This window comes from Nelusetta ayraudi, unplaced genomic scaffold, assembly GCF_046127955.1.
Source record: "Nelusetta ayraudi isolate G7.1 ecotype Tasmania unplaced genomic scaffold, CSIRO-AGI_Nayr_v1 ptg000052l, whole genome shotgun sequence".
Taxonomy (NCBI): Eukaryota; Metazoa; Chordata; class Actinopteri; order Tetraodontiformes; family Monacanthidae; genus Nelusetta; species Nelusetta ayraudi.
This window is the reverse complement of record NW_027466102.1, coordinates 4,002,470-4,074,558: the sequence shown is the minus strand read 5'-3', so window position 1 is coordinate 4,074,558 and position 72,089 is coordinate 4,002,470. Positions and strand designations below refer to the sequence as shown.

The following is a 72,089-nucleotide window of genomic DNA, read 5'->3' as shown; positions in this document are numbered from 1 at the left end:
ACTAGTATCGTGATGCTCAGTTTGACCTTCAGCAAGTCCACAGCATTGGCTGATGAGCAATTTGCATAAACACGCAACTGAACAAGCGAGTGCATGATGTTGAAATTAAAGACGCGTAGGTCACAACAAGATCGTTAGAAAGATGGTGCAACCGCGCCGAGAGGAAGAAGCTCTCACGTTTTCACAGGTTTGAGCGGGTAACCTTTCCCTAAAGTCAAATGCAGGCAGTCATTAGCTTCACATCACATCTCAGCTCAACCCCGTGAACAACACTGATTCACATTTTACAAAGAATCCAACCAAATAACAGTGAACTTAGAAGAATGGAACTTAGCTCACTACATGTTGATCAATTCCAACCTGTGGCTAAATGCCATCTGTTCGCCGGTACTGAGGCTGTGTTAACAAGGCTAGCGGACAGCCGTAGATATATAAATATTCATTCATTCATTCATCTTCTATACCCACTTATTCCTATTCAGGGTCACGGGGGTCTGCTGGAGCCTATCCCGGCTGTCTTAGGGCGAAGGCAGGGTGACACCCTGGACAAGTCGCCAGTTCATCGCAGGGCATATATATATATATATACATATACATATAACAGATATATATATGACAGATTATATATAAATCAGGCTTCAGCTTTGACTCCAGATCCAATAGTGATGTAGCCGTTGTTGCCGGCACTCCATGATCATGGAAAATTGATGGCGAACCCTCAGGATTCACTTCTGCGGGCCGATGGGTACACAGGAGATTGCGTGGAGTTGCGGGAGCTGGTGGAAGAGCGACTCACAGTGTCGTCAGGCACTCGCTGTGTTCACTTTCGATTTCAGCGCATCCAGTGTGTAAAATTTGGCCTGGTAAAACCTTCATAGACAGTTCATAAATACACTATTTTAAGTATATACTCACAATACGACAAAAGTAATTTGGTTTTCCCACCCGTAGAGCGGTTCTGATTTATATATAAAACAATATACATACTTCGAAGGAAGCCTGGTGTGGCCCTTTGTAATTAGGGTGAACACTCGCGTCTTCAAATAAACCAACGAAGAAGAAGAAGAAGAAGAAGAAGAAGAAGAAGAATGAAGTATCCAGGTTTGTATGCGCAGCCGACAGCAGTGCACTGACGAACTCGAGAGACGGAGGGTGAGCGAAGGAGCGCTGCATTCCAAAATGCAACCAACTTGATGTCGCTGTTTCTTCTCAAAATCTCCAAATATTACACAGTGGACCTCGAAACAAAAAGGTTACAGTTTGTTTTTGTTTGTTTTTTCCACAAAACACCTTTTTTTGTACGGCTGCTGGAGACCCTTTTCTATCTTTTTTCTGTTGTTTCCTACAGCAGCCATTTGTCACCCGGCTGGCTGACTGCTGGGTGGGATGTCAGAGGGGCGCTCTTTGCTGTGACGGTGACTCAGTGCGGCGCGGCGCCATTGATTGTTGTCTCCCCGGCTTTGTGAATAAAGAATTCACTTTGATTGACGCACCGCACATTATGGCCGTTGGAGACTCTGCAGTAACTCGGCGAGACAGATGCTGTCTTTCAAACTGGAGGGGTAAAGAAAACGGCCTGGCAACCAGGGGCCGAGAGGGAAGAAGGAAAAAGAAAAAAAAAAAACGCTTTTCCAGCCGCTTTCAATGTCTAAAGTTCGAGTGATGACCCGTCATCCGCCCAGAGGGTTGATCTCGGCACCGTTTGATCGACAACCCGCGGCCAACAGATTGTGTTAGTTTCGGTCTGGCGTGACGAAATGAACCCAGTACCCCTCTTTTGCTCACACGGTGTGACGAGGAAGAAGCAGAGCGCGGATCGGCCATAATCAACCGTAATGAGTGATGAAATGAGCTTAGCCGCCGCCACAAAGCGTGCCACTCTTCCTCGTTTCAGACCCTCCTCAGTATTCCGCCCCGGTGCCACCTCGTAAGCAATTACAAGCATATTAAGCAGCGGATAACAAGGGGGAAAAAAAAAAACGAGATCTAAGGCGGCGGCGGCAGAAAAACAGACCGGCAACCACCTTAAAGCAAAACAGACGCCTCTTTTGAATTTCAATGGTTTCGGCGCGTCAGACGCGAGTCCCCCGAAAGTCTTGCAGGCGAGACGCCACGGTTTAATACGTTAACGCACGGTGCGACTCAGAGATATCAATCGCAGAGCCGGCAAATCTTTCAGGCCCGGACAGGCTTGCATACAGGAAGCCACTTAGCGCCGCGTACCAATCACACGATCGGTGAGCGACTGGCGATGGCTGGAAAGAGAAGAGCGCTCCTTTCAAGGGCCGTTTGCACAGCCATTCCGCGCGCTGGCCCGAGCTCTGTGACAAATTCAAAGCAATCTGTCAACGTCTCCCCGCCACCGCCCCCAAACTAGCGGAGCGCCGACTGTAACACAAAAGGACGGCGCGGAACACCTGCTGAGAAAGATGGAGATGGCTGGCAGCCAAGGCAACATATGGCTCTCATTCCGGGGGCCCCTAATGAAGACAACCAGACATAAATACCGGACAAAACGGGCCGCTCAGGAGTCCTGCCAGCGTCCCATGGCGCTGCCGACTTTGACGGCGGCACGTGATCGTCCTCAGTGCGTTTAGGAAGGGAGGGGAGGGCGTCAAAGACAGCAAGAGCGGCAGGAGGGAGAACAGAGGGAATGCGGTGCATACAAACGAGGCTCCCTGAAAGCGTCGTTGTCTCTGTCTTCCTTGAAGTCCGACAGGTAGCAACGTCGGGCTGAGTGTGAAGAGTCAGAACACGTGGGCAACGTCTGGCAATTTTAATGTGCGTCTTTTGAAAATTGTTCAGTTTTAGGTGAGATCGGAGTCAAAGGAGTTTCCATACACAGTTCTGTATGGAACATTTGAGATTTTTTTTTATTTATGCGTATGTAAGAAATGATGAAAACTTTAATTTGAGGACACTGTCTGGAAGTTTTATCTAATTGAATCTAATTTCAGACCATTCATTTCCGTTTGGACAATCACACTTTAGTAATGAGAAACTCAAGAAACCAAATGATTCAAATCGCCTTATGAGGCCTCAAGCTAGAAAGTATCACAATAATATTAGTGATGTTCCTCTGGAAATGAGCAGTATTGTTCCTCGCCCTGTAATGGGTTTAAAGTTTGCCGATTCTTTGGATCAGTACGAGATTCCAAACAATCAGCCATAGGAGGAAAGTGTACAGTGTTGTGTGTGTGTGCAGTGCCGTGAGTCTGAATTTGTGGAATTTGAGCAACTCTAAGTGCATCAATTTTGAAAAAAAAAAAAAACTTTATTTTATGAACCTTGTTGCCTTGAACCTTGTTGCCTTGAACTCGGGCAACAATAAGTATATTTTTTTTCACTATTTCACCTTGCGGATTAGTTGAAAAGGTAAAATGTGTTTTGAAACTTTGTCCACAAAAATAAAATTGTTCAATGGGTATTCCGAAATGTGTTACATTGCACGTTGCATACATTGCACCCATTCAAGTGGAAGCGACTCAATGTCGTTGACACGACACGACAATGTCGTTGACACGACATTGAGTTCTCGCTGAAGTTGAAATTGAAGTGAGCATCAGAAAGGGGGAGACAGAGGGATTTAAGCGAGTTTGAACGTGTCATGGTTCTTGGAGTGTTTCACAAACGGCTGATCCGCAAGGATTTTCACCACAGCACATTCTTTCAGAGGGGTTTACAGAGAATTCACCTAAAAACAGAAAATACCCAGTTGAGTTGAGGAAAGTCTTTTGTTGATGTCAGAGGTCAGAATGGGAGGAGTACAAGTAGTTTCATCGAGGATTCTATCGGCCCAGTTCTCAATACGGGCTTTAGAGCAGCATAGGCTTTGGAGCAGTGGTCCCCAACCCCTGGGCCGTGGACCGGTACCGGTCCATGGGGGCCGCACAGAAAGAATATTTAACATCTGTTAAATTAATTCTGAGCCTAGACAATTTTATTTTGAAAAATGACCGGATTCTGTCCGTTACATCAATCTATGGCTCACCTCTTGACGCATGTCAATGCGGTTGTGTCAGTCACGTGCAGAGCCGGCCCAAGACATAAGCGAAGTATGCCACGGCTTAGGGCCCCAAGGCCACTAGGGGGCCCCCAAGAGCAATAAAAAAAAATAATAATTTTTTAATTATTATTAAAAATAATTATTTTACCTTTGGAGATACAGCAACAGCATAATTTCAACGTGTAGCACATACATGTCAGGCCGTCAATAGGATGTAAACAACACTGCCGGAGCTGCATTGAACTCATTGTAGGTGTGTGAATGATCAACAATCAATATTGGCTGAAATAGAGGGCCCCAAAATCACATTTTGCTTAGGGCCCCATGGAGGCTTGGGCCGGCCCTGGTCACGTGATACGTTGCCGCTTGATTAAACCCACAAGCCAGCAAGCTAGCGAGCAACATGAGTGAATACAAACGTCTTTGGAGAGAGGAAAAGGCCCAGGGAGGAGACGGAAGAGCCCACGACCTCCAAGAAAAAGATAGCAAGGTTTAACAGACAATACCAGGAGTCCTACCCCTAACTTTATCTTGACAGAAGATTCCTACACCAAGCACTCTGCTTAACATGCGGTGACTGGCTCTCGAATGAGGCAATGAAGCCTTCAAAACGGCTTAACCACTCAGAGTCCAAGCACCCTGCATTTAAAGACCAGCAGCCATTGGAGTATTGAGAAAGAACAATGCAACTGTAACTCATGTTATGTTCTTGTCGCCATGTTAGGAGGACCCTGCCAATAGTTCCATACCACAGTTTCCATGCCCGGTCCGTGAAAACACTGTCTCACATTAAACCGGGCCATGGTGCAAAAAAGGTTGGTGGCCGCTGCTCTAGGAGGATACAGTTATCAACATGCTATGTCATATTTGGTCATAGGGCCCAACACTGTTAGTCCTGGGTGTAAGAACAAAACATAAACAAACAGCAGAAACGCCCCAAACCTTTTGCCACAGTGGTGATCCATGAAGGAGCCTGCAGCCAGTCAAGACGACGGTACAAATGCCAGAGAAGAAAAGCCCAGGCTGCTACAGAGAGATACAGGCCTGGTCACAGGCAGACTAACAGCCTCTCTCTGCTAAATGCAGAGTGCTGTCAGGGGGAGGGGGGGAAAAAAAGGTACTGTCAGTTCGCCACCCATCATCTCGTCTATTTATAGCACACCGTAATTAAACGCCGTACATGAAGCGCGAGTGGAGAAATGTACATCGTGCAGGGCGGTCGGAAAAAATCAGGGGAGGAAGAATGGAACGACAGTCGTCGAATTGGCACCAGATTGACAGTCGCGCTGGGGCTAATATCCAGTCGGGGGGGGGGGGGGGACATTAGGGACGCCGGATGGGAGCAGCGCCCCTGTTATCAGTTCAACCTAGACAAAGACCCGCCTTTCCACACATACATGACAGTGGGCTTATTAATCATCTATTACCGCCGTCGCCCACGGAGCCCTACATCACGGCTCTCGGCGTCTCAGGACCCAGGCATTACTTCCAGCCCTCTCGCTCCGCCACCGTCCTTTCATCCGGTCACCGACCGCAATCCCTTCATTAGGCGGACGGACGCAGCCTTTCTCGGAAAATTGGCAGCGGTGAAATGATGCAGCGACTTACTGTACGTGCAGAAGCGGTCCGCCCTCATAACGCGTCGATGATCCACAGCACACCACTAATCAGTCAATTAATCACCATCGCGCGATTTTAATCTCTTACTTAGGCCTTACACCACATAATGGCTTTTAAACATTCAATTTCATGCCTTGATTACAAATGAGGCTCATTCTGATGCCCCGCTTGTCTTAAACCTCCCCCCCCCACCAACTCTGCCGCACCTTCACTTTGGTCATTAGGAGGTGTGTCGCACGGCTTCTTAAAATATCATACGGAGCGTTGAAGCCTTTTGAATGTGTTTTTCAAAAAGGACATATGGTTGGTATTTTTTTCCGTCTGTAGTGTCGCGACAACAAAAAAAGGCCTTGGCAATCTTTGAGTCCTGTTCAGAGAGCGAGACGGCCTGTTTGGCTTTGTTGATTCCAGTCAATGCAGCTGCAAAACCAGCTCATGTTTATTCATCGCACGCTTGATATCGAGAGCTTAGTTCGGCAAATGGGAGGGAAATGGAAATGTTTGATTTTGAAATGCAAATGTTGAAGGGGAACTGTTCTTGTTAAACATTTTCGAAAATTGGCGTTGTCTAATTGGTCATTTAGTAAAGGCGTTGGTGGTAAATATGCAAGAAAAAACCCCAACGTTTTTACAAATATCTTTTGCATCTTTTTCGGCTATTACCGAAAGAAAAAAGTAAAGAAAAAGGGCAGCAAACATTTAAATTTGACTTCACTCAATTTTATACATTCGCATACCCATTGGTGTATGAATGTGTGTGTGAATGGGTGAATGAGAGGCCAATGTAAAGCGCTTTGGGTGCTACATAAGTGCAGTCCATTTACCATTTCCATGCTCATTCTCGTGGAGAAGCACGAACAGGCTGAAATGAAGATGGATCAACGTTTGTTGTTGTTTTTGCTCACTTCGTTTTCTTCTTTAATAGATTTGTCTATGTCGTTGAGTCGTCAGTCTTAACAGTCAACTTAAATACCCAGCGTACTTCATATCAGACTACGCTGGAGGAGCTACGAGCGCTTAATAGGCACTTGACGGCGCCTTCCCTGAATGGTACAGTCCTATCTTGATTCGAAACGCGGCTCCGATGACAGAAACGCTAATGTGATTTGTTCGCGTCGCGCCTCAACGGTCCGGTGACAGGAGGAGCAGACGGAAATGATTTTCAACAGGCCGGAGAGTCGGTTGAGTTTGGATTTTTTTTTTTTTTCCTTTTCTGCTCATAAGGGCCAGACGGAGGGGATACGTTTCTGCTCAATTAACACATTTCACACCCATTTCCACCTGCCTTGTTGCCTCTAGAAGGTAATTTTAAGACGTGCTGTGTTATTTATTCATGAGGCCGGGGCACAAGGTGGCCTGTTAAGTAGTCGGCATTAAAAAGGTCCGTTATTGTGCCAACCTCATTTCGCCAGTGTTTCCTAACAGGAAAGTGTCTCCAGCCCGTCAGTGAACTCTACAGAAACGAGAGAGAAAAATCTATTCTCTCTTGTTTTCATTCATTTATTTATTCACTTTGCTTGCTTCACTTGTGCTAAAAATCAAGCCCCATGTGATGTCACATGGGGCTTGATGTTCCACTGGGCTCCACTATCTGGGAAGGCCTTTATGCCTGATTTTTCTGCCCTTCCAAAAATGTGCAAGGAATCGTTTTTTTTTTAGCTAGCTCTGATTTTGCAAGTAGCGGCCAATCAAACAAGAATGCTGTACTGGAGTCCAGTATTGAGAAAGATCGGGAAAATAGTAAGTATAGAACCTTTAAGTGAAGACATTAAGAATCTTTCTTAACTGGAGTGAGAAAAAAAAAATACTGGATGCCGTGGCTCATATAATCCTTTTTTCTGCCTTTCACTATATGTGCCTGCTTCAGACAGCACTCCTGTGGTGCGTTGTACTTCTCATATAACGTTGAAGAAATGTACTTTTATTTACGCAACCGTCCTTGAAAAAGTGCCTAGAATCCCTGAACACTATGTGTACGAAAAACAAACTGTAAACATGCTGTGGTAAAATTTCAGAAAGTTTTACTTTAAAAAAAAAAAAAAAAATCCTTAGAAGGAAAAGAAAACCAGGTGCCGAGTTTTGTTTTCCCTTCTTGTTTCCTTTTTTGCCATTTCCAGTCACCCAATCCTCAACTCGCAAAGCAGAATATGCTGCGCAATGCAATATCATTAATGTTAGGTCGTCGTGAGCCATACGGTCGGCTGCCTCATGGCGCGGCTCAGGCAACGCAGGGGCAACTGCGTCCTGTCCAGAGGCAGCCCCCGGCATCTCGCGTGCGTTACGTCCTCGCCAATCGATAGTGGGACGGCTTCTCGCTGGAGCCGAGCTGACGCATGACTTGTCTTCCCCGTGTGTGGACGGGGAGGCCGCCGGCAATGAAAACTGTTATATGGCCCAGTAGTGCTGACAGGTTTCTTTCTCCTTCTCCTCCCCCTCCCCTCCTCCCTGTTCCTCATTTATTTCTCCAGGCTGTGTTCCAGGAGGTAGTCGAGGGGGGAAGGATGGATCTCCGGCCGTGTGTGAGAGCCTCCCCCAAGGGAAGCCGCCGCCGGACGCAAGGCCTCGCGGGCCGTTGACCTGCTGTCCTCCATGATTTATAGCCGCTCTGGGAACCGCGGCCGCCGCCGAGTCCCGCCCTCTCTTTCTCCTTCGCTTCTCGTCGGGGGGGATTCGCTAGGGAGCCCCGTCGTGCAACGCCAGGAGCAGAATTCATCGCGAGCACCTCGGGCCGCCGCACGCACCCTCAAACCGTCGCGTTTATGCCCGTTGCATTAATAACTAAAACATTCCCAGTAGCTGCAATTCCACCAAACGTCCACCGGAGTGCTCCTCGCTCACCTGACGTCGTATCAGTCATGACACGTCGTCCGGAGGGTCCCTCGGGCGCAGCTGCCGCTCGCTGAATAGAGGGTGGGTCGATGGAAGTGCGCTGAGTAATGAGGCAACGTGTCTTTGCCGTGGTCTGGGGGTAGCTGGTGCGACCCCCTGTTAACTATTAACAGCGTGACTTATCGTATCATTCCGACACTCTCGAAGGACATTTCCTGCAGCACAAACCTCGCCTGAGCGCCTAAGATATCTTTGTTTTTGCGAAGGTTGCAAGGGCTTACCTTCTCTTTTCCACTTTCATGCTGAAAACCGTGGCGAGGGAGTGAGAGCCAGCCAGCAGGTACCTCACCCCCCCACCCCCTCCGACTCCTCCACGCCATGGTGCTGCCGCCCCCCGACAAACGCCACGTGTGCCTGACCACCATCGTCATCATGACGAGCATGGCCTTCATGGACGCCTACCTGGTGGAGCAGAACCAGGGCCCGCGCAAGATCGGCGTGTGCATCATTGTCCTGGTGGGCGACGTGTGCTTCCTCATCGTGCTGCGCTACGTGGCGGTGTGGGTGGGCGCCGAGGTGCGCACCGCCCGCCGCGGCTACGCCATGATCCTCTGGTTCCTCTACATCTTCGTCCTGGAGATCAAGCTCTACTTCGTCTTTCAGAATTGCAAGGCCGACCGCAAGAGCCTGGAGACGGTGGCGCGCAAGGCGCTGACGCTGCTGCTGTCCGTGTGCGTGCCGGGCTTGTACCTCGTCCTGGTGGCACTTGACAGCATGGAGTACGTGAGGACGTTCCGCCGCAAGGAGGACATGCGTAGCCGCCTCTTCTGGGTGGCCCTGGACCTCCTGGACCTCCTGGACATCCAGGCGAACCTGTGGGAGCCCCAGCGGACGGGGCTGCCCATCTGGGCCGAGGGCCTGATGTTCTTCTACTGCTACATCCTGCTGCTCATCCTGCCCTGCGTGTCGCTCAGCGAGATCAGCATGCAGGGCGAGCACGTGACGCCGCAGAAGATGATGCTTTACCCGGTGCTCAGCCTGGTCACCATCAACGTGGTCACCGTCCTCATACGGGGCGTCAACATGGTGCTCTTCCAGGACAGCCGCGTCTCCACTATCTTCGTGGGCAAGAACGTGGTGGCCATCGCCACCAAGGCCTCCACCTTCTTGGAGTACCGCAGGCAGGTGAAGGAGTTCCCGCATCCGCAGAACGCCATGGCCATGGAGCTGCAGCAGAACTCGGTGGGCCACGCGCAGCCACTTCCCAACGCCACCACCACCACCCTGCCGCACGAACCCTCGCCCGTGCAAGACGTCATCGACACATGACCGCCAGCAGCGGGCTGAGAAAAAAGGCTCTTTTTCCTATTTTGTTTTGTTCGCTGTTGTTGTCGTCCATCTTGTTTTTTTTTCTCTCCGGGAGAGCCGAGAGGAACTTTGATAGAGGAATCAGCCGCGTGGCAGGATGATATTCGGCTCTCGTCGTGCAAACTGCTGCGAGAGGCTTGGAGGGAGATTTTCAGCATCACCTGCCTGCCAGAGCGCGGGGTAACCCCGCTCTTGACGGAGGGCGGCGATGTGTGCAGACTTTGAAAAAAAAAAAACAGAAACAGAAAAAAATAATAATCAGAAGCTTTTGTTGTGCAATACCGTGTTTTGTTTTGTTTTTATTCGATGTCTTTCGAGAAGCCTCAGAGACAATCTAACCTGGACCAGAGAAGATTTTACATGCAAGACGGACGGTCTGCACCCTTTACCTTGTACAATATCTTTTTCAAAAAAATATATTAAAAAAATGGTCACTTTTGAAAGTGTAGCTCCTCCCGTGCTGACGCAAAGGACAAAGCACTCAGCGTGGCTGCCTGAGGTCGAGGAGGAGCGGGGTTCTACACCCGCTGGAGGTGGAGGAGAAGTTTTTCCTCTGTTTTTCTCCTGGTGTGTTTACTTGCACTGAGAGAAAAGGCTCGGTGGGAGCCGCTGCCTCGGTCAGCAACAGAGCTCAGCATAACACCGCCCACCACATGCAGCTGGGCATCTGGGCACACGCACGCGCGTGTGCGTGTGTGTGTGTGTGTGTGTGTGTGTGTGTGTGTGTGTGTGTTTGTGTGCGCGTGTGTGCGCGTGTGTGTGTGCGTGCATGTGTGTGTGTGCGTATGCGCGCCTGAGAAAGAGATCGAAATCTTTTCGGAGCAGATGCGAGACGATGGAAGCAGGATGTGACACGACAATTTGCAAGAGAGACAAATAGAAGGAGGGACGTCAGGCTGGAGGCGGAGGAGGAGATGATGATGATGATGATGATGTGATGGGGTCAAGATAGTTTTTGTTTCCTGTACTGTACATTCCTGTCAAATTAGCTCAAGTTTTACAAGGATTAGAAAAAAAACACCTTTCAGAGGGGGAAAAACAGACAATACACAGAAAATATTTTTCTGTTATTATTATTATTATTATTATTATTATTATTATTATTATTAAAATGATTATTATTATGTGCATTCTTTAATTGGTGGAGGCCAATGTTTTAATAAAGTTATAAGGGGGAAAAAATTACGACAATTTCCTTTTTCAAATGTCTATTGTGATGAAATAAATATTTTTTATCTAAACCGACTGTTTGTGCTTTCCCCCCCAGCAAAACAACAGCAGCTCCACGATTACACAACTGCAGCGCCGCATCCTGAAAGATGTATTGCAGCGAAGGAGATGCACTAGTGCGCTAGCGTGCACATCAATATTTAGGCCACCCCGCCCCTGCTGGACTCCCAACATACGTTGCAGTCTCTGCCCCTTCGGGCTGCCTCGCTTCGTTTTGTGTTTCTGCAAACGCAAGCAATTATCTGGTGACGAAACATCAGATTTATTCTTCTTTGCAAAATAAAAAAAAAACGAAATCTCGCCGCTTTTGGTATCGGCCCACTGTGACCCAGATGACAGAAAATCTTTCACGGATCTGACAAGACGTCCAGTTCCACTTTCCTGCGACGGCGGCAATCCCTCAGCCCCACCCCCACCCATCCCCCGAGCTGAGCGCCGTAAACGCTAATCTTCACTGCGCCGAGTCGGCGTCAATTATCAAAAGGAAGTCTCGCGGCTGACAGATGCCCCGCACCCCGCGTTACCATGGAGAATTTTATTGGCTGTGTCACGACGGGACGAGGAGGAGGTCAGCCGCGCGGCCGAGTGGCCCCTTTGCTGTCGTCTGGTTAACGAAGGCTAACTGCGGATCTCAGCGCGGGGAGGCGAGGATTTCTCAGGCGCCGCTCACTCCATCATCAGCCGGCGGAGAAGCGCCAGGCGTGAGGGATGTTTCCTTGCGCACGAAATCGTAAAGTGTACCCCCGACTCGCCGGAAATGAAAAGATTAGAAAAAATAAATGCCGCAGCAGCAGATCTCAGCTTCTGAAAAGGAAAATGTATTGTGGCTTCGGCACATCTGCACACGTGTTGAACTCCACCCCAGGGCTGCTACCTTGACGGGGGCTGGCTTGCGTGCCTCAAGGACCCTGTGGGCTATGTTGGCATGGGGCTAAAAGGTAGGTTCAAAATTAGCCAGGCAGGTCACAAGTGAGGTGCCAGATTAAAAAAACAGCACTGGTCGTCCAGGTGGGGGGTTGCGTTTGGCGCTTACAACCCAACCCCGGAAAACAAAAACTGTTGCAGAAACCACACAATCAGTGGTCCAAAAGAAACTCTAGCCAAAAAAACAATGGCAATATTACGGCGGCAAATGAAAACCCAGCTCGGGGAAATCGGTCACTCGAAGATGAGTCTTCTGAAACATGAACTGGTATCCGTCCGTGACCATGGTTGAATGTCAAAGACCCGGCAAGGAATCAGATCTAGAGATGCAGAACGATAACAAATAACACCTGGCGAAGGACAGTGGCCTCATGTCCCAACCTGGACGAAGGCAATCAGTAAGTAAGTAATGTAAGTAAGTAAACGCGTTGACCGGCGGCGTCCTCGGCAGAACTCACGCACAGGCTTCACATTTGTATTCGTGCCTGCGCGCAAGCGCTTGATTTTTCTCCCAGACATTTTTTTTTTTTTCTCTCTCTCCCCGCAACGAAGAAGAAGACCCACGAATCCGCCCCCCCCCTCACCCCCCGGAGACGCTGAAGAAAATATGAAAGTGCTGATTTCACAGCGCACGTCAGCCGCGCCGCTGACGCCAGCTCATCAAACGGCCGAGCCGATCGTTTAAGTGGGTGAGGAGAAGCGGTCAGAGGGAGCCGCGCTCCGGCCGCCGCTTCGCCCCGAATCTTCTCTGCAGAAACACATCGATCGCTCCCCGCTGATGGAGTATTAAATATTTCTGAGGCACATCCTTTCAATTTCGGCCCGTCGGTTTTCACTTGGGCTTGCTTGCCTGTCGTGCCGACGCTCTCCGGTTCGCGTCAAATTACCAACGTGAATCTAATATGACCTCGATATGGATCTTCCTGTCTTTGGGAGAAGTCGGTACTCTAGGTCTTTATTTGTATCCTTGAATCCAAACCCTGCTAAATTAGTCAACAGAGAAAATATGACGGAAACAAATATTTAACTTGTTTTAGAGAGGGTTCCAGCTTCCCATGAATTGAATTCTTTGGTGCTTTATCCAAAAAAGGCCGCCCAGGAAGACGTCTCAGTCATCGTTGGCTTTCGGGAATTTTGCAAGTTGTTTAGTTTTCAATAGACTGACAAATACTAAAGGAAAAGGGAACCGTTTTCAACAAAGTCATTAGCAGAATTATTATCATCCAATGGATGGACACTACTGTTGTCCACTCATTTAAGTCCATTATAACCAGTTTCATGAAATAATGATCTTGAATACTCTGCGATCATTATGAGAGAACAATCAGTCAAAATGTGCTTCATTTTATGGGAACATTTAAGTGTTTAATGAAAACCACTTCCAATGTCTAATTAAAAAGTGATTGAGGGAATTCTGAGTTTGCAAAATTCTGTGTGAACGCACTAAGAGTAGGCTGTTTTGAAGAGCCTAAAATATAAACCATGGTGCTTTGTGTAGTGAAGAGTCAGAGGAAGAACAGGAAGAGGAGGAGGAAGAACAGGAAGAGGTGGAGGAAGAGGAGGAGGAAGAGGAGGAGGAAGAACAGGAAGAGGAGGAGGAAGAGGAGGAGGAAGAACAAGAAGAGGTGGAGGAAGAGGAGGATCCGATCCCTCCTGCTGGAAGGCAGTCACTACACCTCCAGCCGTCCACCAAACCAACCAAACAAAGAAATCTGGTTGATTTCATCTTTAATACTTATAGTTTGGAATTGAATTTAACCATGCTAAGTTAAGCCTTATATATTTGTGTTTACTTTGTTCGAGAATAAAAAATGTTTTATTCCTTACTGGTTTTTCTCCAGTAGTAATGTTCTAAGAGCGTTCCAGTCAATTATTTCATGACGCTGGCGACAATGGAGTTCAATGCGGAAATGAGTCGGTGACCCCAAACTTCTGAACGTCCTCTGAACTGAACCTGCGCTAAAGTCACATGAAAGCGGCGACCTATAGCGCACAACATTCACAGAGGAAAGAACACTTCTGCCATGCTGCGCAGCGAAAACCTCCGCCCGGATCTCCCAACCTGCCCGTCAGTCAGCCACCAGGCTGTCCGATATGATGGATATATAATCCTACCTTCGGGACAAGGTAAGGGAGATATTGCTCGCTGGCTTTTCGGGCGTAATGAGATGATAATGCGATGGCAGATGTCAGTTATGGCTGGAAATACGCACGAAAAGATGAAGATAAGGAATTTCATTTGGTGATCATTCATATTCCAGTGATGTGTGATCAAAAAAAAAAAAAAAAACCCCAAGTCGGGCACGAAAAACCCTCTGGTGTCACTGTTGCAATATTACATAACACGATGTGAGGCACGGCGGCGGCGCAGCCTCTCTCTCGGTTGAGCCGTCATCGCCCGGGGGCCTGATTTCCCTGTTTATTCACACGCTGGAAAAAAGCTGCACAGCACTGTTGACTGTCAATCACGGGCCTGCCACACAAGGACACGTCAGCCTCCCCCGATAGATAATCCCTGCCGCTATCTCGTCACCTCGCCGCGCCTCGTCGTCATAATCCACGTCTCTAAATGCGGGAGCCTCCTTATTAACCGGGATGGCAGTTAATCTAGATTTCGCTCCGCAACATAAACAAGCAGATTAAAAAAAAAAAAAAAATCTAATTACACACCCCCGCGCACTGGCAAATGATTTGTTGAAATACAAATAGGCCGTAACTCTAAATGTTCGAGTGACAGATGTGCTTGTCAAAAAGCAGAAGAAAAGATTTGATGCCAATGTTCAGGTTTTTTTTTTTTTTTTTTTTTTTCCGCCCAGTGCTGTCAGACTGTGAGCTGGCACCCCGGATGGAACGCTTCCAAAATCCTCTGTATTTTTTATTTAAAATTTTACTCATGCGTCCTCCCTCTCTAAGAGCCCGTGGAAAGTGTCAAGAGACGGGAGGCAGAGTCGGTGAGGATCAGTCAGAATCGCTTTTTAGCATTGAGGTGGACTATTTGGATTTGTTGCCACTAGTTTAGCAAAGACGCAAGAGTCCTGAGTAAAACTACTGGTGCGACGTTAGCCATCTGATGTGATCTTGGAGAGCAAGAACATTCTCCTTGTTTTAAATATACACAGAACCGATCAGATTTTTTTCACGGACTCAGAAAACAGGTTTGCGCCACTTCTTCCCAGCCAATTGTAAAGGGCTAATTTAATCCACTTATTAACGTTAACTTGTGGTCCACGTCACCTCGCCTACTGCCCTGTGGTGAGCCAATATGCAGCGCTCAAAGAACTTTTGCGGAAAACCCTTCTTTTAAAATTGGCTTGTGAAATTGGGTGCCACAGCAGTGCTTTAGCAGCGTCCTTGCTAATCGTAGCATCCATGCTAAACTCTTCAGCAACAGCCCTCCTTTTCTGTTTTTAGTCACTGTTTTTCCATGGTCAGAGTAGCTTAGAGAAGTTTATTGTCGTGCGAAGGATTCTGATTGTTATGGAATCCATGGAAAAGTTAAAACTGAATATAAATGCAGACGACTGGAGGTTGGCAAGATGGATGGCCTCAAATCTTGGCCAATCCATCTGCCGTGCAAGTCTAGTAGGACAGCAAAATATAACAAAAAAATTCAATCCAATATATAGAAAGATATAGTCTTAAAAGAATACATATATGTATTAAAAATGTATTTTAATTCACTTTGAACAAAAAAAAAAAAAAGACTCATCCCTTTATTCTATTTGGAAAGACTGAGGGCAAGAAGTGCGTTGCAGGCTGGTGCCTCGGCTCATTGTTAGGCTCACGGCATAATCCCACTTCTGTTTAAATACATCTTGTCAGCCCAGAGTGGTCGAAGGGAAACGGGAAACAGGCAACCTGGGAGCAGAATAAATTACCTGCGCGGCAGATCACCTTTCAGAGACCCCCTGAGCGAGAGATTCATCCATAAATCACAAAGCTTTCAAATCACGAACGTAATTGTACTCGCGCCGAGCGTAATAAGTCGGCGCTTTTTGCCTCTCTGTCTTTCCCTCTCTCTACCCTCCCGTGATTTGCCGCGTGTCTGTCTTCCTCGGCCTCGGCGAAATTAAATGAGAAAAAAATGGGGTGAAAGTGGTCTTTCTAGCCCCTCTGCTCTCCCGGCCACCCGACTCTCTGAGCTTCACCCATTCTAATCACTGTCTGCCGTCGTGTTCTGCAGATCTCCGTTCATCCGCTATCCAGACTGTGCATTAGCCAAGTGTGGGGGAAAAAATAAATACACAAATAAATAAATAAATGAATGAATAACACGTACACAAACCTTGGCTCTTTCATTAAACTGCAACGCTCAACACGTTCTGTTCCACTCGAGGCCCGCTCAAAACAAGCACGCTGCCAAAGTTGCTTACAGTCAAGACATTTTCCGTCTTTTGGCAGCGACGTGAGTGTTTCAGAAGACTTTGAGAGGATTCAGAACTTGAAACACTTGGCTGAGACCTTGAACTGTTTGAGCTTTGCTCCTTTAACTGTTAGGAGGGAAGGGGAGCAGCAAGGGAAGACGTGTTCTGTTATCCCAGACAGGGAAGAGTGATAGTTGAAGATTTGAAAGGGTAATTTTTTTGAAGCGAAATCTTTGGGAACATATCTCGTTAACATGTTCCAGCTGGCCAGGACCACTGCTGTGCTGCTGCTCTCCAGTCCTCTCATTTCGAAATGATTGCATGTAAACTTTTTTCTTTGTGTAACCGCAAAAGGTGAAAATTAGACTTCCTTACAACTCGTTGTTATTGAGTTTTCAGCAGCAGACACAGTAAAGCAAAAAAAAAAAAAAGTGCCATAACGCTGAGTGTTTTTTCTCTTGTCTGTTTTATTTGTGCTACTGCATATATTTATCACAATGCGCAAGTGGCAAAAAAAACCTGCCTTCTCTTGTTTGGCCAGCAGGAACCACCAAAAAATGGTTGCAGAAACACTAAAAATGGCTGGCTGACAGAATGGAAAGACTTTACCTTTCCTAACAAGCTCTTTTTTTTCTGTCTAAATCACGAAAAGAAATCGCTGAAAAGAAAATATATCATGTTTGGGCACCGCCCACACATCCAAATATGGAATCGCCCGGTTTCAAGACAAACTGGAACCCTTCAAGTATAGTCCCGCATGACAATGCATGGCGTTACGGTAGCCCAGAAATCAATCCCACACTTTATTCAGTGTTCAGACCAACTGGACAATGTGATCTTTCAGTATGAAAGACTTCCAATCCAAAAGGAACCGGCTGAGAAGTGTTGCTTTTTTTTTTGCGGCTTTACCACATGACGCCTGTGCGCGTCACCTTGATCACTGTAACACCTTCGATTTATGACGGCGCCACTGCTCTGCTTCTCAGGTCGTTCATGCTGCTCCCAGGTGAGCAATAAACAACCAATGAGGCTTAACACGGGCAGGAAGAGGCAGTGTCAGCCTACCGGGTGCCGGGTCACTGCTTAAAGACTATTGCAAAATGACATATGAGATATGTGACATGATTATGTGGAATTTCAGAGAAAACAGATCATCCACCAGGGGGCAGAGTACATGCACTAGAAGACCTTGTACTACTCCATGCTACTGAGACGCTTGAGAAACTTTGGAGCTCAACCGGGTTACCGGGTGAAACACTGACTTCAGCACTCGAGTACACTTACCTCAACCCGGTAATTGAGTGCAAGGCAAGATCCCCTCTTGGTGCGGAAACATCGGACACAACACACCGCGTGGCGCTGATGCACTGTTTAATCAATACAAGCTATAATTTGCTAATAACGGAGGAAGTATCCAGCTTTAATTATGGAGGACAATATACTGAGCCAGCTCGACTGCTTTAATTTTGAATTAGATTGGCCTCCGAGTGTGAATCTATAATTCAGGCCATGGCGAACGCAAACCTTGGCCCTCCTCCAGCGCTAATGTGTTCTTGTGGTGATAAATGTCTCCAGGATCGCTTATTTAAAATAAAAAGGTGTCCGCGCCAATCTATCGCAGCGCGGCAAATCCCGAGGCATATCTCGATCCAAGGTCCTCCCAGCTTCACGTGAACTCCCGCTGTCTACTTTATGCCCACTATATATTCATCGTAAAGTACTTCACGTGGGTACACAGAAGACAGCAGTGAAATATATTACCTTCCCACGTGCCCCGGCCTCGATGTACTGCAAGAGCCAGAGCCTTTTCATGAACCTGCAGTCATAAATAAAACATTTGAATGTGCTGCGTAACGAGTCCTGATGTCGGATGTAAGAAAATAAATAAATAAAGCAAACAGCAAGTGGCTTTATGATTTATGAGTGATTTACAACATGCCGAAACAGTCAGTGGCCGCAGGGTTACGGGTCTCTGCCATGTCACTGACCTCCTTATTTGCAGTTTATCCTAATCCTTCATGGTCTCGAAGTTTTTTTTTCACGGGGGAATTAAATACGAGAATAGAGGTCAAAGGGCAGAAAGACATTTTTTCAGTTTTGTTTTTTTTTTTTTGTTGCAGCTTGAGAGAAAACATTCAGCCAACGACACCGAAAGGTCCAGACCAGCGAGATCAGATCAGCATCACGCAACAGCAAATTCAGAACAATCAAAAACTCGATTTTACCCATCTCAATTTCACAGTCTTCTTCCCCCAGAGGAACAGTTTTATTAAAATAAAAATAACAAAAAACCTATCAATATTCACAGCAACACAAACAGCAAAAAAACATAGCCTGAGAATGTTTTGGATTCCTTATTTATTCCTGATTTTGTGTCAAAGATTAGTGTGAAAAAAATGTGTGTGTTTGTGTGTGTACCTCACACATGTATATACGTATGTGTCTATACACATGTATATACGTATGTATGTATATACATATGTATACATATATATGTATATACATATACGTACGTATGTATATACATATGCATGTATGTATGTATGTATGTATGTATATATATACATACATATATATATATATATATATATATATATAAATATATATATATATATGTGTGTGTGTGTGTGTGTGTGCGCGCGTGTGTGTTTATATAGTGCAGTGAAAAAGTTTTTGCCCCCTTCCTTATTTCTGGTTTTCTTTGAATATTTCTCACACACAAAGGTTTCAGATCATCAAACCAATTTTAATATCACACAGAGACAACCCAAGGACACAAGGAAATACAAAATGCAGTTTCTAAATGCCGATTTAAATTATTAAGGCACAAAAAAAATCCAAACCTATCTGCCCCTATGTGAAAAAGTAATTGCCCCCTGAACCTAATAACGTGTTGTGGCACCCTTGGCAGCAATAATTGAAATCAAGCGTTCGCAATAATTGGTGATGAGTCCTTCACATCGCTGTGGAGGAATTTTAGCCCCCTCTTCTTTGCAGAATTGCTTCAACTTCAACTTCAGCTAGCATGAACTGCCCGTTTAAGGTCACACCACAGCATCTCAATTGGATTTAAATCCAGACTTTGACTTGGCCACTCCAAAACCTTAATTTTGTTTGTTTTTTTTAGCCTGATGACTGATGGCTGGACGTTCTCCTTCAGGATTTTCTGGTAGACGGCAGAATTCATTGTTCCATCAATCACAGCAAGTTGTCCTGGTCCTGAGGCAGCAAAGCAGCCCCAGACCATCACACTGCCACCACCACGCTTCACTGTTGGCGTAATGTTCTTTTTATCAAACGCTGTGCCATTTTTACGCCAGATGTAACGGGCCGCACACCTTCCAAAAAGTTCAATTTTTGTCTCATCAGTCCACAGAATGTTTTTCCAAAAGTTTTTTGGCAAATGTGAGAAGAGCCTTTGTGTTCTTTTTGGACAGCAGTGGTTTTCGCCTGGGAACTCTCCCATGGAGGCCTTTTTTGGCCAGTGTCTTTCTTATGGTAGAGTCGTGAACACTGACCTGAACTGAGGCCAGTGAGGCCTGCAGCACTTTGGATGTTGCTCTCGGTTCTTTTGTGACCTCCTGGACGAGTCGTCGTTGCACTCTTGGAGTGATTTTAGTTGGTCGACCACTCCTGGGAATGTTTGCCACTGTTCCCAGTTTTCTCCATTTGTGGATAATGGCTGTGATGCTGGTTCGCTGGAACCCCAGAGCCTTGGAAATGGCTATGTAACCTTTTCCAGACTGATAGCTTTAAGTCACTTTTTTCTAATTTTTTCTTGAATTTCTTTGGATTGTGGCATGATGCGTTTGTTTCTTGAGGTCTTGTAGCCCGCTTCACTTTGTCTGACAGATTTTATTAAAGTGATTTCTTGATTCAACAAATGTGATTTAACGTAGGGGGGGGGGATTACTTTTTCACATAGAGCCTGATAGGTTTGTAATTATTTGCCCCCTTGGTAAATTAAATTATCATTTAAAAACTGCATTTTATATTTCCTTGGGTTGTCTCTTGTGTGATATTAAAATTGCTTTGATGAACTGAAACCTTTGTGTGTGAGAAATGTGCAAAGAACACAGAAATCAGGAAGGGGGCAAATACTTTTTCACTGCACTGTATATACATACATATTTGTGTATGTGTGTATATATACGTGTGTGTGTGTGTGTGTGTGTGTGTATATATATATATATATATATATATATGTGTATATACATATATATATATATATATATATATATATATATATACATATATATATATATATATATATATACATATATATATATATATATATATATAAAATCAAACGTCAGAATGTCTTTTAATCTCTCATTGCTGTCACTGTCCACACACTGCATACACGCATCCAGCTGTGTTTTTAAGTCCAGTACTCGTCATGAGTCATGCTGGCGACCACACACCAAAAAGCTTCAAACTCAAGCTTTCGGGCTCGACATAAGGTTTTTAATTACAGCGGTGGAACGTGCCAAAAGTCTAACTAAAGAATAAATAAGATGAATACAAAATTAGATCAAGACAAAATCTCAACGCAAAAATACAAACCCTGAGTTACCAAATGAGGCGTACGGCGTAGTTCGACAGACAGAAACAAACTGGCACAGTAGACAGGAGTGCAGACTAGATAAAGCAACCAGGAAATAGGAAACAGGTGGATGCAATCAGGGCAGGAAAAGACAATCATGCTGTTGCTGTGTCTCAATTCAGGGTCTGCATCCTTGAAGTGCGCATTTTGAAAGGAAGTTGTGTCATAGCACTGCGCAAAGGCTTGTCCCAATTCCCGAGGGTGCTTAGGACGCTCAATATGCGTACTCGGAAATACGCACTCGTTTTAGCCCATTCCAAGGATGCACCGCTCCTACAACTTTAATTTCCAAACTCAGGAAATTAAATTCCAAGATTTCACACACCCATCTTGCTGACCTTTGTTCTGAATGTTTCTGTTGGCACATCTAGTTTGAAACAAACCAAAAAAATGACAAAACTATACACCAAACACAGGAAATGAGACACAGAGAGCAAGAAGAAACAGCACTGGAGACCACCGCCTCCCTTATAATCCTCCAGGATTACCAGCACAGCCAGTCGAGTGGCTGACTGTGACAACCTGATGCAAACACGGAAATGGTACCCATTTTCTGACAAGAGTCGCTGCTTAATATATATTCTCATTGACCTGAGCGCCACAACTCGGATGTTCTTCGCTACAGGTAATCAGGTTGGTAATCTGCTCAGCCAGAATACAGAAAACCAGAACAATCTACCCGAATAGATGGGGTGAGTAAGAAAATCCTCGCAGTGTGTTTAGCACAAACCTGCTGCCAGATCTGAGGGGCTCAGGGGCGGAGCTGGTGGTGGCTAGTGGTGGCCGTGGCCCCCCACGGTTGGGGGCATCATTTTGACAAAAGGCCTTACACTTTCACACTACAGATCATCTGAAGTCATATATCTTTGTTGATTGAAGTACATCATTGTTTGTGTATTAATATGTGTGTATTTAATATGTAAAATGTATTATTGCCTTGATGACTGGCCTGGATTTTGTTGTTGGTGGAAACAAGACACTCAGAGAAGAACTTTAATGTATTCCTAACCTTGACCCTCGGACAGTGGGAACAAGGGGATATGAGGTGTGTCATCAATATAAACATTGGTGAAGATTTGCTGTTTTCTAATTCATAGGCCAACTGTGTTATAAGGTCACACTGAAAACTCTCAATAAATACAAACAACTACAGTAAGAATTAGAATAATAAACCTGATATCATGTCCTCATATCAGGTGTCTGCTTATTGCCGCTTCTGTATGAATCATCATCTCACCCTGCCCCCGCTCTCCCTCACCCTCCTCCCCGTGCCCTGCCCACCCCAGCAAGAAAAAAATGTCTGGCTCCACCACTGCAGGGCCTTCATATAAATACGCCACAGAGAAGAAGGAAAAAGACGGAACTCAGTAGCCAAGGACGCAGGGGCGACCCACCACCGCATCCTCGACCCACTCTGAGGACTGCGGCAGGCAAACCAGTTGGCTCCCCATTCATCACCGCCGCCGCTGCTGCAGCAGTAGCAACACCGAGTCAGAAAAAAAAAAAAAAAAAAAAACACCCCACCGGCGGCGAGGCACAAACGAGCACAGAAAATATCCTCAAACCGCGAGCCGAGCACGGGGGCGGCGAGGTGAGAAGATAAACAACTTTTCAAAGGCGGGATTAACAGCACCGCGGCGACACGCGAGTGTCGGGGGGGGGGGGGCTGGACGCTCTGCGAGACTGCAGCCCGCTGGTGGGCTGGAGCCGCCGTTCATGGGAGACGTAGAGCCCAAACGGCCTTGTTAGGGGGTTTTGGAAAAGGGGGAAGAGTCATCGGTGCGGGGGATCACGGATGACAGAATGGCTTGTTAGCCTCGGCAGCAGCAGCAGCAGCAGCATGGCAGCCAAGACGGAGGGCTCATTAGGGGGCAGGAATAGTGGCCCAACCGCGCTGGTCTCAGCATATGGCAGCGTGGTCGCCTGCTGATCATTGTTGGGGGGCTAACATCATTAAGTGAGGGTGCACGGTGGCATTTTATGCGCACGAGGGATGTCACACGCATAGCACTTCGTTTTTGTATTTCTTTCACGAGTTAAACTCATGGATGTATGAGAAGAACTGGATGCCAAACTGCAAATATGGTGACTCTGCATTTTTTTTCTCCCAGTGGCCACTCAAGGTACTGCAGCAAAAAAAAAAAAAAAAAACTATAAATAAATAAATACCTGTCAGAATGACTCTGACCTGTTCGTACTAATTCTCTCTGTTGTAGATTCTTAAATCATGGACTATTAATCTTTCAAAAAAAAAAATGTTTAAAGGCCAGAAAATCCACAGAGAGTTTATTCCCAGCATCACACCACGGCAGTGTACGTGTGGCTCTGTCTCGGCTCGTTCTGATGGGCTGATGCAACCTGAAGCATCACGTGAGTTACAAGAGGCATGATGGGAAGTCACACAACTGAACATGCTCTATGGGCCACACAATGCAGAAGCAAGAGGAAGCCAAAAACATTATAGGCGCACAAAGTGAGCAACTCCATTGAATTGAATGTGTCGCCAGTTGGACGCTGGGGGGCTGTTTGAGCTTCTCGCACTCTAAAACACACACGGAGTGACTCTCGAAGGGGGGAAGTCTCACGTTCAACCCCTGATACCGCCACGATGCCGAGGATTCCCTTCACAACACTGCCCCCTGCTGATGCAGAATACGGGAGCTGGGTGCAATCAAAGTGTGACTTTATACAAATGACTCTGCGGCAGCCAGTCTGTCATTATAAATACTACTTTTTTTCTTCTTTTTTTTTTAATGCAATCACCCCCTCCTGAAGAGCAACACGATGAGCTGTGTGATTATCACCAACCAGCGAGTTTCCCAATCAGTAAATCACTGTTTCCTTTGGAAATGTGTCACGACATCTTACGCACGAGTGGGACTTCGTTCATTAAAGCCGAGTCTTTTCAAGGGTGAGGCTCGCGGCAGACGAGCTATTTTAGCATTGGCTGCGTGACGGCGGCGAACAATCAGAGCCAGTGTCTGCGCGCGGCCTCGTTGAAGGCCCACTCACATGCTCGCTAAACCCACTCATGTTGCCCCGTGAGTGCGCTTAATCCCGGCTTAAGTGGTGGCAAAGCATTTGAGCGCCATCGGGGAATCACAGCCATTGTTTCATTCACAAACTGATTTTTTTTTTCTTTTTTTTTTTTCCCAAACGCAAATTCTTGCCTTATACATACATATATATATATATATATATATATATATATATATATATATATATATATATATGTATATATATATATATATATGTATGTATGTATATATATATATATGTATGTATGTATATATATATATATATATATATATATATATATATATATATATATATATATATATATATATATATGCCAGCGTCAGTCAGCTTGCCGGTCAAGAAAATGGACGAAAGTCAGAAACCTTTTGGGTTTTCCGCGTTCCGCTTCTAAGTCTGTGATGTCACAAACGGTGCTGATGAATAATTGAGCTCCTAGTTTCATGACAACTTCCTTAGGCAGGTGTTGACTCCGCCCTCTTGAACAGCCTTGTTTTTTGTAACCCTTGAAAAACATGGGTGAAGGCCCAAAACGACAATTTTAACAAGAAGCTAAATCGTTTTTTGCAGGAGGTTACAACCAGAGGGCTAAATGTACCTTTTCCTGGAGAGCAAGAATTTGAATAAGTCCTGGAAATTAAGGTCTGGAAACCTCGCCCTTAGGGTTGCATGAATAACAACGAATAAAGCAAAGGTTTTACGCGGGGTCCCTCGTTGCGACCCAGAAGCGGACACAGGAGACTCAAAAAGTAATTAAGGAGTTCAAGGCAACAGCGACTGTAGTAATTGAACACTGGAAACAAGGAGTCAAAAGGAAAACCGTCCATGGGACGAAGTTCTGACAAAGAGATGAAGTGTCTTTGAGTCCTTAAGTAGCCCGAGGAAGATTCTGAGATTAAACACTAAAGAAAAGAATAAAGTAAGGTAACAGGGAACTCCCCAGATCACAGACCCAACAGAGAACCCTGACAAAAAGAGCACAAACAACGGGTACATGTACAAATGGCTTCTTTTAATATATGTATTTCACAAACAATCCAAGAACTTATGAGACAAATGTACAGGAATTATTTTTGCCATTTTATTCTCTTTTTTTTTTTCTCTCTCTTCACATTATTGCTTTACAGTAAAATGCATTGGCTGGATATGTCCAGTATAGCAAGACAATACATTCATATAAGTTATACAGATGTCTTCAGTAATGTTTTTTTTTTTTTTTTTAATAGTAACTAACTTTACATTAATATATATTTTTTAATCATTTATTATTCTTGACAAACAACTCCCACATCACATTGAGCTCACAGTGCATCAGGTCGCATTCAGTCAAGAAACACACACAGGTCTCGTCTGGTGTCCGGTTGCCGTTTTCTAATGCGTTTGTCGATTGTGTGTGTGTGTGTGTGTGTGTAAGTGTGTGTTCATTTGTACACAGCTCTTCATACAATCCAGATTTATGTAGCGCTACCACACGTTCGGAACCTAACGTCTACCTTCTTTTCTTTGTTTTCGTTTACATCCTCTTTCAAAACCCCTCAAAAAAAAAGAAGCGATTTGGTAACAGAGTCAGACAACCGGTGAGAACACATGCTGTGCGTCGATTTGAGGATGAAAACTGGGGCAGTCTCTCCTCCTCACACCCCCTCACCCCACCTCCACCCCTGCTGTGGCACCACCGCACAAACCTGGCAACCCCCGGGACGTGACCACACAGAGCAGCCGCTGCTAAATTTACATTAGAAAATAACAGGAATAATAATCTTGCACAGTCTGAATCAACTCAATCAAAAACCTGCCTTTCTCGCAACACAGAAAAAAAAAAAAAAAAAATAGGTCCTATGTGTCCAGCTGAAGGGTCGAGTCGGAGAACAGGAGGCAGGTGAGGAGAGTCTGGTAGGCCCTGTGTGGTCACCTCCGTCCGGTCAACGCAGCCGTTTCAACCCTGATTAGCAGCTCAAGGGGATCGGACGGGAGTCAGGGGGGTGGAAAGGGTCGAGGGGGGTCCAGACTTCAAAAAAAATCCACATTTCATCAAGGTCCTCTGTGAAGTCCAGACGACGGTGGAAGGCCAGGAATCCCACCCTCCGCTTGCTCAGCCTCTGGGGGTTTTTGGTGGAGAGTTTAATGCCCTTGTGCAAGAGAGGACAAGACAAGTGGAGAAAGAAGGGAGGGAAACGCCAGACTCCCCTCCCCCGACACGCCCGCCCGTCCGTCCGTCCGTCGGGCTTTCGCTTCCACGGCCGCCGCCGCACACCTGTGAGCTCACACATCAAGTACTACAAGACAAACCGACGGCGCATCTCCGCGACAGACCCCCCCAGTCTTTGTATGGCGACCTTGAAGGGGTGGGAGGGAGGAGAGGGGGAGGGCCGTCTGTCACAGATACTCTTCAAAGTTTTTTTGAGGTTGCATATACAAGTTGCCCGCTGCCTGCAAGTGGCAGAGGAATATTTGTAACACTTAGACACTCCCATCACTCACTCATTCCATAGGGTTTTGTATGTATGTAGGTGTGTGTGTGTGTGTGTTTGGATTTTTTCTTTCAGTCTCTGCCCCACACTTGCACAATCCTGACGGGCATTTTTGCATCATATCACATGTCTGGATAGCAGTGTAGCTCCTAGCTGCCTGTTTTTTTTCCCCTTTCATATATATATGAAACGTATACATATATATATGTGTGTATATACATATATATATGTATATACACACACACACACACACATATATATATATACATACATATATACATACATACATATATACATACACATACATATATATATATATATATATATATATATATATATATATATATATATATATGTATATATATATACACATATATATAGATATATATATATACACAGATATATACACATATATATGTATGTATATATGTATATGTGTATATGTATACACACATATATACATATGTATACGTATATATATGTATACGTATATATACGTATACATATATATACGTATACATATGTATACGTATATATACGTATACATATATATATACATATACATATATACATATATATATACATATACATATATACATATATATATATATACATATATACATATATATATATACATATACATATATATATATATATATACATATATATATATACATATACATATATATATATATATATATACATATACATATATACATATACATATATATATATATATATATATACATATACATATATACATACATATATATATATACGTATACACACATATATACGTATACGTATATATACGTATACATATATATACGTATACATATATATATATGTGTGTATACATATACACATATATACATACATACATATATATATGTTTGTGTGTATATATGTGTGTGTTTATATACACATACATATATACATACATGCATACACATACAAGTGGATCAGACTGTTTCAATGGCAGATGTCAAGCAGCCTGCAGCTTTTATTTCCCTCTCTTACTTATTTTTTTGCTGTGCTGTGGAGTTGCTTGTGTTTTAATGTCCCAGCATGCACTGCTTCATGGTGGGCAGGTGTGCTTGTGGTGTCTACGGAGACCCCAGGTTGATTTTAAGATACACACACACGCACACACACATGCATACATTGCTCCACACACGCACAATCACACTGATACATGTACACTGAAAAAAAATTAAAAAAAACACGCACAGAAGGAAGCACTAGTTGATTCAGAATGAGAGGACGGCTATTAAAGTGCAATATCTACATGGAACCCACCCACCCCCCCAAAAAAAACAAAAAAACAAAAAACAATCCAGAGACCTTCACGGTGACGAAACACTTCGAGTTCTCCCTCTGATTTTCCCTGAAAACCACTGTGGTTGGCGCCCCCTATCCTGGGTAGAGAGGCTGCAGTGCCCTCTACAGGCCAGAGAGGGGTATAGCAGACAGCATCTGGTTTCTGTGCATTTGCATTATTATTATTATTTATCATTATTTTCTTCTTAATTCCCCCACTATCGCCACTCTGCTGCAGTCTCAAACATGAGCAAAAGTCATCCGGCGATGGCAAAAAAAATAAAAGAAAACCACAGATCCCGAGCCGGTTTTTCCTGTTTCTGTAATTGTGCAAAAAGGAAGTGACAGACATCACAGGATGAAAAAAGGACGTCGGAGTTAGCGCCGCCGGTGTCTGGGAAAGTGGTTGAATCTCCTTCCATCAGAGAGCGAGGGAAGCGTCCCTGTGTGCAATTTGTTTCGGCGGGAAACAACAAACAAACAAACAAACAAAAACAAAAAAACAACGGGCAACGTCCCACGTTTTCCGACGAGTTCTCCTCGCTTCCCAGGACCGGATTTTTTTTTTTTTTTCGTAAATTGGCAAATAAAAGAAAAAGACGTACAAAAAAACGAGAGTTGTTTACATTGTGCCGTGCTGTGAGTGCATAAACAGCCTCGCAGAATCCCCATCCAGGCTGTGATGCATCCTGACAAAAAAAAAAAAAAGAAATTGTCTTTTTTTTGCCGTTTCGTCGGTGAAACGACTCAGATTCGATCAGGCAGGTGGGCGAGGGGAGCTGGCGGGAGGGTTGTGGGAGAGGGCAAGTGAAAGCACTGACAGTATCTGATCCCTGATGCCAAACGCAATGCCAGGGGGGCGGGGGGGAGGAGGGGAGCTGCCGAGGACAAGGCCCTCCTCCGGGGGTCAAGGGGCGAGTGGGGGCCATGTTCTGACTTCAGGGAGAGTCTCGACGGGGGGGTTGGGGGTGGGGGGGTTGGTGAGAGTCCTGGGAGTGGGTTTTTTTCCCCCTCCTCTACCTCTCCGGCTGATTTGGTTTGTGGATAGAAAGAATGCTTTGGAGATATCTTGTGGGAAATCTACAGGGGCCACACCAACAATCAACAGGGGTGAGAGGGATAGCCCCCCCCCCTCGACATCTACAGGCATGCGAGATGGGGAGGGGGTCAACAGTAGGGGGCGTTACTGCAATAACAGGGCCGCCATGCCCGAGATGGCGGGCATCCAGAGGACTGGCACCGTGTAATGGAGGCGGTGGGGGTGATGGGTTTGGGGTTGGGGGGGGCCGCCCTTGTCTTCGGTCAGTTGGGACGGGACAAAAGGGACGACCAGCGGATAGGTCCAGTCTTATTGAAAAAGACAGGGTTGGGGGGAGGGGGGGGCTGAGGGGCTGCTATGGTGGCGTGGAGGTTTTGGTATCCAGGTCTGTCGCTCTCAGTCCTCCAAGCACATGGGCAGGTTGACGAAGGTGAACACGTTGTACTCGATCATGATGGAGATGCAGAGGAAGATGGCGTACAGGACCAGGACATAGATGCCCAGCTTCAAGTCCAGCCTCCATTTGTTCAGGTGGATCCCCAGCACCTGTGCACAGAAACAGAAACACACACAGAAACACACACACACAGATGTATCAGATATATCAGATAGCAGAGCCAGTGTTGCCCTAGTTGAAGTTCAAATTCTAGAGCCAATCATTCAGTAATTCATTCAGGTGCGTCTCCCCCACGTGCTTTCACAGACAGCAATTATGCAACGATGTATACTGCTGTATCTGGCGACCCCTACTGGCCAAACAGCGTGGACACGTGAATATGAGGTGTGTGACAACGAGACAACTCTGTTTACGTCGGGAAAAGCACGACCTCACACAATCTGTACTTCAGTAAAAAATATTGACATCTGCAATAAAAAAAAAATAATAAAAACTTGTAAAAATACTGATTCAACATCTTTACTGAAGTAAAAGTAAGAAAGTAGAGGTTCTGAAATGTACTTTAGTAAAAAAAAAAAAAAAAAAAAAAAAAAAGGCAAATGAAACAATGCATTAATTCTTAATATTGCAAAAATAAAAAAAGTTGTGGGATAATAATCTGGACTGAACTGACCAGAGGTCTCTGGTCATCTGGATCATTTTTAACAGCTCTGGTACTCTCAATACTATATTTGTTTTCTGTAGCATAACCAAACTGTAAGCAGTCATAGTTATGACAGCCATTATTTGATGTTGACACTTTTAATATAGAAAAATAACCAACATCATGTTCAATATTTGTATTTTTCTCCATATTGACAACGTACTGAACAGTGACACCAACGCCAAGGTACTGTAAAATAATGTCCCTCTAAAATAAGATCCTGAATTTGTTTATTTTAAAGGCTTTTAAACACAAAAGCAACAAGCATGTGTTCCAAATGCAAGGCCTATTCAGTACAAATACTTGTGTAAAAATGTAGGGAGTGAAAGTATAAAGCTGCCAGAAAAAGTACAGAAAATGACCTGAAGTACCTGAATAATCTACTTAAGTACAGTAACGAAGTACTTTTACTTCAATACTTACAACATCTGCTTACTATGAGCATATTTGTGCTCACATGATCGTTATTTGTCACCGTAGGTGTTGTGACAAGAGCAGGTGGCAAACAACGTCATTCCCTAATCTTTCTGATGATGATGCTCTTGCAGAACTCAGTTCATCACAAGTAAATACAAGCTGCAAGTTTGGTCCAGTGAGTTGACTTTGTTTGTGTCAAAGTTGGGAGAAAAACTGTAGATAAATCTGTCTGGCAACACAGGAGCGTCACTCCTGTCGCTGTCCGGAATCGTTATTGCTTGAAGAAAGGTGTGGAGAAAGAAGGAAGTGCAGGGAAGAGAACAGGATGTTGCCTCTTTGGTCTGTCTGTCTGCTCTCAAAATGTCATTGTAGAAAAGTGAAAAGCATGACTGCAGCCTTGTCTTTGCTGTTACCTTCCTTTTTCTTCTTCAATACTTGTTTTAGCAGAAGTCGCTTTTCAGCTGTAGAAAAATATTTTTTTCTTTAGCGAAAATTGAATTTAATGTCAAGCTAAAAGGAGGAGGGGGGAGGGGGGTCATGAGTGAAGAGATGAAAGCCCACCGCGTTACTGTATGTGCAGCCAGTGAAATTTGCAGCCAATCTCCCGCAAATTGCAGTTCATGCGCATATTTTCTGCCAATTTGACCACAGTGCGGAACACAACAGAGTCCACTGTTCAGGTTTTGTTCTTTTGTCACAATGAGAAAACCTACAGTCCCCTGTGAATAAAGTGCATATGAGGATTGTTTTGGTTATTCAAAATACGGCCGCTAAGAACGAGTAATAGTTTGGGTTTTAGGTAAAGACTGGAACAAAGAGCCGTCTGTGATTATTGTCATACTGCAGTTTGGACACCGTTGCTTGGCAAGAAAGAAAAAAAAAAAAAAGAATAAGAACAATCAGGCCTCCGCACCAGACCGTTATTCCCAAAGAAACTGCTGAAATTTTACATTTTGATGAACCAGTTACGTAAGTGTGTCGCCCGTTGATTGCATAAGAGGGCATCGGCCGTGATGAGGGAACGTTGTCTGTCTGAATTAAAGCGGCCGAGGGAGGCACGCGACGGCGGCTCTGGAGTGTTGCTGCTCACCGTGAGGGCCACAGAGCCGAGCAGGAGCACCACCGAGTACAGCAGACCCCGGCTGTTGATCATCACCTGCAGGGGGAGGAGACGAGGGGAGAGAAATAGAGATGAGGATGGACGACTCATCTGCAGCCCTGGCGGACACAAATAATTCAAGAGCTTTTCATATATACATACAGACATATATCCACATATAAATAAACAAATACATACATATATACACACACACACACATATATACACACACCCACACACACACATATATATATATACATACATACATACATACAGGTACTACCCAGAAAATTAGAATATCCTGAAAGGGCATTGTGTTGTATTTCTGCAATTCAACTTAAAAGGTGAATGTGACATAATATATAAACAAATAATATGCAAATCAATATATTTTACAAGTTTTTATTTCATGCATTAGTTAGTGCAAAGTTAACGCGTTAACTTTGACACCCTTAATATATATATACATATATATATATACATATATATATGTATACACATACATATATATATATATATATATATATATATATATATATACATATATATATATATATATATATACATACATACACACACACATATATACATATATGTATGTATGTATATAGCTGTGTGTTGTGTGTGTGTGTGTGCACGTGTGTGTATGAGATGCATTGAGGGTAAAAGTTCTCTACCTCTGATCCGTAGCTCACACACATGGTCTGCAGTGCCCAGGGGACGCCCAGGCCCACCAGGATGTCAAACACATTGCTCCCAATAGTGTTGGACACGGCCATGTCTCCCAGACCTGCGGCAAAAAACGGAAGGAAGCTCTGAGTTGAGGCAAGCTGGTCTCAAGCATCCAGCTCCAGCGAGCCGTATTGTATTTTTTACCCAAAAAATAAATAAAGGTATTTTCCAATTTGCAATATCCACAAGGGCCTAAACCTTGTTTGGCTGCGTAGAGCCTATAAACAGCTCTGCGCTGTTCTCCCCAGGCCCTGGGCCCTGTAATAGCCACCCCACTTTTTACTGAGTTCTTGTAAATGAAAACATAAACTTTCTGAATACAGCCAGTGAAAGTTTTGAACTAAAACCTTCTACGACGGTAAAAGGCACTGGACTGTATACTGTATTATTTGAAAAACTTGGAACTTTTAATCCTTTACATACAAAAGCGGAAATAAAGGGACAACGTTAAAATTCCAATCAAACACAGTAGTAGTTTGAGTAGTATCAGTAATATTGGTAGTACATTAATCGTAAAGGTAGTAGTAGTCGTATTATAATAGTGGTGGTAATTATAGTGTAAATAACAGTTGTAGTACAGAAATAGTACGGGTCGTAGTAGTATAGTAATATTAGTATCGCAGCAGTGAGAGTACAAGTAGTACAGTAATAGTACAGGCAGTAAAACTAGCTGTTGTTGTAAAAGTAGAAGCGCTAGTCTTTGCCGTCATTGGTAGTTAGCACACGTTTTTTTTTCCACCTTCAGACAAATGTTAGAAAAAAATAAAACGAGGACGGCAAAAACACTGGCGTGAGTCTGTCTTTAAAAAACAAAGTTTCGGCCGACTCGGCAACTGACCCTGAGCGAACTTGCGGAGAAAAACATTGATCCGTTTTCGCGCATTAAAATGTAACATCGTTGTGAGTTCAGCCCTCGGGGGAGGAGCTCCTCGCCCTCAGCTCTGGGTAGCATCTCAGCAAGAACTCCAAGTACGCCGCGCGCACACCATATCTACAGGCGACAGGCCTTGATGGAATGCAGGCGAGCAATGATAATGGGGACGCTGGCTTTTAGGCGTGTAATAAATCCAGAGCGCAATCTAAAAATTGCCCCAGACGGGAAGGGATACCTTGCCGGGCCACGATGAGACTGGCTATGCAGTCTGGGACGCTGGTGCCGGCTGCCAGGAAAGTGATGCCCATGATGACATCAGGGATTCCGAGAGTGAAGCCAATTATAGTGACCTGGAAGAGAGTGAGCAGAGCGTTTAAGGCCTCAAGTAAAGAGCGTTTCTTGATTGAATTCCAAATCAAATGAAATGTCTGGCAGCAGCCGCTTGCTTAAATGCAACACTAACAAGCAGTAATAAGAAGGCTCCAACTGCAGTCTGAGCTACCAGAGCCAATCTACTGTGGCCAAGACATTTTTCAGCACGGCAATGAGGAAGTGTTTCACCAGACAGAAGCAGTCATCACGCTTTTGATTACCAGTCATTTGTTGCAGAATTATGAAATGTACAAGGCGTATAAAGACAGAGATGGTGTTTTTTCACAAGTGAACCGACTTCATTAAATAACACGCAAGCGCAAATCCAACAAGTCTCAAATTGCTGCATGACAAAAACCCACAAACAAACCATTGAGTGATTCTGAGACGTGGGGCACATTTTTCCCAACTGAATGTCAGCAGAGCTGTCATTTTCAAACTCAACAACACGTCTAAACTTCTGCTGACTACTTTATCGGATTACGTTATTGTTAATTGTAACACGCTGTTCAGAGAAAACAATTCAGTACTCTGCGGTTAAACTCGTAAGTCCAGTTCTTGCAGCTCCACCTTGACATAATCTGATTAGACGTGTTTTTTTTTTCCAGCTGGCCAATCAGCTTCCTCCGATGATAAAGAGGGGAAGTTGGGTTCGGAGGTTAGCGATGCCGCGGTACGCGTGAGAACTTGGAACGTTGAAAGAAGAGAAAAGACGACTGTAGCGGCCCACTTGGAAATACTCGCAAGCGCACAGGGCTTTTACGGGGTGTTCTTTAATTCTTCTTCTCCTCTCATCCCTTCACGTTTTGACACCGTGAAAACTTCCTTTCGCTTTCCAAGGGCGCCAACTTGAACTTAATCTGCTAACCCTTTAGCTTCGCTGCTAACCCTTTAGCGTCGTCACTTCGTGATGATGCTCCGACTCTGAAGTAAGATGGAGCATGTTGCTTTCCGAGGCAGGAGCGAAACCCTCTTCGGCAAAGAGGAAATTGGCAGTTTTCAAAATAAAAGCACAAACAAAAAAGGTAACAACAACACTTCAAAATAAAATCACTGCCATTTACAACGACAACGGAAGCTTTTTCAAAGATCTTGGACACGCTGTGAACGTCCCACAAATCACCTTCTTTTGTTAAAGCCTTGAGATTTCTCTTTTGTCTATTTACTGGGCAGTTATGTAAGATGTATCCCACGGCCGAATGAAACTTTTAATCAGGATTGTCAAGTCACACTATAAAAAAAGAAATGATACCTCCTCAAGAGGTTAGTGATCACTTTGTGCGTGACGCTCAGCTTCTTGGGGGTAGTTTGGGTCAGCAGACAAAGATCTGCTGTTTGCCACAATTAAAGTCATGCGAGCGGCTAAATACCAAGTCTAAACTCAGCACCAGGATGTGTGCTGTCACCACGGTGTCCTCAGAGAGCGTTTTGATCACCGCGGAGGGCACAAACAAAGCACCCAGGGGCTTATTATTATTAGCTTGAACCGCTAAATATGGAAGCAGCTGAAAATAAGAATGAAAAAAAAACCCAAACCTTCAAGTTAAAATTCATGCACATCTCTAGAAAACTCTCCAGACGCAACATTGCCATGCAACTCTGAGGAGAAAAGGTCTTGGAGAAGATTGCAACTCGTTTTTTTGTTGAATAATAGGGCGATTAAGACTCGACTCACCATCCAGACCATGAAGTAGGAGAAGATTGCGATCCACAGGGTGGACAGGAGGAAGGACAACATGAAGTATTTCTCCCAGCGTGGTTTGGCACAGTTTGGAACGGTGAAGAAGAGCAGCAGCAGCAGAGGCCACGAGATCAGCCACTTGAACTTGTTGCCGATACTTCCTGCGGAGGACAAACAAAAACAGATCGATCAACAAAAAAAAAATGAGCCTCTTCAAATTCCAAACATTTTCACGGTTAGCCGTCGCATGACAAGTACAGATAAATACTGCTGAAACTAAAGTGTATTGCAGTAACTGGGAAGATCCACTGTAAACGACTGACACTGAACTACTTTGAATTTCAGGGAAATGCAACAAATCACCTATGGCATGAGAAAAAAAAATGATTTGGCCATTTGGACGGTTTTGCTTAAGCCGAAGATCAGTGCACTCCTGATCAAAACCTTAAGACCAGTTTAGAAATTGTAAGAATTTGCATTGCACTGCTGGATCTAAAGAAGGTTCAAAGTAGAGCTTAAAAACAATTGAACTGAAATAGGTTGTTCATCAGCTGATCAAACGTTTAAGACCGCAGCCTTTAAAAGATAAAATCTGTGCAAAAATTTGGAATCCAATTTCATTTTCTGTCAAGATCTCTTGATGGCAACGGCAAAAAAGCTCACTGTCTTAGAACACGGTAGGATTGTTGAGCTGCATCAGCAACACACAACGTGCCATCGCTGCTGAGGTCGGACCCCATAAGACAGTCATTTAGAATTTTTTTAAAAGATCCTGGGGGTTACGGAACAATAAAGATCCGAATGGCTGTCCGTCAAGACATGGTACGATCCTCGACCCAAACTAAGGCCATTACTGGTGCTGACTGCAGCCCAAGAACCATCAGACGGCATCAGCGAGGGAAGGGCTTCAAAAACAACGTCTCCTTCAACGCCACAAAATTGCCCGTTTGGACTTTGCAAGGGTCCACCAGACCACGGTGCAACAAAAATAGGCCTTCGGTGAAGCCATCTTCACCACTTGGCCTTGACCTTCCCACTAGCTTTCTAGACACGCTCGCATCAAGCATGCCCAAACAAATTTTAGAAGTGATCAACAAGAATGGTGGAGCAACTCATTACCGAGTGTTTTTTTTTACCCTTTAATTTCTGCTTTGAGGGGGCTTCAGGGTTGTTGTTTTTTTTGTGCTATGGTCTTAAACTTCTGATCAGCTGATGAACAGCCTATTTAAGTTAAATTGCCGTTTTCAATAAATTGCCTGTTCAAAAATGTTGGTCTCTTGCTTCCTTTTCTTCTTTTTGGAATTTTGAAGCTCCAAGTAGAATCTTCTTTGGATCCAGCAGCGCAAAATTCAATTTCTTGCAATTTCTTAATTGGTCTAAAGATTTGATCAGGAGTGTGGTATTCTCAAGGAGGTACCATCATCCATGGCATGTAACTACATGACATTGTATTCATCATGTACAACAACAAATCACACACTTGGAATGTGAAAGGGCGAGATGGTGTCGTTCTCTGGGGTCTCGCTGGGTTTGTCCTCCGGCACGTTTCCGTTCTCGATCTCCACCTTCCCGTCGATCACTTGCGTCTCCACTCCATTGGTGGCTTGGACCAACTTCTGGCGCTTTCAGGAGAAAGAAACTAAGTCAAGGGGCACGGGGGGCATGCTTCTGCATCGACTTCCTGGAATATTGAGGGTCAAACTTGAAATATACCGAAAATAGTCATATTAATTTTATGATTTTCAAGTTTCCTTCTTTTTTTTTTTTTTTTGACAAAAATCAGCAAGTACTAATAAATAATTATTGCTGCCCCCCCACCCTTATAAACCCGTGAACAAGAAGAAGAAGAAAAAACAGTTAGCCCCTGTAGCTTTGGCTAGTTTTAGCCAAGTAGAAAAGAATCCCCCAAAATAACACGAGACAACCGGCGACAGGAAATTTCACTTTTACTTTAAAAGCTTTTCTCAATCATGATGTGTGAAATAGGTGAATTTCAGGAAACGTTCAATAAGGCAAGCTGGGTAAGGTCCCACCCCGCCAACAGCTTTAAGCTAATGTTAAAAACCTAGCTACCTTTGTGACTAGCGTAACGATCAAAGGAGCAGCGGAGCCACTTTCATGGAAGCAGCAACCGGCAGCCGTACCTCTGTTATGATGAGGCGACTGGCCATGCGCAGGCGGGTTTTGGGTCCGAAGTGGCTGGTGACCATGACGCGGAGGCCGGCCTCCGGAAACCTGAACTTGGAGGGACTGGCGTTCATGATCTCATCCACCATCACCACCGATCCGCGGCTGTAAGCCTTGCTGGGCTTGACTGGTGGAGGAGAGGGCGCGGGGGGGTCAAGAGATGAAAGATTCTTAAACGAAATGTTAGGCATGAAGAGAAATCTTTTTTCGGCACAAGTTGTGTCTCCAGAGTGCGTGAGAGAAAGGCACAGAGGAGTCACTGTCTACTTCAAAAGACACTTTGTGTCTTAAACAAGACTGGATGCTGAGCGCGAGCATCAGAATCTCACAGTTCAAGCTGCACCTGGCAAGATGTCTTCCATCTCCACTGACTTCCTGTTTCACAGACTCGTCGACCTTCACACCACAGCCTGTCAATCACTTGTCATCTCAACACAAAAGTGGCCAGTGGCTTTTTTTTTGCAATGTCATCATTGTGTTTTTTGTTTTTTTTTAACTCTTAAAAACAATGAACAGAGTTGAACGAGCACAAAATCTTGCTGAAACACTGGTTAAGGTGAAAGTCAACCATTTCAAGAGCACCTGGGAAATTTAGCATAGCTTTTTTTTCTATGCTTATATTTTCAAACAATGGACACATAAGCATTAAACCTTATATGTTTTATCTGATTGCAATAGATTTTCTCATCAGCTTTGACTATTCAGTAGCAAAGGATTTCAATCAATTTATTGTGATTGCTTGTAATGAACATTACATTACAGTACTTTACAAGCATCAAGAAAGCTCCTCCTCTCACTGGATTAATCCCACCTTTTACAATAAAAACTCAATGAATGTCTGTTTTGTTCTGTTTGAGTCTCTAGCGCACAGCCTAAGGACAACATTGCGACAACCCTGCGCAGGGGTCAATTCCGGCTGGACTCTTAACGCACAAATAGGCACTCACAGAGTTTTCCTCTCTGAACTGGGAATGCGTGTACACCTACGATAAACTCTGAAGACTTTTTGCCAACTTAAGCAGAAATAGGGGGAGAAAAACACGTTAAAGACGTGGGACATTCAGCTTGTTGCCATCACATCCCATCATACGGTAAGTAAAAGGAGTCTGGCACCGCTAGCTGGGGTCGCCGCTACTTTCATGACATGATCTCTGAGCTCTGTGTTCGGCTTCAAATAGTTTTCCTGACTTGCCTGGTGGAGCTTTGAAGTCGCCCCCGCACCCCTGCTTGTGAATATTTATAGGAGGAGTGAAACCCGTGACATAAAAATTGACCTCTGATGGCTCTGATGTCTCAAGCCGCCACCGGGGTTGACTGGCATGTTAGCCAAACATGTTTCTGACCGCATCAGGTAATGACCCCCCATTTTTAAAGGTTCAGTGTGTAATATTTGGACATTTTGAAGAAGAAACGGCGACATCAAGTGGTGACATTTTAGACTGGAGAGTCTTTCACTCTCCCTCCCCCTCCTGAGCATGCCAGTGAGCTACTTTGGCCTGCGCACCCCGACCTGGATACCTCGTCGACCTTCTTCTTCACTGGTTTATTTGAAGATGCGAGCAGTCACTCTAATAGCGACAAAAGCTGTCAGGTGGCCTGGACTGTCCCTACCAGGCTTCCTTAGAAATATGGGGGGCACAAGACGGTGGCTAATTGGGAGTAAGACCACGGCTATATGTATATTCGCACATTTATGTGAACCGTTCTAAGGGCAGGAAAACCAAATTACTTTTATTGCAGTGCGATTATACTCTTTTATTAATGTATTTATGGGCAGTATGTTAAGTTTTTACCAACTTAAAAATTATAAATCAAGCCAAATATTACACACTGGACCTTTAAGTCCTTTACTTGTAGGTTATTAGAACACTGTGCTCTCGACAAGTTACAAGTAGCAGAGAGGAGTAGAGAGAAAGAAAAAAAAAGTTCCACAGTGTACTTATTTGCTTAACGCAGCCTTAATTTGACTCTTTATCCATGCAAGAATGCACATAAATTAATGGTGTAAACAGCAGACGGCGTAAACATTTCCCCCTTGTGAAATTCATTACCACTTCAGGAGCGCGCGGCTCGGCACTCCGGAGACCAACAGCAGGAAAGTACGCGAGCAGAGAGAGGGAGGGAGACAGAGAGAGGGGGAGAGAGGGGGGGGGGGAGAGAGAGAGAACTGGCACACACAAGCGAGAGGTGGTTTAGTAAGGCTAAACAGACAGGCGTGTCAACACTGCGGCAGCCAAAGTGAGAAGGGTTAAATGTCGCTGATTAGTTTCTGAAAGACAGCGAAGGAGGAAGAGAACTGGGAGGAAATACCTCAGCGTGGCATTTAAGGGAAGGAAAGAAAAAAAAAAGGTGAGCTTTAGCGAAGCGCTAATTATTTCCACGTTTGGAAGGGAAATTTGAGAGCCAAGAACTGTCCTCTGCCATCAACAGGCGTCCCCCAGGCGAGATTAAAGAATATCCTCATTAAAACCAAGGGCCTTTTCCTTTTCAAAGTGGCTTATCGCCGAGGACGCGGGGGCTTATCAGGCATATAGGGAATTAATGAAGGGGGACTTTATATTAATAATGAGGGGGGGGGAGGTGAGGAGGGAAAGTAATGAGCTGGATCTTGCCGATGACTAAAGTCCAGTGGCTTCTTGAGTTTCTCTGAAGGTTTGGTTGTGTCAGACGCCCTGGACAGTGTGTGTTTGCTTCCAAGCTGGCAGTGGGTGATGGATACAGACATAAGTGAAGTCGCACAATATTTTAGTTTACGTGGTTATTTAGCGCAAAAGGCGAAAGAATGCAACGCTGCTAGCCCTGGAACTAATTTCCATCGGCTATATTTGAAAACCCTAAACTAGCTTAGCGTAGCCATAGCAGCGAGAAACGCTAATGTTTAACAAAATGAACATACAATGATCTGCAAAGTGCCTGCTTTAGAACAGTGAATAAGTCGATGAAAAGTCTCAATCGCCCCCTGGTGGTGGAGGGCTAGATGTAGTTTATCTCCATTAGAATTATTTTCACTATTTAGCTTGAGGTCTATCATAAGGAGGTTCATGTTTTCGCTTGAGGATTATTTGTTCATGAAATGTTAAATTTCTTTAATCTGATGCAATCGCCAAGTAGTTCAGATACATGGAAGAAAGTGTCTGTGCAGAAGACATATTGCAAGTTTCCAAACACAATGAGAAATGCATCACTAGCTCAGAATGACAGCGCTTGTATGCGTTGCTAAGCTGTACACGTCTAAGCTGACAAATTCTTCATGAATTCCGTGCAAATTCAGCCATAACCACATTTTCATTTAGCTTTTCAGGGGGGCGGCAGGGAAGCAAATGAGAATATTCCAAAGTGTGCCACTACAAACTTTGAGAAACTAGGAAGCAGGGGACAGTGTTGGCTCGAAGCAGCGTTCCAAAGTTACGCTGAGCAGTGGAAAGCAGGAAGGGAGCCACGGACCCAGGTGAAAGGAGAAGTGTCCTCCGGAAGATCACAGCCAAATCAAGTCCGAATTCTCTGATTGAGTCACGCAGAAGGTGTTCGGGTTCGCCCGGCCTGTCTGATTAACCTTACCTGTCGAGAGCAAAGGCCATGACGGGTCGTCATCCCAAGCATAGTCATAACAAGTATTACCGTCCTCCATCTCACTGCTGGCTGCGGCGTTACCGTTGGCCACGTTCTTGGACTTCCCCATGAACAACCTCTGCATGGCAGAGTTGAATCTGCAACAGAGAACGAAACAAGAGCGTCAAGTTAAAATAAAAAGGGACAAAAAAAAAAAAAAAAGGTGAGAGATTTACATTCGCAAAAAAAAAGGGGGGGGAGGGCGCGAGTGCGAGCAGCCGGATCAAAGACGAGCAGGCTTGGAAACGGTTGCGCTAATTAGCTGGAAAAACCCACATTTGTGTAGAGTGTGTGTATACAGTTGAGGTGGCCTACTTTTTTGGGGGAGATAAGCAGCAACAGGCATTAACGACAGGGGGGAAATGTAAAAGAATATCTGAAATATGTTGCTGCGTTAAAGAAGATGAAAAGAAAAAAAAAAAAATGCTCCAGATTCCAATCAGCAGGCTTTCAGCCGCACAGGCCTGAAAAACGGGACCTTTTGAGTGCGATTACATGAGAATGGATGAGAAACGTTGAACACGCTGAATTCCTGTCTGCTATCCGTCCTGAATCACTGTTTTAGTGGTAGAGACGATAGAAATGATAGTTTCACTTTCTCACAACTCAAAATGGATTAAAGAAAGAAAAAAAAAAGAGAGATTATTTGAGACGTCAAAACTTAACGATTAAGTGTGTAATAAAACAAATTGTTCCAAATTGTTATACTCATATATTTGAGAATCATTCTACGGGTAGAAAAAAACCAAATTACTTTAATTGTAGGTCAATTCTACACTTTATTAATGCATTTATAGGCAGTATATTAAGCTTTTATCAATATAAAATTCATAAATCAAGCCAAATTTGACACACTGGAACTTCAAAAAAAAATAAATTATTGACAATGATTCAAACTAAAGTTACGCAATCAAAAACAAATGTGAGTCTGGATTTTCTCTGCTTTTTTTTTTTTTTGCGCTGTTTTCTGCACGTTCCTCTCCGCTCTAATGCCTTCTCCAAATTGGCAGCGCTCATGCTATTCCCGACCGGATTTTCCAAACAAACGCATCACGGCGAGGGCCCCCCCCCCGCCCCCCGCCCCCGGAGGTCGACCTCAGAGCGCTGATCGCTCCGTATTAAAACCCACTCGGCCCCATTTCTGAACCGAAACGGCCCGAAAACTGCGGAGATATTTTTAGGAGGCGGACGTCCTACGGCGAGCACTTTCTCTTCCTCCAAATGAGAAAGGAGAGGAGTGATCCCGTTAAGCCTTTGCTCTTAGCCACTGGATTAAACTCTTATGGCAGCGAGCGAGCAGACTGCCGCTGAGCGTCGCAGATTACCAGCTGGAAGGAGACTGGGGCGCGGCGGGGGCGACCCGGTCGGCATTACGGGCTGGAAAGAGGCGAGCGAGGCCATTTCCGACCGAGGCAGAGGACAGAGGGCCCTGCAGGTGGCTTTGTCAATGAAAGACGCGACACAATGAACTGTTTACTATAAGAGTAGAAATTCTGAGTGGAAACTTCCCTTCCATGAGTAAAGGCTTCGGTTTACTTGATCGTCGCTTTAATTGAAACAGATTTCCCATCTCAGCGGATGTTCCAGGCATTCTCCAGAGACGGATGACATTATTAGTCAACATCTGGGGTTTGGAATATGTGAATGGACCCTCCTCCACAGCTGGAAACTCACACTTCCTTCTCAAGTTTTAGCATGATTGTTTCTCATTTTTCCACGAGAAACAATTCTAAGAAAGTTCTTGAGGTCGATGGTGTAATAGTTGCGCTACCTTTCCAAGACTGACTGAGTGTATTTTTACATTTTAAAAGCACTGATCTCAAGCTTGCAGGGAATCCACAGCTCTGAACTTGCACAGAGAGAGTTGGGTGGTGCTACACATTTGCGTAGCTATAAACAGTATTTATATATAGTATATATGCATCATAATGAAATAATTGCAAAAAATACATATTTTTTTGATGTTCAAAAGGAGCGACAGAAACAAAAGCAAATCAAGATTTTTTTTTTTTTGTTTGTGGTTACCAAGGAAAAAAAAAGAGCAAAACTACATTTTTGTACCAGTCCTGGATTTGGCACATGGTGCTGAAACATCCAGTTTGGACCGGGACGGGACAGTGCAGGTGCAGAGGGCAGCATGTGGGTGACTGGGCTAAAGGAAATGTAACTTGAAGTCTTAACGCAATACATCACAATGCATGGGCTGTCCAAAAACCTTTTTCCACCGCTGTAAGCATGTTTCTGAAAACACCTGAGGTGAGAAACAGGCAACACAATAATAAAAGATTCTTGGGCGATAGTCAGCCAGCACTTCCTGGTTGGGTTGTTAGGTGTTAGCTGTTGTAGCTGTGTCGACTCTGCAAACTGAGCTAATTTGCATCAAGTTGAAGTCTAGTTGTGACTATGCAAATTACACACAGCATACAGACTCTTCCCGCCTCACCCATCATGCACCATGAGGCGAGACCTCCAGTTCTCCACAGAAAGAAATTTGGATGTGGATGTATTTGCCGTTTGTGTGTAGCGCTGGTTAAACACTGTGGGACGGTTGGTCGACTCCAAGTGAAAACAATCTAAATCCGATTGGTGGGCGTGCGTTTCCACAAAATATAAAGTGAACAAAAATATTAGGGACGTGCCGATACCAGTATCAGATATCAGATATCAGTACCGATACCGGTGCTGCGTACTCTACTCATACAAAATATTTGCCGATATCCTGACACCGATACCAGTTGTATATGACAACTTTGTTCAATGTGTGTTTGTACTGCAGCAACATCTGTGAAATGGCCTTATTGAGTACTGGGTATCGGTATTAGTGAGTAACGTAATAAAAGCACTCGTTCTCTATTCATTCTGTAAAGCGGTATCGGTGCATCCTCTGAAAAATGTATCACTTTACAAATGATACTGAGACACAGACAGCAGAGCGGATGGGCTCACTTCATAAGAAGGATGTATCCCGCATACATGACCACCAGCACCAAACTCTCCCACCTGGGGAGGGGAAACAGGAGGGGAGAGAGAAATTAGAATATTGTTTTCAGCCTTGATCTTAATGACACACGCAACGTATTTACACCACACTAGCTAGTTTAATGCTAAGCAAAGGATTTGCGAAACATCACAATAAATATTACAATAACGGGCTAACAGGAGTGATGCGGAAAACAACTTTTCATTAACAGACTTACAACAAATTGTTATTTTGTAAAGAAAGCACAAATAGCGTGAACATTTACAGCCAATAAATACGACTTACCAAACTATCTTCTCGTCATAGATGAACTGAAACAGATGAGGACAAGCATTTCTTGTGAGTTCAAATTTGTGAGCGAAAAAAAAGAAACAATTAAGAAAAATCTAATGTCACCGCCGGCCAAGCTCATTGAACGCGTCTTACCGCAATCAAAGCCACCACTGACAGGGTGTAGTAGAAGGAGTCCCGGAAAACGGCCCACCAGGTCAGAAGCACCACCTGGTGGTCGAAGGTAAGAAAAAAAACCCAACAACTATTTGAACTGCATTCACAAATGATAACGGCATAACGATTTATACAGATTTACAATGAGTGGAACTGAAATTGGAAGTTGTGTTTTCCTTGAGCAAGTAGTTTTCCAAGGTGCACAACTCAACAGCATAAAAATACACAAAATGATGCTGCTGCTGCTGCTGCTGCTGTTGCATGCGCGCGCGCACACACACACACACACACACACACACACACACACACACACACACACACACACACACACACACACACACACACACACACACACACACACACACACACACACACCTGTCCAGCGAAGATCCCACACACGCCGATGATACAAAGGATGTTGAAGACTGCTGAGCCGACGATGGTCCCCACCCCGACGTCACCGTGGGTGATGAAGACACCTGCGCGGCGAGAGGAGCCAATCAGGAGTCAGCAGGGGCGGCAACCATCTGAGAACATCTGAGTCCCGGCTGTGCGTGCGTGCGTGTGTGTGCGTGTGTGTGTGTGTGTGTGTGTGTGTGTGTGTGTGTGTGTGTGTGTGTGTGTGTGTGTGTGTGCGTGAGAGGGTGCATACCAATGATGGATGCGAAGAGCTCCGGCGCAGAGCTGCCGGCTGCCATGAAGGTGGCTCCCGCCACGTCCTCGCTCAGGTCCAGTTTCTGCCGGGGAAAAAACAAAACAAAACAAAACAAGAGACAAAAAACGAAACAAAAACATAGCGAAAGATAAGTTGCTCGGCTCGGTCGACACCGTCGATATGAATAAAATATAACACAAGATAAAAACACTCCCACGCACCTCGCAGATCTTCTCCAGCGACGTGACAAAGTATTCGTCGCAGGTGATGGCGAGCGCCAGAAACATGTACAGCGCCTGCGGGACCAGAGGCTTCGCATTAGGAGTGACCGACGACGACAACAACAACAACAACAGTGACACAACAATGAAAATGACAAAAGGGGCCGGAAATGCAACGGACTTCATTCTTCAAGGTTAGCAGCTTGTTGTTAATTTAGCAGATTTGTGAGACAGAAGTTAAGTATTTTAAGTGATGTACAGATTGATACTTTTTTATTTTTTTATTTTTTTTTATTTGCTTTGAAACCAGGGAAGCGGCAGCAACTGTGCTCTACTCTATGCTAACCACAGGGGGCAGTGCAGGACTGCAGTGCTGCCTGACCACGGTGGAAAACGTGTCTGACACACGGGCACGCATACAGTTGCAGTCAGTCAGTCAGTCGCACTAACCTTATGAAAGTGTTTCAACTATCAAACTCCGGCAGTTTGATGAAATGTAGAACGTGGTTCATTTCTAAACAAGCTAACGCTAATGTCTCTAAAGTTCAAAACAATCTCTCTGTGCGCATTTTAGCTGAATCAGCAACAGAAAGAAAAGGTTGCTCAACTTCAATGGCTTCTTCCCGCAATTAATTTAAGCTAGTTCCCCCCCCCCCCTTTTTTTTTCTTTTTTTTTTTCAAAGGGGCGCTCTGTATGTATGTATTTCTAATGTATGCTAATGTGTAATCCCCGTGATCGGTTCCTCTGCGCGGCCCCGCCGCAAACAGCGGCTCTCGTTCATCACGTCGGCGGAACGCGTCAAAAGCACAAAAGGAGTGTCGATCCTCGGCACGTTCCGCGGTTTACGGCTCGCATAACGATGAGCTCGCGTCATCTTCAGAATTAATGGGATACAGGAGTCAGTGCAGGAGTTCAACAGCAGCTTCGCCCTGGCCCACCATCTCCCTCGCCTCCTCCTCCTCCTCCTCTCATCTTTCACGTCCGTCTTGCCGAGCTCGAACCTTAATTGTTTTCAATGGGGTTTTGGATTAAAAGAAAAATGGATATTACAGTTGTGATTAAAGACTGGCCTGACTGGCGCAAGCTGCCCTTATAAAATGACAAAGACGAGGCAGAAGACGGGACGTGGGAAGTAATTGCAAGACTGCAGGCTGCTGCCAAAGACCAGTGAGTGATTCTTCACCAGTTGCGGTTTCATTAGCGCTCCATGTTAACAATATTTTTTTGCCTTTGCTGCTGATTGGATTCGGGGGAACTATAATAGAGGCCTCAAGTATTTGGCTGCCTTACGAATCATTTTTGACTAATTCTAGATGAGCCTCCTATTCCCATTTGTTCTCTATGGGCTTTTAACTGCATGGGTTTATTGAATGCACCAGATCTCATGTAGTGACTTCTGTTTGCGTTAACACATTTAAAAATGAATTCCAGAAAGGTTTATATTACACATTTATAATCACCCGTTACATTTGAATATTCTCATTGAGGACCATTGATTTGGTGTCATCCAGTGTCGAGTAATTTTGCCTGCCCGGCGCTATAGTCGATGAATGAACAGTCGAGCATTTGTAAAGATCGCAGCACGAATCGACACCTGCTCTCGCAAAGAAAGAAACTCATGCGGGAGCGCGGAGGGAAACTCGAAAACTTTCTACAGAGAACCGAATCCATGGGTGGTTGATTGCCATCCTGCCAAGCTGAGTTTGACTGGCAGTCGACAATCACGGCTGTTTCAACTAGGGTAGAGCCTCGCGACACGGAGCATCAGCCCGCACGCAGCTTTGGAGATTTAGTCAACCGTGCAGATTTTGTTTCCTCAAGAAGAAGAAATATTTAAAAAAACAATAATAATAATAATAATAACTGACTGGAAAACATCAGTTTCTGCAAAGCGAGTGAGCTCGAGCTGGGGCTCCCTGACCGCATTACGGCACTCTAGAAACAGTGACTTAAATTATTGATTTGAAGAGCCTCGCACAAGATGTTGCGATGATTGCGGGGTTGATGTAATGACACGCCGATCTAAATGTAGCTTGTGGGTGTTTATTTTAGTGTGCCCTTTTGTTTCCTCCCTCCAGTCCTTTAAAAATGTTACAGATTTAAAGGTTTAGAGTTCATTTAAAGGTACAGTGTGTAAAATTGTGTAAAATGTTGCCATTTAGTACGTATATACACGTATATATACATACATATGTACATATATTATTATTACTACTATTATTACTTTTATATCTTATATGCGCAATTATTATCATCATGATCATCATCATCATCAATGGGCATTTTGGGCACTATATTAAGCTTTTACCACTATAAAAATCAGAAATCAGGCTAAATTTTACACACTAGACCTTTGAGGGGCTTCGTGGTGACATTTGTTGCAGAAAAGAGGAGCCGCAGCCTTTCATAAGAGGTGGTTTTTGTCGTCTTGCCGTTGTTTTTCTTACCGCCAGAATGTGCAGCACAACGGCTCCGCTCTTTCGTTCTTGGCTGGTGAAAAGGTCATCGGGGAACTCGTGTATTGCTGAGGAGAGAGAGAGAGAGAGCAAATGACACAAAGTCACCCCACATCAGTTAGCCCGTCAACGCGGTAAGACGAGGAACCTCCGATGCTCTTTCGCCTCAGAAGGAGTTTTGACGCTGAACTGGATGGGATTCTGGTCTCGTCAATTGTAACGGGATTATCTAATGTACACCTGAAAAAAACTGAGCGCGTCACGTGAAGAAAAGCAAATACAAATTGAATGAAAAGCGTGTTACCATCCAGCAAAAAAAAAAAAAGAAAAGCCACAAGCCCCAGACACCTTGGGCTTTAAATGATTTACAAGGGCCTTTAGCAGGAATCAGAGTCACGCTACTCTGCAACCAGTGACCTCATACCTATATATGGAGAGACAGTCTTCTGAAATAGTGATGTAAAAGCCTCAGCTATATTAGGAAGCTGGAGTCACACAGAATTAAAGCAAGGAGGCAAAAAAAAAGGAAAAGGGGGGGGAAGGGGGGGAAGGGGGGGGGGGTGAAGGCTCGTCATCCGTCATCCAGCTGGAGCTCGACGGGACCGCCGCACCTGGCTGGAGACAAAAGCCGGGCCCGTCTGTTCCCTGACGGAAGCTCTCTCCTGGGGCCTGACCTGTTCCTGGTCAACCCTGAGAAAAACCCTCTGTCGTTGACACTCAGAGTCACCGCCATCCTGCTGGCCACGTGTTAGCGGCGCACAAACAAGCCGACGACGACGAAGAATTGCTTTGTAAAGGGATTTGGTTGCAATTGAAAGTTAGCCTATTGAAAATGTAATCGTAGCGTAACCATTTCAAAGTAATGTAACTAATTATATTTGATTACATTTTGGTTATTTTTCTAAATTTTGGATAAATGTTCTCGATTGTTTAGACCTGACATTGTCATAGAAAGAGACAATTCATCTGGCAGGTGAGTGGTCGGGGGCACTGCAATTCTGAGCATGACAGAAGAACCAATCAGAGGCTTCAGAAAAGCCTCAAACTTCCGTCTGTGGAGGGAAACAGGGAAGTACAGTGCTAATACCCTGCCATCGCCCTTAGACAGCTAGGATAGACTCCAGCAGACCCCCGCAACCCTGAGTTCAGGAAGAAGCAAGTCATGAAAATGGATGGTTGAATGGATCATCAACCATCATCTTTATTTTGTAATTGAATTACTTAACATCGTCGTAAGATAAGATGTGCTTTATTGTCTTTCCCAAAAGGTGACAGAAATTCTTCTTTGACAGGGCACGCAAACACATTCACACAATTCCCATCAAGACACAATGGCATTAAGAAGAAATAATTAAAAGAAAAATACTTTACTAGTTTAACAACAAGAAGTCACTTGTTACTCACACAACACTGCACGATCGACTTTTGAGTGTCCATGTGTTCAAATTGAGTAAGGGACACGTTCACTGAGCACCATATTGGCACAGAAGTAGCTTAATGGGGTTAGCATGGCTGCTAACGTTACTACCAGCTATTACTAGCTAGCGTTTGTGTTCCTGGCTATAATGCAATATTGTAGTCTGGTGCAAGTTATTGGTTTGTGTGATAAAATGACGTCTCCGCTGTTTCGACATTCAACTTGTTGTCCAAACAGTCATGCAAGTAATCACGGTTACATTAGTAGCAAGGTGATTTGGGACAATGCACGGCACCAAACGCATTACAGCGGGCTGTATAATGCAGTGCGATTAGGGACGCGGCTATTCTTCACCGATATCTGGCATTCAGTTTATCGCCTCCTGGTTGTCTGCCACGCACGCTTCAGTGTTTGTCTCATAGATAAATTATAATTTGTCCCTGTGTGGGTAGGACAAACTGAGGACGCCAATAGCAATTTGTGTTTGGGTGGTCATGGTCCAAGGTCGTCAGTCCTGGGTTGGCATGAACGGCGAATGAGAACGTGCTGCTATAAAATCCGAGCTAGCAGGAGAAAAAAGGAAAAAAAAAAAAAAATCTACAGCTGAGAATAAGAGCTTTTGTTGTCACATATGGACCCGTGAAGTGGAACAGTGCTCACCTGAGACCTTCTGCTGCATCTGTCTCAACCTCACCGCTGCCTATTTTTTCTTCTCGTTTCCCCCCCCCCCCCATCTCCCCGATAGTCGATGCCGTGCACGCATGACTGCCCCCGCCACAGCGTTTGGAACACTGCACAGGCAAATCAAATTCCTCTCCGCCGCGTCGTCCGAAGCCCACCTCGTCGCCGGCTTTACGTCACATGTGCGGAAGTGCTGCGCGTGTAGCCACGGCCGCATCGCGGCTTCCGTGATCTTTGAAACGCAAACTAATCTGCCCTTAATTTGCGCGAGTCACTCATCCTGGGAGCACGCGTGCGCATCGTATGAACGGCAAAGAGAAACAATTCCGTCCATACGTAATCTCAAAACGTACCACGCGACACCTGGACAGCATCGGAACCTCGGAGCAACGTGGAGCGGGAGATTGGGGGGGGGGGGACCGGGCTTTAGCTCATTTCATTTCTGACAGGTTTATGTGCTGAATGAAAGGTGTCGGCGGGCGGCAGCTGCAGGCCAAGGCGCAATCAATTCCAGCAGTGCCCTTAGAGGTGTCTGAAAGCAAAGCAGTGCCAATGCTGGAAGCCCAAACCCCTTATTGAAAAAACAAAAACAAAAAAAAAAGCAACCAAACTGGAAATCATTCTCGCCGTCCGAAAAAAAAAATAACAGCACGCTGGGAACAGCAGGTCTCAGCTTTGTCGTCTCCTCTCCATCCCCGTCCTTCCCGCGTTTGGCCTCCAAACCTGCTAGTCTGCAGGTGATCAATAATTAAAAACGCCTTCGCCAGCCGGCGTCCTTCTCGTTCCGCGTTCTGCCCCCTCGCAACCGTGTGCAGTCGGCTCCGGGCGTAAAAATAGGCAGGCGCCGGAAGGGGGGCTTCGAGGGACGGCGGGAGGGGCTCGGGTCACCTCCACCCCGCCGACCGCCAACGGTCACTTGGTTCCGCAAACTCCAAAGTGTCTCATCGCCGCGGAGGTCAGAGCGGACGCAGGCGTTCTCCCGCTGCTTGTTTTTTTTTCCTCCGGACAGGACAGTACAGGATGTACAACGGAGCGGCTGCTGAAGTGACGCGTCTCAAATGAGGCCCAGAAATAGAGTCATAAATATGTAGCGCCGCGCAGAATAGCTGGTTTTATTTATGTTTTTGCAAGAACTGACGGGAACACGCAACACCGAAATGGAGAAATGGAGAAATAGAACAGAAATAGAGAAAATGTTTCACTCCGTCAATTCAGCCACGGAGGAGAACTGTAAAAATTGTCTTGACTGGTATCATTACCGTACTGTGGCGCAGTGTTTAGCACCTTAGCACCATCGCCGCATAACAAGACGGTCGCAGGTTCAATTCTTAGACTGGGGCCTTTCTTTGCAGAGTTTGCATGTTCTCCCTGCGTCTGCGTGGGTTCTCTCCGGGTTCTCTGGCTTCCTTCCACAGTCCAAACACAGGGTGGGGGTGCGCGCGGCGGTGGAGTTCGCGATCGCTGAGGGGGGGGGGGGTGGCTGGAGGTCGCGATCGTTTTTGAAGAATTCCGAGTAAAGTCGCGGGCCACTTAAAATCTGTGTTGGGGGGCCGGATTTGGCCAGACTTTGGGTGTTCCTGCTCTAGGACAGCTGGGATAGGCTCCAGCAGACCCCCACAACCCTGAGTACAGGAACAAGCAGGTATTGAAAATGGACGGATGGGTATTGTTGCCATCGCATATCCCACTGGACAGGATTCCACGGGAATTGTTTGGAAAGGAGAAGCCAAAACCCTGAAAGGTCATGCATGCCTTTTTCCTTCATTACATTTAAGTGGACTAATCAGATTTGCTGGCCAGCTAAAGGCCTCCCATCGGTGTGACGGGGTCAACAACAGTGGATTATCAGTTGATCATCATCCGGCGATGCACTGTGACGTTGGAACGGAAGTCGCCCATTTTGGAATAATTGGTAATGCAATTCCAGCGGAACTGGAACTCAAGTTTTCAACAGGATTACTTGAATTCAGCACAATTGGGTACGGTGGCCAAGATTCCTGGACCACTTTTAGAGTTCAGATGCGGTTTAGATTTCTTGGAAGAGATGTTGATGTGTAGCTACATATTCTCTCCCTACTATACTGTCAATCTTTGAATGTCTTTGTACAAAATAAGTATTTTTTTTGACTGATACAGCCTTTGTTTAACCTGTCTTGGACTTCTATACTCAATCTAGCCGATTGATCACTTGCTCTTCATTTTACTTAAAAATTTAATATGAACATTTTTCTGACTGGATCTGCATTCGATTGTATCATCGCAACAGTGCTTACACTCGTGGTGATAGTGAACATGAAAATTTGCTTCGACAAAACCCCCATTTTGTGATTCTTTTGGCCGAGCGCTCGTGGCATTTGGTGCCAAACAAGATGCTTTTGTTTTGATGATCAAAAGGCTTTCAAGTCTTACTTTATCCTCCAGCCCCCCTTAGTTTAAGTTCCCGGGATGGCACCGTCTTTTCCAGAGGACAGGTGCTACAGGCGGGAGGCGACACAAACTACAAATCTATAAATAAACCCTGGACCCTCTGCTTGGACGCCCTCCCTGTGACGCTCATGCGAGAAAAAGTAGAAATTACTGGCAACACCATAAAAGCCCAGAGGAGGCGTTGACGTGCGCGCCTCACGCCACCTTTACGAGTTGCAGCGCTGGCGTCCCCGCTGCCCTTGATCATGATCCGCAAAAGAAGCAGATTATTATGGGAAGGAGCGGGTGACTTTGAGAATGAGAAGGCCATTTCAGCTTTTATTATTAAGACGAGACCAGAATTGCTGCCTCATGACCGGGACATAGAGTTGAACCACAATCGAGGGCTACCATTTTTTTGACAGGAACAAAAACCTCCAGACACCTAAAACGCACACACTTTTCTTCTTCCAACAGAGGTGACTGGTCCAGTCATACTTTGACCAGCTGAAGGCAATTTTGATTCAGACCCTCAAGTCTTATCAAGCAATCAAAAACAGCGCCCTCTGAAGTAAAATTCAACAACAACTTGAAGCCAGTTATTTTCTCCTTTATTTTAGTGCAATAAACCAAAAAAAAGATGGCAGGACAGCCAGATGCCATTATTGATCTGCTGTAGTCATCGTTTGATCACGCAAACATCTGAGATTAGCTCAAAGTCTGTGATATTGTGTCTCCCAGCCGGCAAGCGTGCACATGTTGTAGACCAAGCGGCCAGCGCTTTTATTTTTGTGGTTTGTTTATCAAGTTGTTCAATCTGGCGCATCATGCTGTAAAAAAGAAGGATAAATAAATCAAAAAAGAAAACATCCCGCAACCATGCATTTTTTTTTCACTATATTACCTTCATGTTCTACATGTTGGATCTGTTGTGCCAATTGTGTTTCAAGTACCATTACAAAACCGAAAATCAAAAGAAAAAAATCTCTAGGACTGAATTACAATCATGTCCATACATTATCATTTGCATTTTCTACTTCAGTCTTTTTACACTTTCCACTAAGTCTGACTAAACACAAATATGCCCTCATATAACTAAAAATGAAATCTCACTCCACTTCTCAATCCATCAGCTGCTCACAAAATTTGACTGGGCATCAGAGGGTTTTCAAAAAAAAAAAAAGAGAAAAAAAAACTATGACTTGTAAACAATGCTGGCTGCTGCTGCTGCTGCTGCTGTGGCTGCTGCTAAAGAGATTAGCGTGGATGCTGGCCGCTGCAGATGCTGGGTGGCATTTTCACATTAGAGGAACAACATTAAAACTGAACACTGAAGCCTTTTCCCCTTCTGACAACATGATTCCTCGTCACTCCCTCCCAAATTTTCGGCAAAGACTTGCATCAACAGTGTTATGGTTAGGGTAAAAAATCCGATAGGTTCGCTTCAAATGTGACAGACTTTCCAAGTCACCTGACAAGTTTTTGGTTTTTTTTTTGCCCGGCCTTTCCAAATGCTTTCTATGCGCTTTTTAAACAGACGAATACATTCGATAAATCCTGAGGAATTAGGCAGCGTTCCATCTGCTGTGCCAGGTTAAGCTTTTCTTTACATTCAGACAATTATTTCATAATCTCATAATATCCCAAACATTATATAATAGCGCGGCATCAAGCGGCGTCCTCAGATGGACGTCGTTTCGCGACCTTCTTTATGGACGTGGGCCTGGGTTGGGGTGAGTAAGGGAGGGGAGGAAAAAAAAACTAATTTTCATTAAAAGGTCCAGAGGGTGATATTGGTGGGCGAGATTTATAATTTTTATATTGGTGAAAATGCAACACACTGCCCATAAATACATTAATAAAAGTATATAGTCCAGTACATTAAAAGTAATTTGATTTTCCTACACTTAAAACTGTATAAGAACATACAATAACAATGACCTTGCTCCCAGTTAGCTGCTATCTTGCACTGCCATATTTCTAAGGAAGCCTGTGTCTCAGTTCAGGGTTGCATCCGCCTTCTGGCGGAGGACCTGGCTGAGGAGGACGAACGCACACCCACCTCCCAGGTAACCAAATGGGATGCTCTGGCCTTTGGCGTATTTCCTGGTTGCATCACCGCCGTTCCCTACTGCTGGCCAACCCCGGAAGTGATGATATAGCATTAAGCCAACTATTGGTTCGGCGTCCAACCATGGCGTTGGATGTTCAAATCAGTAAAGACCCTACGATAAAAACGTAATATTTTATGTGGAATTTCAATACTTTAATTTATATTATTGTGTCTTAGATGCCGCCATTTCAGCTGACTTCCAAGGATCCCAGGATGCTTTGCAGCAGCACGCAAAGCATCCTGGGATACGGGAGGCCACAAAGGATAGTAGCGGTGCGTCCTTCGAATTGGCGAAAAGGAGGACGCATTTCAAGGGCGCATTTAGGGCCAATTCCAATTCCTCCCTTAACTCCTCAATCTCAACCCTCGCCCTTAACCCTCAATCTTGGCCCTCAAAAATAAGTGTAAGGGCTTAGAAATGGGACACCCCTTAAGTGCAGTTACGTCTTCAGACTGTGGGGGGGCGGCCTTACGCCAAAGCTACGTCCAGTCTGTCAAGAAGACGACGACGACGACGAAGAAGGAGGAGAAAAAGGAAAAAGACGGCGAAAAAGGTCCTCCGTCGCTACACAACTAAGTACACAAGTAACGTGAAGCGCAGCCATTCATTGTGTATGTGCAACGTCGGCGTCAGAGCGCAACGCCGCGCAGAGAGCAGAGCGTCGCGCAAGGGTGGCGTTTGACGCCTTGACGCTCGATTTAAAAAATTTTAAATCGGGCTTCAACGCGCTGTGACGACATCTAGGCGCGGCCAATAGGAGAGCAGCCGGCTCCGGGGGAGAAAGTGGCCAGATGCACAGCACGGCACCAGTTGTTAAATATGTGTTAAAACTTCTCTACATCGAACTGTGCCTGACAATATATGAACATAAAGTTGTTGTTTTTTTATATATATATTCGCGTCGGGACATTATCGCGTTCATTCGCATTTTATTTTATACTCATCTAGAGTCTAGACAACACGGAACGTACTTTGCACGGGTTTTCGGCAAAATTGATAGCGAAGCACTGCGTAGCAAACGGGAGGATGTTGTGTGCAAACGGTGGGACAACGAGATTTCGTTCCGCCGCAGTTATTCAAGCCTCCGGTGCCGCCTGAATGCAAAACACGTAGCACCTAGTACGAGCACCGGAGGTAACGAGAACGTCAGAGCGCCGAAACCAAGCAGAGTCGCCAACCCGATACATATTTTTAAGCTAGTCTTGAGTCCCAGAACTCGGTGTCATATCAAATGTTACACTCGGGACACTGCGAGACAAGTTTTTCCTTCGTTTTTCCTCACTACTGCTCTATCGCGAACTGGCGCCCTGCTCTGCGTCGGGCCACTTTTTTCAGAACCGGCTGCTCTCCTATTGGATGCGCCAAGGTGTCGTCGCAGGGCGTTGACGCCAGGTCTGCGCCTGCTTGCGCCTACTGACGCCACACCTCAACCGTCAAAAACGCGTTCAATGTGTAGGCACCTTTAGAGCGTCCTTTGAATTTCAGTGAACAGGCCTTCGGGCAGTGCTATGGCGTAACTGGCCTTTAAATGCATGCTTGGAAGGATTCCGACCCTAAATTGAGACACAGCCCTGGTGTGGACAATCCAGCCTGCCTGATGGTGCATTTTGTAATTAGGGTGACTGCTCGCATCCTCAAATTAACCAACGAAGAAGACAGGGGACTAGGTATCCAGGTTTGGATTCGCAGGCCATCGTAAGCTCACTGGCAAGCTCGGGAGGGGGCGGGAGAGTGAAAACCAAAACTACACTGTAACCACTTGATGTCACTGTTTCTTCTTCAAAATGCCCAAATATTAGACACTTTACCTTTAAATACACAAAAATGGAGGCAAGGTGGCAGAGGCGAGATGTTCTGGCGGCCAGCCCGGCGCTGTCTCTGGTCACCGGGCTGGCCAGGTCTCGTTAGCGGAGCAGCGGCTGATACTCCCGCGAGGGAGTCGAGAGACTCCAGGAAGGGTGGGGAGGGGGCAATTCCTCGGGGTCATTATTAGCCCGTTAGATAATTGGCGCGAGTCAGCGGCGTGACTCATCTGGAGTCGGCATCTCGTGCGCGGGACATCACGGGGTCGCCCTTTTGAAAGGAGGGGGTTTTAAGGGGGCCGGGGGAGGAGAAAAATGTGCACGGTGTTGAGGAGCTAAGTTCTGAAAAGGGCTCGGTGCGGATCGCGCGCGCGCGCACACACGCACACAGACGTTAGGTTAGTACTTTTCACATGCTCCGACATCACATGCTCCGCTCGTATGCCATCACGAGATCACGAGCAACTTTTTTTTTTTTTTTTTTTTTTTTTTTTTTTTGCCTGCGTGAACACGCTCGCGTGCCCACTCGCGGCTCTGCGGCACTTCTGCTTTTAGCATGAAATCAGCCTGAGAGCGACTAGGACACCGCTGGCCGCGGGACGCGTGCAGTCGGCAGTGCGGCGCACGTTCAAAATAAAGAAATAAAGAAATAAATGAGTGAGGTATGGATCGCGCGGGGTGTGTTGAACCTGGAGAAACTACCTTTTTTTTTGTTTTGTTTTTTTTTCCCCCAGCACCCCACGCTCGAAATCCGTTAAAAGGCACTTTTACGCTCCGAGATTTTTGCGCGGAGGCGGCGAACCCGAGTCCGGGTGAATAAACATTGGGGGGGGGGGGGGGGGTTCAGGAGTGTCGGAACGGCGCGGCGCTGAGTGCTCCCTGCGCAGGTGCTTGTGCCTACGCTGCCCAACCCTCCCCACCACCACCACCACCACCTCGCTGCCGCATTGTTCCGCCGTTGGCATGCAAGCGAGAAGCAAAGCGAGGTCAGTTTCCATTATGCGTAGCGGCATAATCCCTGCTTGTGTAATTCCATTTTACAGAAAAAAAAAAAAAAAAAAAAAAAAAACAGAGAGAGAGGGGGAGAGAGAGAGAGAGAGAGAGAGAGAGACGCTCCTTCTGGTGTTTCCCATGGACCTGGCATCCCGTTTCCCGCCGTAGATTTAAGATCGATTTAGCGCACGCCACATCAAAAACGCCGGCCCCCCCCCTCGTGCCAAAGACGTGCAACCACTATTAGGGTTGACCACTTCCTCCCTCACAGTATGAGATGATTTGTCTTCGCCCTCTCTTTTACCCAAGTCCCCAAGTTCATATTTTATCTTCTTATTTTTGCACCGTTTGCTTGCACAGTTTTGATTGCGCATAACTGTTGGATTTTGTTTTATAAACAATTCCATATTTTTGTATGCATCCTGTAAAGCACGCCGAGCTGTCTTTGGCAGGAAATGTGCTATATGAATTAATTTTCTTTTTTTTCTTCGTAATAAAAAAAAAGGTCTTTTTTGTCTCTGTGATCTAAATCTAAGCTAGTTTATGCGGCTCCCTCTGCATCACTTGTTCCCACGAGATGGGGAAAAAACATTTAAATCAAATATATTTCTATTCACCACCATGAAAACAAATATGTAAAAAAAAAAGAAAAAAAAAGAAGAAGAAGAAGAAGAAGAAGAAGAAGAAGAAGCCTTAAGCTTAAAAAATGTAATGCTGTCATAGGGAAACGGACCACATGTTTCTAAATGATTTAAAATGTATTCACAATCTATGATCCACCATGTAACCTCGTGTGGCAGCCGGATCGCTCAGGTTTCAACGAAGAAATCAGGTGGTATTTTTTTTAAAGAGACAGCGTTTCAAGATGGCATTGGATTCGCTGAGCAGTCGGCTTCTTTATGAGTTCGGACAAATCTATACTATTAATGTTTTGCACTTTTGCAATCTCAAACTCTTTTGCCTCTGCACAAAGCTGTTTTTCCACTCGTGTTAGAATAGTCTTGTTTTCATCTTCACCAGGGGATGGTGACAAACGTAGTTTGGATTCCTTTCTCTGCCTGGTGCGTGTGGATTCTTTTTGACAAATACAGACTCGCTCAACTGAAACTCAAATCTGCCCGCGAGATGGCCTTGAGCGCAGCAACACGGCCAGCGGAGTTAAAGGAATCCGTGTGTGCCACAGCACTTTTGAGCGCCGTGATGCCGTCAGTTTCCATCGGGCGGCTACGCCAGCAATCAGAATTCCGAATCAAGCCACGTCAAAGACCCGATTGCTCTGCTTGAATGTGACGGACGGGAGGTTCTCCCAGTCACCGTCCAAGTTCCCCCTCAACCCCCTTTTGCAAATGCTTTCTGCGGGCTCTTGACCAGATGGATAAATCCAAAAAGGATTTAGGAGACGTCCCATCTGGACGGCCAGATTCATCCTCTGACGCAGCCCGTTTGGAGAGTGACGCAATCTCACGGGAGTGAGTGGTTTTTAACTCGGGTGAGGACAGTTTTTTTTTTTCCCCATTTGTTTTTTAGAAATCGCAGGTCCGGGTACTGACTAGTGTTAAAAAAAAAAAAAAAATCAACCACATATATTCAGGCTCATTTTGCCAAAGCACATGTTTTCCATGTTTAAATATATTGTTTATTTATATAAGAATACGTGTCTATACAATTACACTTTTGAAAAATATTTAAATGTGTCCACACAAGGAAGCTTCCTGGCCTTTCTGCCACTCTGTCTCTCCGCTGTTTTGTATTTCCCTTTCAACCCAACCAGTCAAAGCAGATCATGGCCCTACAGAGTCGGGGTCCACTCAAAGTATCTTCCCACTGGGGAGTTTTGTTTTGGGTATAAAAGTGTATACTCACATTTCAATAAAAATTAATTTGGTTTTCCTACCCGTAGAATGGTTCTTATGTGTATATAAGAACAAGAATATACATATGGCAAGGGTCTTGCTGCCAGTTAGCCGCCATCTTGCACCGCCATATCATTTCTAAGGAAGCCTGGTGTGGGCAATCCAAGCCCGCCTGACAACACGTTTCGTAATTAGGGCGACTGCTCACGTCCTCAAGTAAATCAACTAAGAAGAAGGTGGACGAGGTATCCAGCTTTGTGCTCGCAGACCACCGTAGTTCACTGGCAAGCTCAGGAGAGGTAACCACTTGATGTCGCGGTCTCTTCGTAAAAAATCTCCAATTATTACACACCTTTACACTCTTGCTCTGAAGAAATCCGTTTTTCTCTTTCGATGGTGCAAAGCGTTTTGCGACGCCTCTGGATGTGATTCAGCCATTTCTAAATGAAAGTTAATTGATCTATGGATTTTTTTTTTTCTCCACTAGAATAACAAAATAATTGTGTTGTATCGGTCAGCGACGCGCTGACCTTACCAACAGCTACATCTCTTGAACGTTAAAATAATGAGTGCAACGCAATTGTGGAGGTGTGAAAAGGTCAAACCTTCTGCGAGTGTAGGCGGGCGTTGCCAATACCAGTGGGAGTGGTCGGCAATCAAGGGTTAGGAGAGCAGCTCCCGTGAGTCTTAAAAGCACTACGTTTCGGAAAAAAAAAAAAAAAAAAAAACGCTGAAGAAAAATAACTTCGGTTTCGGAGCCAAGAGCAAAGACTCACACAACCAGGAAGTTTGTCTCCGGCTACGACTCAAGGTCTGCGTGACCTCCGAGCATTGAGGGCCCGCACTGCGGCGGTCATCTCCATTTTTGGATAGGGGCCCGCGTTACCGCCCTTGCACTTTCAGGGAGCTAGCTATAATAGCCGATAAATAGAGTTCCGGGTGGGTGAATGGGTGAATGCTAAGAAGCGGCCGCTCGGGACAAGCCAAACAGCATTAGCATCCCGGGAGCGGCGGCGGCTGACGGCGGAAATAATGATGAGGAAGAAGCATCGAAGACTGAGTGGAATCAGTGCGGCCTGATTAAAAAGAGTTTCAGCACACACTCAGCTAAAAACAAAAACAAAAACAAAAAAACACAGATGAAATGACTCCAATAATAACTTCCATGTACAGTCAGAGGCCTGCAGCCCTGCAGGAGTCTCTGCTGCTGGATCAGTGTCTTCGGACAGACTGCTGGATCAGGAATCGTCCACACAGAACATACACACACACACACTTGTCCCGGCCATGCGGTTGACTCATCCCAGCGATTTGCTTCCTCATTCTCCGCTTCTCTGCTTCTCGGGACGTTTCGAGACGGTAAACAAGTGTGTCATCCTGGAAACATTTGACCCGCGCACATCAGCCACGGCATTTCTACCTCACGGTCCTTCTTGCGCTTCTGTGACGCGATGCCGTCTTGTCCGTTTACCCTTGCAAAACGGCTGTCAAACCAGACAGACGACCCCTTTGTTTTTAGAAATAAATAAAAAAAAAAAAAACGCCGACTTGATTTTTGCAGGATAGATATGGCACGAGTGGCAATGTTTTTATTTATTTACGCGACGATTTCAGGAAGCGAATGGAATCTGCGTCCTTTAACGTCGAGTAAAGCCCAGACATAAATGATTTGCACTGCACATTTTTGGGGGAAAAGTGAGCGATTCTTGGCCTTTTATGCAAATTATGTTGATCAAGTGAAATCTGGTAAACGGTAATTGGACATGAATAAATGAAAAGTGTAACGCATGTAACGTGTGTTGCGGAAATAAAGGGTTTCCAGAGACCTCATTTGTCTCAATTTGCGATATGTTGTGCTGTGTTAAGAATCCCTCGTCAGTCGCGCACAACAAACATTTCACCCTTTTGTACATGCATCCATCCATCCATCTGTCCAAATTTCGTTTCATTATTTTTTTTTCTTGTTATGATAAAAGCAAAGTGCATTTCTTTGAGTGAATCGTATGCAGCCTCACCTTTGGAGTACACACTCACACAAGAAGAAGACTTCGTCCTTAAGACTCTAAACATGAATGGTGTTCAAAAGCTTTTCGCCGCAACAGAACAAAAAAAAAAAGAAAAAAAAACAATTACGAAAGTAATATTGTATGCATCAGAAAACAATATATGAAATGGCACATTGCACAACAAAATTACATTTCTGCCACGAAAACGCTCACGGAGGCCACAGCTGGCCAATGAAACGGGTCATCTGTTCGCCGAGGCGTCTGAAGTGCCAGACTACGACAGGATTATTCACAAGACCCAGAGCAGACGGTCATATGATCAGCTCACGCCGACAAAGCAGAACTGAGGCCAGCGGTGAGGCGAAGGGCTGCAGTCTCGGAGAAACTTTTGGAATGTGGAAAGTACAAATCTGGTGGCCTCCCCCCCCGCCCCCCCCGGTGTGCAAAAGACACAAAAAAAGAGTGGGGGAAAAAAAGAAGGTAATCCAGGAGGATTAGGAGAGGAAACTTAAAGCACATAATCTTGTCATTTGGCTCCCACTCCAGCAGGAAGGACCCTGGTGGGAACTGCGGATAATGAATTGGTTGAAACGTTGAAAGATTCAAAGAAAGTGCTTGTTTTGCCCTCGTTTTTTTTTTTTTTTTTTTACATAAAAACAGCAGATCATGGCCGTGGCGGCTCATTCATCTCCAGGAAGGCCGGGGGTGCGATTAATGCAGCAAGTAATGCAGCAACAGCCAGTTAATGCGGTAATAGGCACTCCCTTCCCTGGGTCACCAGGAATGCTGGGGAGGGGAGATGAAGGGGGGAAAATTTCAAATCACCGGCTAAACTTTCTGGACCCGAGCCTGAAATCAATTGTGGCGGCAAACATGAGTAGTTCCTCTGAGAATCCTCCTTCATCAACATGGGGATTGTCTGTGGGTTGTCTTGCGTTTGTGGTTCATGGTCAAGTCCCGTCGTCATCTGGAGGGCCAACGTGCAAAAGGATCGGCCACCGCCGACAAGGAGCCCCGCGGCTACGCATTTGCACCTCGTGTGCCGTTTATCAGATTGCCAAGCGTTGCAACCCCGAAACAACTGCTTCCCGGTTTTCTTCACGCAGCCCAGCTAGGTGCTCTGCTGCCACTAACAGCTAAAACAGGATTAGCAACAGATAAGTATTGAGTGCTATGAGTATTTTTTCACTATTTCCCTGCAATCGCAGTGCAGCACACGTTATGGCGGGGAGCCATGTTTGCTTGCGTGGGGCCAATAGTGGAAAATTTCTAAAATCCGGGTCGATTGCAGCATTTTCACCCACGCGCTTCTTCGCTTGCCAAACAAAGTGAATTAGCATAACAGGCTACGTAAAGGTCACGCTCTGTGATGTTGCTATGGGGTTGCACTCGTGTAATATGCAATAGGCAGAAACGGACGGATGCATGAGCAAATTATTTCACATCACACGTGTAAGGTGAAATTGTGTGGACTGAACCTTTCCAGCGCTACACAGTCAGTTCTGCTTACTGGAAATACTGCTGAAATGCACAAAAATACACAGCGTTTGAAGAGACAGACTGCACATTTTCCAGAGCCAGCGCAGCCACAAACTCACATGACTCACGGTCGCACGCTAGGGAAAGACACAAAATTAGCAGCGTCTGCGTGCTCTAGCAAGTGACTGACACCACTCAGAATCCTCATAAATACTGCAAGATGACGCGGCCGCTATCGCTAAATCGGAGAAAATCTGCAGTCTGGCTGTGGACGCTCGGCCGGCCGTCGCTCAATCACATTGCGGCCATGTAGCCTACCTGGCTCGGAGCAGTTCTTCTCCTGCGTCTCGTTGTCTTGTGACGTGGCCATCAGTCGTCTCCCCCAGCGGTCGACGACGGGACGCCCCTCCACCGTCATCCCGTGGCCTGCAAAGCACAACAGCAAACAGTTCCGTCAGTTAAGTCGAAGCTAAAACGTCCAGAGTCGCCTCGAACAGGGACAACTTTAATGGCCATGACCCCAAAACATCCATGGTGCCAGCCGTTAGACATTAGAATAAGGGTTTGCTGGTCCCTAATCCCTTAAAAGTTTCTGCTTATGTAGATATGATTTTTTTTTTTTTTTTTTGGTAATATGACGGCAGCGGTGACACATCAACGTGCAGCTGCTCAGCTATTATGTTTTGGGGCGGGCCTAAGGGAAATTAGAGCAAACCCTACTTTTTTTTTTTATAATTCAACTGCTTTTAACTCTCGAGAATGACGACATCAAAAACAATTATTATACATGTTCATATATCTAGACACACGTATAAAAACCTACATATACATACATGCTTACATATAAATGTGTATATATGCATATGTATCCATACACACACATACATACATACATATATATTCTTAATTTTCTCACCCCCCCCAAAAAAAATGCAGTAGGCAGCAGGTGATTTACCGCAGGCCGTTAGGCAACTGTGTTTTTCCTGTTTTGCAGTCAAGTGTCCCACCACAATACCTGCAGAGCGCATTAGACGTGCAAGACTCACAAGGAAAGACTTAACATGAGTCCCCGATCATGTGAATTTCACACTAGGACCACTAATTCCTCACGCGTCGCCCTCTGACGACAACTGCATGCCGAAGTTCAACAATGACAAATGACCGACTTGAATGCGCAAAAGAAAAGTCTGGCGAGAAGATTTATGTTTTCAAAAAATTACAGATTTTGGATTTCTTTTTTTCTATTGAAAATTAAAAAAATATAAATATTTCAAAGTCAAAGTTAACTTTTTTTATTGTTTGTTTCCTGACAAAAAAAAACATAAGCTTTAATTATATAAGTTCAAAATAAGTTAAGGTTAAAGTCCAAACCGCCAGGGATGCATCAATCTTTGAGCAGTCAGACAAGTCACCGAGAGGTTTCTAAAAGTCATGGTATCAAAATATACATATAATTTTATTGTATTCCATAAGAAAACTGTATCTGACCCTGGTATTTGAAACATCACATTTTACAGCTGTAGCAGCCATGGCTATACTTTAAGGTTACACTAGAAGGCCTTCACACAAATTACCTGAAGCATGCTTTATCTTTCATTAGGACTTCAGGGCAGGAAATTAACCAACAATATGCAACACAACTGCAGCTCAGTTAACAGCCAAGACTCTGGCGACAAGGCGCCATGGAAGTATTTGGGAGGTTAGGCTTTACTTTTAAATAAAGGTGCGACAAGGCAAAGACCCCATCGGAAACAAGTGAAGAAGGATGAGTCAAAGGCAAGAGCAGCCAAGAGGTGTTAGAATCTAGAAATGGCCAAGACGAGTTTCTCGCAGCACAACAAAGTTTATCTGACTTTCAGGCAAGGGTTTACAGACAGGCAAGACATTAATCTAAAGTCATTAGGCAGATATGTCTACTTTGCCAAATAACATGGACCAACAGCACCAGAGAATAGTGAAAGGCCCATGGGTAGTGTGGCTGTTCACACTGAAGTCATTAATCCTCTTTACCATATGTTGTAAATGCTAATGTTGCCTTAACTCAGCCAATGAAGTTTCCAAGATTACATTTTAAAAATTGAAATCCATTGCTTCCCCTCAAACAAGTACAAAAAGACTTGAAATCTGTCTGTCATCAATGTAGCCTGGATCAGACCCTGATTGTCGTCTATTGTTGATGCACCCAGCCATCCAGCTGGTATTAAATCCCAATTATATTTGCGCATTGTGGTGTTTTTGGTGAGCGGGCACAGATAAGTCTTCATTAAATGCTTTCCTCCTTCCAGGGGAGATTTGGGCAGCCACCAGGAGCTGAACACACAAGGCAAACCACGCATCAACTACACATCCTCCAGCAGCTCATTCCCCCAGTTTGTTGCTCATTCAGTATCGCCGTACACGACATGCACCGGCGTATTTTAACAACATTTGCATGACAGGCAGTCTTCAATTTTAGGCAAAGAGCCACGAGGCGAGTGTGAAATAACAACTGGGACGTTGTTGAGGTAGAAAATCTGCTTTACCAAGTGCATCTCCACACAGTGAGACGCTCCAATTTGGGAATATATCCAAAGCAAACAGGGTCAATTTCAAGTCGAGCCTACCGGTGCTCCAAAGTCACCAAAAACAAAAAGGGATTCAGGGATTTTGGGGGCCAAACAACGGATTGGCTGATAATAAACAGGAAGTTCTATGGACACAAGACGATGGATTCTTCACTGAATGCGCCGGTTTCGACATTCATTTTCTGCTGTTAACGTTGTAATTGTGTGATTTGTCACTTCATTATGAATACTGCAGCTGTGGAGTGTGTATGCGTACCCCTATATGGTTTAACACTGCGGATTTCCAATGGAGCTCTTAAGATACCACCAACTGAAAGCCACTCAACAAGTCCCACCTGGTCGGTTATTTACAGGAGACTCCTCGCTGTACGACTGTAGCACCCGTTTCCCATGAACGTCTGCAGCCGGGAAAAAAAGAAAAAAAAAGAAATCTGCTTTCACAAACCGTCAGACTGTCAGTCAACGGGGCTGTGAAAGGAAGACGCAGGGACGCTGAATAATGCATGGCGCCGTCTAGCTTTGCGGTGTCTGACGGGTTCCTGCTAAACCAGATCGTCACTGAATACCAGCCGGTGGTGATCAGCGACCGATCGATCAATCAATCAATCAATTCCCCCCACCAGACTGCTCGGTCTGTTTTGGTGTCCAATTGCGGCTTGGACCACAACCACAACACGACTCGTTTGTTTCAACAGGCTCCCACCACTTTATCAACGTGTGAATCCAATGCTTTGATGTGAGCTGCTGATCACGCGAGGGGAATTCTAAGACCTCGTTGATGCCCGTTTTTCTCTTTCAAAAGGCAGACGTCATTGATCAAAGCCCGTTGCTCGTTTCGGCCTATTAGCAAATGAGCACGCGGCTGATATTTTGTGAAGGTATCGAGCCGGTGGCGGCGGCGTCGGCGGTGGGGGAAATGCCACGCAACGACAACGCAACCGTTTCAATCGCTCCAAACTTGCCGCGTTGGGCAGTGTATCGCTGCTATTGATTGTTTTGGCATTTTCAAGGTCCGCCCCACGATAAACGCGACCCAAAAACAAGACTCGCGGTGCGCTAATGGGGCCCCCGGCCTGGCGCCGTTCTCCAGGGGGGCCCCCATGATCAATCAGCCAGGATGGGAGGAGGGCCAAGGACAGCCATCCATCAAGCTAGCTCCTCCGTGAACATGTGGCTGGGCCGAGCCCTGCCCTCCTCCGTGCACCTGCTCTGTGCCCTCTGTGTTCATGGGGGCGCAGTTCAGGAGGAGGTACATCAAGTCATCTGCGCCGACAGACAGACAGACAGACAGACAGACGGACAGAGAGCTGGCGGTTTCACTGCGATGCGGTTAAACGCCGCAGACGTGTGAAGGCAGCGGCTATTCAATTACGTCCAATTACGGCTCCGGCTCTGGGTCTCGTGGCGGCAGCCTGAGGATTTGTGGCTCGTGTGTGCGTGCGTGCGTGCGTACATGAGCATCGTCACCTTCAAATCCCACCATCCCCTCTGCTGCTGCTGCTGCTGCTGCTGCTGCTACTGGTCGCACAGGCTGGAAACTCACGAACATGGCCTTCTGTCAGATACCGACCATCCCCACGCACTCACACTCACACACACACATGACTATCACTGTGTTAGTCAGGCGAACTTGATTAAATTCAAAAAAAAGGAAACCATTAGTCAAAGGGAGAGGGGCAGAGTGGGGAGATGAGAGGAGGGGGGGGGGCCTACTTTGGCTGCCATAGTCCGCCTTTGGACGTAGGAGATTTGCACTCGCTTGTATGATATCATTCCAGAATAATCTTTTAAGCCTCTTGTTTTTTAATGTAATTAATAAAACTCCTGATAGCCGCAGATCTACGGCGGCCGCCGCGGGTCGGGATGCATTTTTTTTTGCGAGCCGTTTCTACTTTCGGGGGTGGGGGGGTGGGCAGCAAGGGCAGAGCTACGTGGTGGCCAGTGGTGACTGTGGGGGGCACATCGACACTGCAGCATCTCGAGTCATGTCTTTGTTGGTTGATGTGCAGTATCTTCTTTTTTTTTTTTAAATACGGATTCATACATGTACGTATTTTATATGTATAATGTATTTCTGACTTGACGGACGATTGGCCTGGATTTTGTTTTTGGTGGACACAAGACATTCAAAGAAGAACTTTAATGTCACACTAACACTGACCCAAGGACAGTAGGAACAAGATCCACATATGGCTTTAGCATTAACACTGAAATTGGTGAAGATTTGCCGACAATTATAAGGTCACCCTGAAAAAAAATAAATAAATACAAAAAAAAACTACAGTGACAATTAGAATAAGTCATGCAGTCATTTCAGGCATCTACTTATTGCCCCTCCAACCCATGCAAATCATGACCTCTCACCGTCTGCCCTCCGCCACCTCTCAAAGGAAACGTATGGCTCCGCTACCGTAAGTAGTATTTGAAGATCCTGGGGACTGGAACCTGTGAGGTTGAGAGTAGGAGGTGCTTTCTGGACACCATTCGGGCCTGCAAACTCGGCATCTCGCTGTCCCCTTGACGTGGACAGTGCTGTCCTGTCCTGGGGGGGCGGGGGGGAGGGGGGGGGCGCTTGGTCTAGTTAACCTCTGATCCCCGCCACTGTGTCAGATATCATTCTTCACCAGCAAAATGTCAAGGTTGCTCGTTAGATTACATAACTGCCTGTGCGTGTGTGTGTGTGTGTGTGTGTGTGTGTGTGTGTGTGTGTGTGTCATAGAGATGGGGCGGGCGCACGGAGGATGCTCTGCGTGGCACTGTTTGCGCGGGCCTGAGGTAAGAGTTTTGACATGTGTGGCGCGTGCATGGGAGGATGCCTTTGGACGGCGCGCGTGTGTGTGTGTGTGTGTGTGTGTGTGTGTGTGTGTGTGTGTGTGTGCGCGCGTCACGCTGATCACACATGATCGGCCATCTGAGTCGTTTGCACACAGCGCCCACCCCGGGCACCAGCGTGTGAACGGCGGTAAATAATAGAGCACCGTCCAAAATAAGAGACCCTGCAAGAGCGCTCCGCTTGTTTCAATAGATTCATAAATAAGGGGGTGGGGGGGAATGATTAGAATACAACACAGGGCCTCTGCGTAAATTCCCTCAATTCCCTCCTCCGTGCCAGTGTGAATCCGCACGCAACGATGCCAAACGTGAAACCAACCACGACTCGTGGCTCCCTGGACAGGCGATTTCAATGAAAATCATCACCATCAACAACAAAAACAACAACAACAACAACAACAACAGGCAGCCGCAGCCGAAGAGCAAAGCATGAAAAACGACGCAACCGGAACGAAACTATGTCCCGTCTGGATTCGAGTGACTTGCCCGCTGCGTTGCATGGGCTGTGATTACGAGCTCTCCAATTGGAGGAAGAGGAGAAAAGGCAGAAGAAGAAAGAGGAAGAAAAAAAAAAAAAAAAACGTGCAGCTGCCACGGCGCGCACACTGCGGCATATACGCGGACAAAATAAACGCGTGTAGGCTGAGATCCGACAAAAACACTGTCAACATTGTCGGGTGACTTGTGTTCGTGTGTTTGTGCGTGTTTTTTTTTAAGCCAGTGTTACGTAAATACATCTGGAGCCGTACCTGCAGCAGGCTACCCCCCCCCCCCCCCCCCTCCCAAAAAAAACCCCGCATTTGCATATTGATCGCGCTTTCGAATCTCAAATGCATCTTTTAATCCGACCATTCCGATTACTCGATCAAGCGATTATTTGCCAGATTTAACCAGCGGATCCGACCACAGTGCCTCCCGCCGCCACCACCACCACCACCAAGCAGCACCACTAACCAACAACACTCACCTGTCTTGGTCAGCAGCGCCGACATGCTCCACGCCACGAAGAGGACACTGCAAACGAAGCACACCTGCACAAAGAGCATCTCCCTCCTCTTGCGAACTTTGAACATCTTGGCGATGATCGTCTTTTTGGACGCGCTCTGCGTGTCGGCTTCGTCGCCCCGCTGCTCCATGCTGCTTGGCGAGCTGCTCGGCCGGCGGCCACTTTTTTTTTTTTTTTTTTTTTTTTTGTTGCTCGCGCGCGCGTGTGGTAGCGTGTACTTGCGCGCCCTTGAGAGTCCGAAGATGGGGGGGGGGGGATAATATACACACTGAAAATCAGCCTCTTCGCACGGAAAACCTGGATGTGTTGCTCCTCATCATCATTTTATATCTCGGTCGATCTGTATGTGACCGACTCCTCCAGCCGTGTCTCCCCCCCCCACCCCCACGCGACCACCAATGACACGGCGGTCAAATTCCAAGATCAGCTGCTCCTGAACTGGGATTCATCAACGTGAGGACGCGGGCTCCCTCCCATTACATCCGATCCCGTGAGTGCGTGCGTGCGTGCGGCGGAGGGGAGAATCTATCAGCTGCAGCTGCTGCAGCCGCTATCCGTGCAAGAGAGAGAGAGAGCGAGGGAAAAAAAAGAAAAAAAAAATATGCGTCAGCGTCCGGTCACTGGCGCCGGAAATCGGCGAGATCCCCCCCCCACGCCCTCGCCCCCGCCCCGCGCGCGCGCGCGCGCCGCACCTGCGCCCGCCCGTCGGAGTGAAACCAATCCGCGCTCGTCGAGGTTTAATTGTCAAAATTTCGAGCGCCGCCTCCACCTCCTCCTCCTCCCCTACTCCCCTACTCCGCGCGCGCGAGAATCTCCTCCTCGCGCGCCGCTGATGATGAGAGGACCGTCAGCTGCTCTCCGTCTCCTCCAATGAGAACCTGGGGCCGCCGCTTTAACTTTTCCCATGTGCGCAAAAAAAAAAAAAAGCAGGGGAGCGGATGGAGGGGGGGCTCGGCGAGGTGGTGGGGGCGGGGGGGCGACAGCGACGATAATATTTAAAATAAATAAATAAATAAATAAAATTAGTAAAGTCATGCGTCCCCTTCTTTTTCTTCTGTCGGCGCCCACCTTGAAACCCTCACCGACAGTCTGCTGCTCTTCCTCCTCATCATCACCCTCCTCCATGCCCTGCTCCTCTTCATCGCCTTTATGCGGGCGGCCAGGCGAGATCACGTGGGTCGTTCTTTGATTTGTCCGTGCAATTTTATTGTTGAATTTTATTTTATATTGCGGGGGAGTTAGGCCCCCTACACCCCCCCCCGACCCCCCACCTTCCCTCCCTTCAGCATCATCCCCTCTCGTATACCCCCCCCCGCACTCGCTTCACCTCTCGATTCTGATATCGCCTTGAATAATTGAAGCGGTGATTCTCACGCAAACACGCACATAAATCTGCAACACTGCCCCCCCCCCACTACCACCACCCCTCCCCAACCAACCACCATCACCACCACCACAAATATTATTTATTACTGGCTGTGTCTTTACTGTGTCGCTCCCTCCTTCAGAGACATCGACTTGACACGATCTGTGAGGCGGTAAATCCACATAAGAAAACAAATTAAAAAAAAAAAAACACGTCCTGCTGTCGGCGATGACGACGAGCCATTTCAATTATTAAGTGTGTGTGTGTGGGGGCGGGGGGGTGAAAAAAAGAAATGGTGTTTGCAGAAGGAGTCACGATTCCGCTTCAGAGTTCTGCTTAAATGTTGTGCAAATGTTGAGTCAAAGCTGCATCCACTGAGCCGCTGCGGCCCACTGTGAGCCGTCGTGGGCTGCCAGGTATTACGTTTCTGGTGATTGTGCTCTCGGTTAGCTTGTTAAAAAAGCTACTAAATCCATTAGGGATGAACCTGCAAGAGCTAAAGCCACAATTCATGGTACAGCCGCGGACACGTTTTCTTTTTTCTTTTTTCTTTTTTAATGCCGTCCATATTGAGAACACTTTGCATGCAGGTGTGGCTAATCAGTGCACAACAGCACTTTGATTAGCATCATTGGAAACAGCTGTGCCAAGCCAGCATTTCCTGTCCAAACTCCCAGCTGAAAAAAGAAAAAATATATATATTTTGGTCTCATTTGTTTGGCTCTGACACAGCCAGGTGCAGTTTTATATTCAACAAAGAGGCCCAATAATATGCAAAACTCGGTTCACGAATGTTTTCTGTCCCTTGGCTATCAATGAATTGCCCAGAAATTAGCACAGCCAACCCCATTGCTCCGCTTTATGTTCAAATCTACATTTTTGTGACGATGTCACCAACCCCTCTCCGACATCAGTGACACCCCAGTCCAGTTTTGTCCTGCGCCCTGAGACCTCTCAGTGGCCGCTTTGTACCTGCCCCCCACCCAACAAAGCAGCAGTTGTTAGCGGGGTGCTAGCCTGTTTCTTTGTTTTGGTTCATTGAAAGCTTCTCCACTGGGGTCTCAATGATAAATAGAGGCTCTTAAATTGATATAATAAGGGGCCTTTGAGCAACGGGTTTCTAATTGCTCTGGGCATATTTTAATCAATGACCCATTAGCCGAATGTGTGCATGCGCTATCGTGTTTCCCGACTGTGCGGGCAACTGTGCGGCAGCGGCACCAACACGTCGTGTGAATACTCCTCCCTGAAAAAAAGAACAATATTACCCAAGAGGCCGAACTGTCGCCTGTCCTTAAGAAACCTGTGATCCGGCTGTCGACAGGTCACCTCAGCTGCCAGGACGACGGAACGGGAAAAGAACATTTTTTAAAGAAAAGCATCTTGAGCATGTAAAGGTCAGAGGCCTAGCGCTCTGGCCCAATCTCCCGCAGACTGAGGTTACGTAAGGCCGGCCGTGTCTGTACAGTACGAGGCCGACCTCCAAAAAAAAAAAAAAAAAAAAAGAAATCATCAATCATCTCGGAGGAGCAAGTCGAGTCAGGCTGCTGGTAGGACTGGCAGCGCCAGCTATTAGTCAGCATCCTTTGAATCCGTCGCCAGGTTTCGTCCTTCATCCCCTCGGCTTGAGTCGTCTGCATAATCACACACAAACACACACGCAAAACACGCGCGCGCGCACACACACACGGCAACATGTGTGACCCGCGCCCATGCCAGGGGATTAGTCCCCTCCAGGCCCCTGCCCACACAGCAGGCAGGCAGGCAGGCAGGCAGGCAGGCAGGCAGTTGGGGAGCGACGCCAGGGGCTGCTTACAGAGATTTAGCCTCTGCTTTACACTCCACCGCTTGGTCACACACACAAACACACACGCACACGGGCCTACGTGCAGCCCGCTGCTGATCCAAGGCTGAGATGGCGCAGTT

The 72,089-nt window shown here is 45.7% G+C and overlaps 2 protein-coding genes across 4 annotated transcripts; one reads left to right on the top strand and one right to left on the bottom strand.

Annotated features, from left to right (window-relative positions):
- The first annotated feature begins 8,735 nt into the window (after window positions 1-8,735).
- tmem121ab (transmembrane protein 121Ab) lies at window positions 8,736-10,494 on the top strand. Its single transcript, XM_076037626.1, has one exon. It carries the CDS (start codon window positions 8,834-8,836, stop codon window positions 9,782-9,784), a length of 951 nt encoding a protein of 316 aa, XP_075893741.1. The 5' UTR covers window positions 8,736-8,833; the 3' UTR covers window positions 9,785-10,494.
- A 16,890-nt stretch (window positions 10,495-27,384) lies between these two features.
- slc24a4b (solute carrier family 24 member 4b) lies at window positions 27,385-69,050 on the bottom strand. Of its 3 annotated transcripts, none has more exons than XM_076037730.1 (17): window positions 68,759-69,050; window positions 62,714-62,821; window positions 47,636-47,712; window positions 45,188-45,262; window positions 44,964-45,048; window positions 44,687-44,790; window positions 44,291-44,365; window positions 44,150-44,175; window positions 43,831-43,884; window positions 40,834-40,982; window positions 37,233-37,402; window positions 36,569-36,704; window positions 35,083-35,249; window positions 33,271-33,385; window positions 32,107-32,219; window positions 31,421-31,486; window positions 27,385-29,359 (listed from the first exon to the last, which is right to left on the bottom strand). In XM_076037730.1, the coding sequence occupies exons 1-17, from the start codon at window positions 68,925-68,927 to the stop codon at window positions 29,210-29,212; spliced, it is 1,839 nt and encodes a 612-aa protein (XP_075893845.1). In that variant the 5' UTR covers window positions 68,928-69,050; the 3' UTR covers window positions 27,385-29,209. The 3 variants fall into 3 exon arrangements, with proteins under 3 accessions (XP_075893845.1, XP_075893844.1, XP_075893846.1); XM_076037729.1 differs by having other exon boundaries at window positions 27,386-29,359; window positions 36,569-36,710; XM_076037731.1 differs by having other exon boundaries at window positions 27,386-29,359; window positions 36,569-36,710; window positions 40,894-40,982.
- Between the last annotated feature and the right edge of the window lie 3,039 nt (window positions 69,051-72,089).

Bases quoted from the DNA above. Each gene is read 5' to 3' on its own strand.
- tmem121ab (XM_076037626.1), top strand. From the start codon at position 8,834: ATGGTGCTGCCGCCCCCCGACAAACGCCACGTGTGCCTGACCACCATC.
- slc24a4b (XM_076037729.1), bottom strand. From the start codon at position 68,927: ATGGAGCAGCGGGGCGACGAAGCCGACACGCAGAGCGCGTCCAAAAAG. The intron at 45,049-45,187 runs GTGCGTGGGAGT...TTTCCCCGGCAG, and splicing joins CGCTGGAGAAGATCTGCGAG to AAACTGGACCTGAGCGAGGA. The intron at 36,711-37,232 runs GTACGGCTGCCG...TTCTCCTGAAAG, and splicing joins GTCGCCTCATCATAACAGAG to CGCCAGAAGTTGGTCCAAGC.